The 72,089-nt window shown below is 33.3% G+C and overlaps 3 protein-coding genes across 3 annotated transcripts in view; 1 reads left to right on the top strand and 2 right to left on the bottom strand.

The window, feature by feature from the left end:
* The first annotated feature begins 25,136 nt into the window (after positions 1 to 25,136).
* LOC115887698 lies at positions 25,137 to 45,000 on the top strand. Its single transcript, XM_030907168.1, has 9 exons — positions 25,137 to 25,327; positions 25,384 to 25,437; positions 31,347 to 31,484; positions 31,541 to 31,756; positions 35,392 to 36,247; positions 36,306 to 36,454; positions 36,923 to 37,095; positions 38,962 to 39,173; positions 44,647 to 45,000. Exons 1-9 carry the CDS (start codon positions 25,276 to 25,278, stop codon positions 44,966 to 44,968), a joined length of 2,172 nt encoding a protein of 723 aa, XP_030763028.1. The 5' UTR covers positions 25,137 to 25,275; the 3' UTR covers positions 44,969 to 45,000.
* Positions 25,461 to 26,889, bottom strand: LOC115887699 (alpha-1,3/1,6-mannosyltransferase ALG2-like). Its single transcript, XM_030907169.1, has 2 exons — positions 26,626 to 26,889; positions 25,461 to 26,567 (listed from the first exon to the last, which is right to left on the bottom strand). The coding sequence occupies exons 1-2, from the start codon at positions 26,833 to 26,835 to the stop codon at positions 25,488 to 25,490; spliced, it is 1,290 nt and encodes a 429-aa protein (XP_030763029.1). The 5' UTR covers positions 26,836 to 26,889; the 3' UTR covers positions 25,461 to 25,487.
* A 15,451-nt stretch (positions 45,001 to 60,451) lies between the features above and the next one.
* LOC115887700 (calpain-A-like) overlaps positions 60,452 to 72,089 on the bottom strand; it is an 11,816-nt gene continuing 178 nt past the window's right edge. The window contains exons 2-9 of the mRNA XM_030907170.1: positions 71,973 to 72,089; positions 68,852 to 69,039; positions 68,513 to 68,647; positions 67,562 to 67,730; positions 64,427 to 64,596; positions 62,372 to 62,571; positions 61,168 to 61,322; positions 60,452 to 60,891 (exon numbers count right to left, since the gene is read on the bottom strand). The exon at positions 71,973 to 72,089 is cut by the window's right edge and continues 6 nt beyond it. Of these exons, the coding sequence (XP_030763030.1) occupies positions 60,721 to 60,891; positions 61,168 to 61,322; positions 62,372 to 62,571; positions 64,427 to 64,596; positions 67,562 to 67,730; positions 68,513 to 68,647; positions 68,852 to 69,039; positions 71,973 to 72,089 (1,305 nt within the window). The 3' untranslated portion in view covers positions 60,452 to 60,720. The remainder of the gene's footprint in view (positions 60,892 to 61,167; positions 61,323 to 62,371; positions 62,572 to 64,426; positions 64,597 to 67,561; positions 67,731 to 68,512; positions 68,648 to 68,851; positions 69,040 to 71,972) is intronic.

Below are 72,089 nucleotides of genomic sequence, written 5' to 3' on the forward strand. Positions count from 1 at the left end.
GTACAGGGTGTTGACAATATTTTTTATTATAGCGTGCATATATCTTTAAATATCTCAACAACCAAAGCTTGTAAACATATTTAACCTTTATAATAAATGCTTTATTTTGTGTTCAAGGAGCCAAATATGAAATAAAATACCGGGTGTTCAATAAGAAAAAATATAGCTTTGGTGTGGATCTTAGTTTTGACATACCCTGTACATCTCAAAATAATTTTAAATTATACACATTGCCTTCACACATATACCCCTAAAATATTTTGTTTCTACATCTTTCCGTTTTCGTATAATCAACAGAGGCGAATGAGGTGTGCCAACCTGTATAGAGTGTTCCATAACAAAAAGCACAACTTGGATGCGTAACTTTTTTGGGGACAACCCGTAGAACTCTATATATTTTTATAAAATACTTTCAGTTAATATACACATCATCCCAAAATTTAATTTCAATACACACCTCCGTTTTCATAGGGCAACGGCCCAGCTACGTCGAAAGACCGGTTCCCATTAGAACACCGAAGTTAAGCGACGTAAGGCGATACTAGTGGATGGACGGGTGACCGGTTCGAAACTCTGTATCGTGCTGTTGTCCAAAAAAAGGCAAAAGTGTAAAATCTATTGACACACACTGCTCATTCACGCCGGTTCGAGGCCGGATGAGAATGAGATCGGATATCTCGTGAGTAAGAGTCGACTTAGACACTTGCCAAGTCGGTAGGCCATTGACCATGATATGGCCGAGGACCGCGGTTCGGATTCCGTGTAAACAAAGTAGAAGAGACGTTAACTGAAATCTTTACTTTACTTTTACACCTCCGTTTTCCTTGGAGTCACCCTGTGAAGGCATTTGTCATCGAACAGTGGTCAATATCTAAAAATATTCAATACTGATTATAACAAAAAAAAGTCGTGATTTCTGTATAGTTACAGCGTCATTCGTCAATTTTTTCTGAGTCACCTTATTTTTCTGATGACGTCCGTTTATGCGCCATAGATGACCAACTAACGATTCCTCGAACCGATTCAAAGAGACATACACGATAATCAATTAAAAGTGTTTTGCTTTCAATTAGACGTCTAATAATGCGCATACGTAAGGTGTAATTACATTTTTTACGCTTTGATGTGTGTAAAAGGTCATAGAGTAGCGGTCATTATCGATGACTGCATGAATTCCTCGCGAGCAATGATATTTTCGTAAAATAAGTTTCGAATAACGTCACTAAATTTAGTCAGGCGATCAGTGTTTGTCTTAAAACCGAATAAAAACTTTAAAAATCCACTCAGATGCAAAAAAAACGAAACGGAAAAATTTTTGGTCTAGTTTAAAATGTTATATTTTTTTATTTTTAATCCAATTTCTTTGATTTTTTTAGCAAACTGTATATAAATATATCAACTTGAATTCATAAACTCAGTTTATTATGAACTTATGAACATAAAGTATTTAACTTATTATACAGGGTTAATCAAATGGTTGTTTTTTACGCTATTTTTTAAAACACCCTGTGCAATAATTTGTGAGCAAATTTTCTTAAAACATTATTTTTAGGTCAGAACAATGTCTCCTGAATATTTTGTTTTTTGACTCATGTCAACACATGTATTGGTTAATTTTTAAGAGCAACATGAACTTGCCACAAACATTTTGCAATTTTTTCAACTATCGTTGCTTTTTGATGTTATTCTTCATAATAACGAGGTGACTTTGGTGACTATTGCTGTGTAGGATTGAATATGGTTCTTAGTATCGAAAGTTGTGCAAAAGTCACTGATCCTGTTGAAGATGGCCGAAATTATGAATATTCGCTTGGTCCTTGAAGAAGCATGGAAAACATATCACAAAACACAATATATTTGCAGCCTTATTAACAGTATGAACTGACGCGACGTCTACAGACAGTTATAGCAGCCGGGGGAGGCAATACAAAATATATATTAGAGTATTTTTTACAAGCTTTTAATTTGTTTGTACACTTAGTTATTACAAGGTTATTACAGTTATTTTTTATTAATATCCTTAGGTCTGTTAGTGTTACTAATATTTATTGAAACCAAGCCTGTATCGTTACTTCTTAAAGTTTTTTAATTTTAATATAGAGTTCTAATCAGTGTCGACATGATATTACGACAATAGTCACCAAAGCCCCCCCCCCACCTCTTCATATTAAAAAATAAAATTATAAAAAGTAAAAGTAATAATAGTTGAAAAAATTGCAAATTGTTGGTAGCAAGTTCATTTCGCTCCAGGGTTGGCAAATATCATGATATTTATATAAATATCAAATATCGGATATATATCCGATATATATCTGATATATATCCGATATATATCAAATTTTGATATTTATTTTCTATGTAAAACTGCGTTTAGTATCAAGTAAAAAAAAATCAAGAGCTCAAGCAAATATTTTTATTTCAACTTAATTATTGTTGCTTTGGACATAATAGGAACAACATTAAAACAAAAATATATAAAAAATATACAGAAATTCTAAAAAAATAAACAGAACTTCTAAAAACTAAACAGGAATTCTAAAAAATTAACAGAAACACTAAAAAAATAATCAGGATTTCTAAGAAATAAACGGAAATTCTAAAAAATAAACGGAAATTCAAAAAAATAAACAGATATTCTAAAACTAACAACAAACAAATTTATATTTGATTTATTAATTTTATTAATGGTAAATCATCGTCAGATTCGTCAGAGTCAGAATCAATTAATACTGTTTCTGTCAAAGTTTTTGGTACATTTGAATTGTCCCAGATCCAATCAATATTATCTTTTTTGTTTTTTTTTCTTTCTGATTGTTATATTTAAATAAAAAGGTCAATTTTCCAGCTTTTTCGTTCCATGTTGACTTTTTTAACGTAGAAATTTAAGAAAAGAGTTGAGTTTTATTTTTTTATAAATATCATGATATATATCAAGGTATAAATATCATGATATATATCAATGATATATATCCGATAAAGATCATTGATATATATCATGCCAGCCCTGTTTCGCTCTTAAAAATTAGGCATGTGTTGGCATGAGTCAAAAAAGAAAATGCTCAGGAGACATGGTTCTGATCGTAAAATAATGTTCTAAGAAAAGTTACTTACGAAATTATTGCACAGGGTGTTTTAAAGTTGGGGTAAAAAACAACCTTTCAATTATCTCTCTATAATAAGCCAAATACTAAAGTTTATAAAAAACTGAGTTTATGAATTAAACTTGATAGATTTATATACAGTTTGCTAAAAAATTCATGAAAATAGGACTAAAAATTTAAAAAAAATATAATACTTGACGAAAAAAAAAATTCTGTTGCATTTTTTGCATCTGAGTGTATATTATCACAGATTAGGTATCCTATAAGTATACAGATAAAAATCTTGTCCCTAATTCGTGGTACGAAAATTGTTTTTTATGACGATGTGCAAACGAGTCAAATTTCCTGTGCGCAAAAATAAACTCGTGTAAAATAACAATAAACAGCGTAATAGAGAGATATCGCTAAACCGAATAGCGTGCATGGACGTTAATAAGGTCAGGTGTTATTTCCTTTACGTGGGGTGGTATTAACTCTCTTCATTTATAGTTATCGGCGTTATCGGATCGGAAAGAATTCCGATCGCGGCGCGTCCGCTATTTAAACTTAACATAACTTTGAATTTAAAACTTTGAAATTGTTTTGTTTACTAGGTATTTTAAAACTAAAGGGCTGCTTATTTCCAGTGCTTTATTGTTCAACGTCTGCCAATGGGTTTAGGGCAACAAGCAACAAATTTTCTTAGAAGGGCTAAATCGTCATCTGCTGTAAACCTAAGACTCTTTATAGGTTCTTTAGTAAGAGGTGGAATCCATATTTTGGGCCATATTTATATAATTAAAACTAATCCCAGCTACTTAAATATCAAATTACCTAATAAAACTAAAGCAATAATTCAAAACACTTCAAACATAACCTAAAATAAAAGATCTCGCCGGCCGGCTCCGGTTGTCAAATACCCGCACATGCCCATTTAAGCAATTTTTAAACGTTATTTAGAAATAGCGCTTGGTGTAATTGATCCGCAAATTACGTCAGGCGGTAACGTTATTAGCGGGTGTTGCGTTAAAAATTGACTCGCGCATATCGTAACCATGATAAGGTACGCGTAATTACTGGATGACGCTATTCGGTTTTCCGATATCTCTCTAATAACTGTGCCGGTCAGGCGCTGTGCACAATTTTAGAGGCCATAAGTGGGCGGGTTATGTGCGCAAACTAGTCACCTAACTAGTGCCCGATTCCGAAAATTGGAACCACGAAAAACAATAAAGGAAAAACAAAGATTATAATCTGTGATATTATTATACACTATACAGTTTTAAATATTTTTCAACCAACATCCATTTCAATTCATGTTGTGAATTTTAATTTTTCTACGATCAACAAAGAAATTAGAGATAGCTCAACTCTATTTAATCAGTTAAATACAGATTTTTTCAGACTATGCGTATAATATTTTAGAGTAATCATTCATCACTGAGAGAGTACTGTCTAGATCTCCAAATATTGTTGAGCATACCAAAAGTTATTCTGGCCTTGTTTATTCTATTTATGATACCTTGCTCTGTGCCTCCGTTGGTTGAGATTATACTTCCTAAGAAAGTAAAATTATTTACCTCCTCTATAGGTGTTGTTCCAATGATAGAGGAAGCGGCCTTGTCGGTACAAGCTCTCATTGATTTAGTTTTTTTAATATTGATCTTAAGACCTGCAATCCGAGCTTCCTTTATCAAGTCAAGTAGTTTTGCTGCCATATACGCGTGACTATGAGAAAGGAGATCTTCTAACATGCTAAAGGGAGTCCCCCGTATTCCACGATGCTTCCTGGAAATTGTTCTCTTTAGAATATTATCTAAGAAGATATTAAAAACTCTCAAACTTAAGATTTTCAATTCGAATGTCAAGTCAGTGGTGCAGAGACCTGGAAAATTACATCGCCATTAATTAACAAGCGCTATGTTTTCATAAACCGCTATCTGCGAAAAATCGTAGGAATACTACTTATTCTTCCCAAATACTATTAGAAATGAGGATTTATGGAGCTTGACCAACCAGAGGCAGGTGTATATGGAGATCAAATTTAGCAAATGGAGGTGGATTGGTCACACTTTAAGGCGAAGCAGCAACAGCATCGCTGGCAGAGCTATTGAGTGGAATCCACAAGGCAGTAGAAGAACTGGTCCTCCAAAACACACATGGCAAAGGACAATTAAAAAGGAGATCGAAGCAGTAAACCGGTCATGGCGAGATGTCAAATCAATTGCCAGCAATCGAACCCGCTAGAGAGCATTTATTGAAGCCCTATGCTCCACGTAGGAGTAAAGGACAAAATGAAAATGATTTATCACTGAAATTAGAGATCTATTAATGTCCTTCTTTCTATTGCAATTGTACTAACTTAGTTCTTTATTAGCGAAAATAAGTTATTAGAACTAAAATGACACAGACACATCTATCAGGGTCAAAGGGCAACGGCCCAGCTGCGTCGAAACACCTGTTCCCATTATGACACCGAAGTTAAGCGACGCAAGGCGATACTAGTGGATGGACCGGTGACCGGTTCAAAACTCTGTATCGTGCTGTTGTCCAAGAAAGGCAAAAGTGTAAAATCTATTGATACACACTGCTCATTCACGCCGGTTCGAGGCCGGATGAGATCGGATATCTCGTGAGTAAGAGTCGATTTAGACACTTGCCAAACCGGTAGGCCATTGACCATGATATGGCCGAGGACCGCGGTTCGGATTCCGCGTAAACAAAGTAGACCCCGTCCAGATTAGCCCTGGCAGCAAAAAGGAGACGTTAACTTCAAATCTTTACTTGACTTCTATCAGGGTCAAGGATTTTCTCGAAAACAGATTTTACACCACTTGAAGTTTTATTACTTACTTATTTAATACCCTGTATATACAATCCGTCAAAAGCGTTAGAAATGTCCCTGTAAAACCAGAAGAAACAAACGCGGGATGTGTAGGTTCGTTCGATCCACATCTTGCTTCATTACTTCCATCCGATTATACCAAAACATTATCTTAATCCCTTTCATGAGATAATATCTCTGCTCTCACAAATGCTCTTAACGCCCACGCGCTTCTACTTTATTATAATTTCGTTTAGTTCTTGTTTTTCTTCTTTGTATTGTGTCTCGATCGATTATGTACGATCCCGATTTCCTCTTCTTTCTTCTGTTATTGTTATTCTTCGAACTGAGTGAGATGAATGTTGCGACATACGATTAGTGTTAAGTTATTGTTAATGTGGGCCTTGATATTGTACTGTTGGTTTAATTGGACTAGCTAAATAATGGATGTGGGCTAAGTATTAAAGAAAACTTTATATCTAAATATGCATTAAATAGATTAACCAAACTACATTGTTTTTAGTGAAAACAGCCGGGTATTTCGACAGTGAAACCATTGGAGATGCGTGATTCAGCACTTTGGGGATGCAAATATATTAAAGATAAGCTGTCAAAATTTAAAAGAATCCTAATTTATTAAAACACTTGTTAAAAACCCCGTCTATTAAAATGTATTGTGTTTAAGTTTCCGTTACTCGTACCTTACTATATAGTAGAAATGAGCAAGAAATCGCAAATTGTGATTCACTGATTGCAACCAGTATTACTATAGCTGCAATTTGCGATTCTGCTGCGATTGTGATTTTGTAAACTAGGACCGTGATTTCTATCTGTGAGTTTGAATTTTTAGGAGTTACGATTTACACCAATATCGCTGTGCGAATTGAGGTTTATTGAAACATTTTACAGTACACTGCGATTGAATTTTTGTCTCTGATATTATTTATTTATGAAGAACGTATTATTTTTCTACAGCCACGATCATAATATACCCGGTGTTTCTCAAGAGTGGTTCACCTCTATAACTTTTTTATTTTTCCTGATAAAAAAACGAGATTTGGTATGTTAGTATATGACATAAATTAAGATTGATTGACGTATTCAATTGTTTTTAGTCATTTCCTGTTTCGCCGGAAATGACTACAACTTTTGATTTTTAAATGACACCCTCGGTATTTTTTTACTTCGATTACTATTCGGTAGAAAATGACACTCTGAATAGAAGGGCATATCATATGGCAACTTTTGATATTTTGGCTTAAATCATTTTGGCAATTTTGGCAATCTAGAATGTCATATGGAGGAAGCAGAAGAAGCCAACATCAGCGACATCGGGAACTTCGCAAAGAGCTAGAAGTGCTTTAACGCAAAGAAAGAATGAGAGGAAGGTTTGATATACAATAATACAAACCCCAGCAACATAACCTAACATAACCTAAACATTGAAAAACTAGTAAATTGTAACTAAATACTAATTGCCTAAATTTTTGGAGTCAGAAACTGCTTTGGCCACATTCGTTAGGTCATTATTGTTCACTGTTCACTTGGAGCAGTTACGGTCTTTTCCTGTCTCCTGTCATGTTTTCTGAGATATAAATAACACCTTCCTTTGCCATTTTTCGACAATGTTTCAAGATCATGTACTTTAGTGGGTCTTGATGATTCCTCAAGACTTAAGATAGAATGTTCAATAAAGTATTTCAAAGACAAAGACAAAGAAAATACATTTAAAAATAAACAAATTGTGCGTCATACCATGATGATTTTCCGATTAAATTGTTGCTCAGTCGGCGCCTTTGTAGAAACGATATTCACGATGTTTTTCACTGTGTCGTAAATATTGTTATTACTATTCATATTTGTCCGCCGGATAAGTCATACTCTGTACGTATACACAGAGAAATATAATTATTGATAGAAATCATCGATTGTAATAAACATAAAAATAGAACTTTAAATGTTGTAAAAAACATAAAAATAGAACTTTGAAAAAAATGTTTCAATAAAAACTGTCCCCTAGCATCTAGGCACCCTATCTCGATTAATTTTGATTTAAGCAAAAAAAGTATATTGTCGATTGTAATAAACATAAAAATAGAACTTTAAATGTTGTAAAAAACATAAAAATAGAACTTTGAAAAAAATGTTTCAATAAAAACTGTCCCCTGGCATCTAGGCACCCTATCTCGGTTAATTTTGATTTAAGCAAAAAAAGTATAGAGACAATTTTTATGTAAAATTGGACGCTCTACAACTTTTATTTGAAATTTTTTGTAGGCTTTACCTTTTCTTCGAAATTTATAAAAAAATATTTTATTTATTTATTTCACCCCTTTTCGGCGGGGGGGGGGGGGTTAAAAAAATCTTTCTCAATTCGTTTTTAGATCTTTCAAAGTAACTTATATCAAAAATTCAAGTTTTTACCAAAACTTCGTATTATTTGAAGGCCTATTTTCTTGGACTCACATGTTGGTAAGCACCTACTAATGCAAAATATAAATGGCAACCCTCATATGTAACACTTAAAAAAAGTAGTTATATTCTTTTGATGTCATAATATTTTTATAGGTGTATACATGGATGGGCATTTATACAGCAAATTAAACATATCTGTATCTGTATAAACATAAATGCATAAATGCAGTCTACATATTAATAGCTATCTATTAGTCACTTTGGCATACTCTGTTATTATTTTGTCTCTCGTACTGCTAATTTTAATCTCCAGACTCATGCTGTTTTATTGCTCTTATTGTAACAGTTTCTTCGAACACGTTTTTTAACAATGCAAAAACACTAATAGTTATTTATTACGGCGTTAAACAATATATTATTTACTTGTGTTTAGCACATGTCATAATTCTCCACGGGGTATATATGTTTTTTTTTTGTTAAAGTACTGTCCAAGATTAAATAGCATTATTTATGTTTTTTGAAGTGAAGCTTCTTTACGCGCGATGGGAGTAAAATTTGAAGGCCGTGACATACGAAATGCGTCATGAAAAGTGGTAACGATCGGAGGTTAAGACGAAGCGTCGTAACTAGGGCCCTATATGAGCTAGGGGACTGAAACTCGGAATGTCGATGGCCATATCATGAAAAAATGGTATCATTTTTTTTTCATATACTTTGGATCTTTTGTAACAGGGGGAAATTTGGAGGGTCGGTTTGACGAAGAAAAGTCAATAATTGATGTTCCTCGTGTATTTCTCTTTCGTGTAACTCTTGCCTATGATGGCAAGAAAATTATACAAATGATTTGCTGAGTAACAAGTTAAATATATGGATAGATCTTACCTAGCACCAAGTAAATTTACACAAAATTTAATAAATAAATAAATGTATATGAAATTTTAAACCACAGGCTGTCGTCGCCGTTATTCGCAAAAGTTAATATTAAATACATAAATAAATTTACTTAAATCGTAGAGATTTTTTATCCGCATACCATATTTATTTATTAAAAGAGGTAACGGCGACATCTACAAGACAGGTTGAATGCATTGAATGTTGATAAGGTTTACTACATTTACACTAAAATATTCCCATGTAGTTCAGCAATTTAACAGCAAATAATCAATAACATAATATATTTTGTTTCAACTTCCGTTTTACCTTCTATTTTCATTTTTTCTCCACTTTTTTTTGGTCTATTTTCCAAGCAGGAAGCAACTGAAAGCGGAACTGAAGAATCTGGAAGACTCCATCCGTAACCTGGAATGGATGTCCTCCAACGGTCCAAGATACTCGAAAAAGTTCCCCAGAAAAATCAAAAGTTTTCCTTGAACAAACTTGAACAATATTCGGATTGTACGGGGTTTCTAACAGGACACTTTCTCCTCAACGAACACCTCAGTAGGCTAAAGTTGAGAAACAACGGCGAATGGAGATTCTGTGGAGAAAATGGGGAAACACCAGAACACCTTATCATTGAGTGCGCCGAGACGACGTTCGTGCTACACTGATAAAAAAGATAGATTTGAACTAAAGTCGTCATCGTTCTTGAAAAAAAAATTTAGTGGCAAGAGAATTTATTTTAGCGTAATAGAAAATATTTTGTCTGAAGAAAAACTCTTTTAACTCAAGAAAACTGGTTTTCTTGAAAAATTCGAAAATTTCTCTTGAATCTATTTTCATTCAACCAAGTGCAAGTTACTTTGTTTTAAGATAATAACAAAAATACGCTAGGAAGTACTTCATTCAAGAGATATAGCCATTTTTCCAATAGCTAAATACTCTTTTGATGAAAAATAATAATGACAAAGACGATGACGAAGGACGGTATATACAATCAGTTTGCAGTCCGATCAGTCGTACGTCGCATTTCATAGGTCGCACATCATAGTACGCACGGGTTTTGTTGCTTGGAATTTTTCACTTGGAATTTTGCATAAATTGCTTTTTAAACGCACATCGTATAACAAATTAGTGATCATTATTAACATGCATTTGTCATTTTTTATGGACAAATTTTAGGATATATGGATTCTTTAAAGGAATTTCTGAAAAAATGGAAATTAGAGCATTTATTTGCTATATTTGAAGGTAAGAGACATTTACCTAATGCTCCTGTTTAGATAATGCATGCATGACTATAGATAGGATAAGAATATAGGTATATCGATTTTTTTATGCAAATAATTACAAAAATTTTAAAATTTCAAGTCGTATTAAAAAATTCAAAATGTGACCAAAGCTTATAATTTTAATAATTTATTTGCTTTACTTTGATTAATTGTGATGTAACATTTTTTGTAATTTGTAGAGTGATGAACCACCCCAAAAAATACCAAGGATGAAGAAGCAGAATTAACTACTATCGAGGAAAATAATATCACTTTACTTACTACAGACCAGGAAAACCTAAATTTATCAGAAAATAATATACCTCGTAATATGCCTGTATATGATGTATAGACTTCTCTTAGATCAAAATAAATTTTAGTTGAGTCTAAAAAGTGTCTCTTTAATCAAGAAATGTCCCTTTTCAATCAAGAATTTTTGCATGAATCAAAGACACTATTGTTCTTGTAGCAAGAACTTCTTTGCATATTCATTTTGGGTCAAGAGTGAAATACTTTGGACAGATAGATTCTTCTATTCTCTAAAGTAATTTTTTAAAGCTTATGAAAAGATAGTTAATGCTTTGGATAAAGAAACGTCGTTCTTAGCCCTATTGAAAAGCGCCAATCTTTTGGGTCAAAGTCATATTCATTTCGAGTGAGAGATCCTTTTTTTCAGTGTATGAACTTTGGTACGGCTGATGTCGAGGATGGAGAGCTGGCCTCTGTGGAGCTGTCTCAGATACGGGTTTTTGTTAAAGTCCTGAGACTGTATGAGTTATGACTCGTTATAACTCAAGAAAGGCGAACATACAATAGATCTGTAAGGTCGCGGTGATTAACTCCTCTCCTAAACATTTTACATTCTACATTCACCTTCCATAGGGAAAAGAAATAGACAAAATATCAAGATACAACTTTTAATTGGCATTGGCCGTTTGCCTATACAATTTTGCAATCAAAAGCAAAAAAGTTAGTGGCGCATATATTTTTCTTTTTTTTTTCGAAAAATATTCCAGTGATGGAATGGCGTCCATGTACGTCCCTGATGGTGAATATGTATAGACACTTTTTTGGCATTAAAATATATCTCAATAATAGTAACTTTTACCCTCAACATTTCAATCTCCCCACGAGAGATGGTACATGTTTCACACACTCCTTAGAATATCCATACTTTTTTGAAGAAATGAAGGCGCGACAAAAATATAGAGGCATTATTTTTAAAAGATAGGGATATTTTGACGTTTGTAAAAAAGTTTTTTTTTTATAGTTATACGATTTCTATAGTATCTAGTAGTATTTTCGCGCAATAATTTTTAAAAATATCATTAATAAACATACAATAGTGATACGATTGTTTCTTTTCGCCACAGGGTATCCAATTATCAATTAAATATTCTAATATTTATTTATCTTCATTTCCAGTCGTTTTAAAATGAATGGTACTGCTGTTCTCATCACCGGTACCCGGTACCACACGACAGTAACCTCAATAGCAACGACAAACGAATACGTAGTAAAACACACACACACAAATCAATGGTTTTAATGAATGAGACGCGCCGAGTACCGATTGGATGACAATCGGTAGCCAATGGTAGGCGTGTGGCTCTCTGAGAGGAACGGTTGCTAGGATACCAGTTGATTTGTACATACATACATACAGTGACAGGAACGTGCGATTTCGACCATTGTGCGAGACGTTATGTGCGACAGACCGTGGAAAATCAAAGTCAGTAGAGGCGACTTTCTTCAGAATTTTTTTTGCTGCAAAACATATACACTGATTTTAAAAATATTTCACTGACAAATAGCCTTTAACTAGTTAATAATTCATTACACAGTATAGCAAGCAAATTTTCATTTTTCTGTTTAATGAATTTAATAGGTATACAGAATAAAATAAGTAGGTAATATTTTTTAGCCATCGTCAGTGAGTTAAGAAGCTCTTAACTCACGCAGTTTGAGTGAGTTAAGAGCTTCTTAACTCACGCATTTTCACTACCGCTCTCCTTGTTTAGATGAATACCAAAAAAAAAATATTTTGTAAAACATTTATTTATTTTGCACTAAATTGGAAAAATATGTTATGAGTACCTTTTCATTTTCATATATAGTTGTGTACTTTTTTTTCGATGCACCATTTTTCATACTTAGAGTATGTATATTCATACTTCTGTTTCGATTTTGCTGGAAGAAATCCAGAAATGGCTCTGAATGCCTCTTCTTCAATGTCAGAGGGAATACTTTCCGAATCGTTTTCCGAATCGAACCAAACCAAAAACCAAACTAGTGACATCAATATTATTTACTGTCATATTGACATTGCCATGCATGGTGTTATTTGAACAAAGGTATTAAGGTAATTGATTTTCAGAATAGGTATACAGTTAAGTACAATAATTTTTAAAATTCATTGTGTGTTTTTATAGTTAGACGTAGAAAAAATATTGTACAATACACGTGAGTTAACTCCATTAAGATACTTGTGTGGTTGCACAACTCGTGCTACGCACTCGTTGTGCAACTTTTCACACGCATATCTTAATGATACTGTTAACTCACTTGTATCGTATAAATATCCTATTAACTAACATTTAACCCGAGACACCATGTTTTTCAGGTTTATCTAAGCAGCTACAACGCCATTATGATAAAGATAGGTCTTTTTCTACATTTTCTTTTTTTGTTTGTATTTTCATCTATAACATTTTTAAAGTTATACCACTTTTTCCAATAGTCATCTTGTCCGAGAGTCTGCTTGACTATCGCATATATCATAGCAGCCTTAAGAGCGATCAACTCAGTAACCATCAATTCGAAGTTGGTCAAAGAATTCTTAGAGAAGCTGCTGAACAAATTAGGCAAAGAAAATAAAGTTGTCCTACTCTGGGTGCCAACCCATCAAGGGATAGAAGGTAATGAAAAAGCAAACGATCTAGCTACACTCCACTAACTGGACCAGAACAGTTCTGCTAGGTGAAAACCAACTTGAAGCAGAACTTAGTAACCTAGAATGGTATATCCAACAATCTAAGATATACTCGAAGAAATTTCTTAGAACCAACGTCCGAGAAACTCAAGGATTTTCCTTGATTTAAGTAAGAACAATCTTCGGATTGTCAAGGGGTTTTTAACAGGACACTGTCTCCTCAATGAACACGTCAATAGATTGAAGCTAAGGAACAACGGCGAATGTAGATTCCGTGGAGAAAATGTTGAACACCTCATCTCTGAGTGCACCGAGACGACAACCATTCGTGCCATAAACTTTGGTACAATTATTGATATTGGAGATCGAGAACTCATCTCTGTAAAACAGACGTAGATAGCTTTAGCACATGACTCACTAAACTTATAAGTCTACTGTCTGGGCATTTTTTCGTATTTTTTTTTTGGGGGGGGGGGAAATTATTTTTTTATAAAATGCCACTGGGTACAAACAAAAACCTTCACATTGGCTTTTTACTTATATACTTTTTTATTTAGTTTTTTACTTATACCAAAATTGTCTCAAAAATGGCTCACCCCTATAATTTTTGTATTTCCTCAGATAAAAAAAAATGAAATTTGGTTTGGTTGTATATTAGTAGGTATGTTAGTATATATAGGTATGTTAGCGATTCTGAACCGTCTTAGAACTGTGATGCGTATGCGCAGAAGGAAATATGAAGACCTTATTTCATTTGCGCATGCGCTGCAAAGTTCTAGGACGGTTCAGAATTGGTAATAACAGGAAAACGAAAAAAGCTTTTATTTGAAATTGTATCACGCGGTTCATAACAACTATTTGACTCGAAATACCAAGTGTGTAGTACCAAATTATTCGTAAAAAAATACTTTTTCCAAATATGCTAATGAGCCACCCTTATTTGATTTGAAAAAAATGAGATATGAATAAAAAACGATTTGAGTATGGCCAGGACAAGACACGAAAAATATTAAATGGTCAAATCTATTTTTAAGACTCCTTGATTAAAAATTAGTGTTTTTAACACGGCCATGGCACTCTTAATTATGAATATATGATTAACATTTAAAATACGGTTTTTTTTAAACGAAAATGTCAAAATTTGACATATGATATATCATTCTATTCAGAGTGTCTATCGAATAAAGTAAAAATATACCGAGGGTGCCATTTAAAAATCAAAAGTTGTAGTCATTTCCGGTGAAACAGTAAGTGATCAAAAACAACTGAATACGTCACTCAATCCTAATTTATGTCAGATACCAATATACCAAATCTCGTTTTTTTATCTGAAAAAAAATAAAAATGTTATAGGGGTGAGCCACTTTTGAGACGCACCCGGTCTAAACAAAATTTGCATAGCACAATTTAAAAAGCACTTAACATTTTATTTTGTAACTTATAATGATACGAACTGGGTTTAACTAACTCAAGTTAAGAAAGTTATAATTATTATCATCTAAGCGTTCATAATCTTCTATTCTCTTGCCTATTTTTTACTGTCTGATCGTAGCAGCAAAAAATCTATTTTCCCGTTAATAATTATAATTTGTCAAAATCTTTAATTCGAACGCGGTACTGAAACAACGGGACGGGATAATCACCATCGGTTATTACGGTTCCTTATGAAGCTCAGTGTTCGACTCACTCACCTTTGAACTGATTTAATTACAAAAGAAACAGTGATCGAGACGCAGAATTCCACTCAGTGGCGTACGGGCGATGCCTTAAGAGTCTTACGCTGTACTTTCGGGTCGCTCTCAGGGGTCGACTAAAGCGAGTGTGTGGGCGAAGGAAACATATATATTTCAGAAATCTGCCTAAGGCTTAGCCCCATCCCGTCGTGTCAAGCCACATCCAAAATTCCAAACACACGTGCTTCGATTAAGGCTTGATTAAGATTTGCAGAGCTTCAGCATTTGCCATAAAATAGCGAGCAATTTGACACAAAACCAAATAAATTGTATCACTGTATATCAACATATAAATTATATCGCTGTAATCACAAAACTTCAATCTATTTCCGTATTGTAATGGAATTTTAAGTTATGTCTTTATTTTCGAGAAAATTTAGTCCAAATATAAGGAATATTTTGTTGATGTTTGACCATCAAAACCTTAAAAATAAAGAAGTTGTTTAAAAATATGCTACAATACGGATATAGTATAATCCTTTATTTTTAATTTCCTTCTTTATGTTAAGTGGCTGAACGCTCATTTTGCTACTTTTTTGGACTAATGAAATGGACTCTTAAAAAGATCGAATTTGGTATTTTATTCTGATACTACATACTTTTTATGCCAATACAATCATAATCTGCCTTGTTTGACATCGTAAAGTCATATTCAATGACTGAAAAATACAAGAACCAATAACACCCGAGCCGAAATCGTTATCAGGTGTCACCAAACAGTGCCAAAGGGTTAATATGAAAAAAAACAAAATCTGGTCAAAAGAAACATATCCTCTCCTTACCATTTTTAAAATAAATTGAAAATAGTCGAGATATTTTACTTTGAAACTTAAAAAATGCAACATTTTGAGAGCCGCCGGCTCTTTGATGTGTAAATGTTAATATACCAGGTATTCTGCTAAAAGCGAGGGGTGAACAGCTGCAGGAGGTAGGTGTACATTCCAAAGGAAGTACGGGGGAGTTTCCCAGGAGGTATACAGGATTTCCCAGGAAGTATACAGGATTTCCCAGGATTTATGATGGAATTCCAGGAGGTATGGAGGAGATCTAGGATGAGATAGCTCAAAAAAATACGCATAAAATCACGAATATTGACCTCGTTTTGATTAAAATCACACAATAGGCTCAGTGCATAACAGATAAATTTAAATTAAACCACTTACAGCTTCATTCAGAACCTCGCAATTAGTGGAATAAATTAGTGGTTTCAATTACACTTTATACTTTTTAGTTATCCTAGCAACAGCTTGCGTTAGTCAGTTGTATCCATAGGGAAAGCCTAATATTTAGCTTATAAAACTTTTGATTTCTAACAATTTCTCTTGACGGAAGATTATGAAAGACCAAAATGACATTTCTCGCAAATTTTGAAGTATAATTAGTGGAAAAGTTAAAAGTACTTTTCCTACTAATTGAAAATCTCTATCGTCTATCATCTACCACTAATTTTGACGTTCTGAATTCTTACATTCACATTAAAGGAATAAACTTCTACGCTAATTGAAACTACTAATTTATTCCACTAATTGCGAGGTTCTGAATGAAGCTTACAAATAATTAATTATCACACAATAAAAAAAAATGTATATGTATTGCTCCACAGACAAGAAGAAATTAAAAAAAAAGATCTATAGGAAATATAAACTATTAAAAAATGCATGTTTTTACTACAAACGCGTCGTTTTCCAGTCATTATTTGATGACGTCGCGTCGGTGGGTTCTAAAATCAAAGTTCACATAGACATTCCTTTAATAATAATGACATATAACAGATGCCATTAGTATCCAGTGACGTCATAATGGTTCCCGCGCTTTTGTTTCTGTTTGAATTAGTTTGGCGAGGATTACAATATTTGGTGTATTGCTCGGTGTATTGTTTTTTTTATACAAAAACACATAAATTAAGAAGCTTATTATCTGAAAGCAAAATAACACTGATCTCTCGACTGAACTGCTACAGACTAGGACTGATTTAAAATTGGAAGATAAAATGAATTTTAAGGCAGCTCAAAAAATATGTTGAATTGAAGTCCTTGAATTATTTAATACTGTTGCTGAAGGTGCAGGAACCAAGGAATAAATAAAATAACAATAAATTTAAGAATGATGAACTTAGTTATATGTTCCTATTTGGAAGAAAATTTAAAAAAGATTTAAAAAGAAGGTTATATAATTTATGGTATTGTGTGTTTTTTTACGTATTTGGCGTAAATAGGTAATGATGAATAATAGGAAAATTGGAGAACATTTTATTTCAAGCATCGAAGTGAATGCTCATGCTCTGATTAATTTAATTATACATTTTCGAGAAAATCCAAACCTCACAGAGGATATGTTCCTTCCTTTGCTTTTTAGCAGTCAAAGCTGTGACAAAATATTCCGAGCCACAAGGTCCATGACAACAACGCAATCTACGGTAGTAAATTATAGTATTAAAGACATACTGCAACGATTGAACAGAATTAGATCGATTAATAATATTACCCATGATTTAAGAGCTATAATACGTTTCTCAAGAAAATATTTGAAAGAGTTCGTTCTAAGGGCCACAACGATAAACAAATTGAAGCGCAAAGTGCAAATAATGAGGTGAAAGATATTGAAAATGTATTTACTGATCAATACATTGAGAATATTGTGATGGAGTCTTTGTAGGAAGCACTTGCTGTAACTGAAAAGCTGGCAATGCAAGTTTTTTTCATGGAAGTCGACCACTATACCAAAAAATTCAGAAGAACAATCTGCAGTGAGTGATGAAAATGAATCTGTCATTGATGATTCGCAAATAGCCGAAGAAAGTATTTTTGAAAATCAGGAGGAAGAGATAGATGATTTAAGAATAGGAATCGACCAAACTAATGAGCAAACCAAACCAAACCAAACTCTTTTTTATCGAGTCGATTTTGGATACTTTTTTCAACTTTCTGTAAAATTTGAAACTAATTACAAAGTTCGTATGCTCAATAGTATCAGGAATTCCCAAAAAATATATATGGGATTTCCCAGGAGGTATTCTGGAATTCCCAGGAGGTATTCAGGAATTCTTTAGCTATTAGGGGGTTTAGTGTACAGAATTTGGGTCAGCTGTTTACCCCTCGGCTAAAAGTTATAATATGTGATGTTCACTTTAATAGATATATGGGTGTTTGCGCAAGATATGCTCCCAAGTAGCATTTTTAGACACAAAATCGAAACAAAATCTATGCTGAGAACCTATGCTTGTCACATTTTTGATACATATGTTTCGTAACATAAATCGCTTTTTGTTTCGAAACATTTTATCAAAATATGGTTTCGCTACATAAGCTATAACAATAAAGATCTTGGTGTCACAAATTTTTCGAAACATTTATCAAACATATGTGGCTTACATTTACAGATTTGGTACCCGTTTTGTGCCTGAAAAGTTTCCATAATTTATTTGATATTCTGTGAAATGTGAGAACATAACCTTACTTTATTGTTTGGATTTTGTTCTACAGTTTTTGCATTTAAGCATTTTTCAAGCTTTAATAGTACTATAATTACAAAAGCAGAAGGAAGGGCATATGGTGAGTACAAATACAAATATTTTTCTTATGCGATTTTATAATTATTTATTATATACGCATTACAGGGATGATTTGTTTTAGGAATAAATGTAATAACAGCCAGGGCCGGCGGAAGGGCCGGGCGACCCGGGCAACCGCCCAGGGCGCTGAATGTGAGGGGCGCCACGCCAGCAACTAAAATATTTAAAAAAAATTGTTCGTGGTATTTTACTTATAACTGAAAAGCTATCAACTTTTTGTAAATAACCCTTTCTATAATTCTTGTTTTTATAAGTTTTCTCTAAACCAACTGTTTTGGGTCAAGAGCTAGCAAAATTGACAGTTTTAGACTGCTTGTTGCTTAAAATTGCACTTTGTCTACTACCCCAACCCTTTATTTGTTAATGGCTGATCTGCCTTAAAATTATATGAGACAAATATTCATTCGCAAGAAGCTAAATAGGATCCCGATATGCTAATTATCAAAAAAAGCTTGTAAGTTTGCCTCATTAATTTATTAATAGTAGTGGGAAAAATATCAATCTTTTGGTGATTTTGATTGTTCTGGATTGAATATGTAGTAATAAATGGTAAATGGTAGCAAAATCGTAGAAATTTTGGTTGATCCTTATTTTGAAGTCGACAAAACTATCTGATCATACATATACTGATTCTGCACGAAATAATTGATTGTGAAAAAGAAAAGAAATTTTTCTTAAATTCTTATAGAAAAATAATGCCAATTACTTGCAACTAGTATTGCAACTAGTACTTGCAAATAGTAATGTTTTCAAAGATCACTTATAATTATCATTTATATACCGGGTGCGTCTCAAAACTGGCTCACTCCTATTTTTTCAGATGAAAAAACGAGATTTGGTATGTTAGTATACGACATAAATTAGGATTAATTAACGTATTCAATTGTTTTTGATCATTTCCTCTTTCACCGGAAATTAATAAAACTTTTAATTTTTAAATGTCAACCTCAGTATATTTCTACTTGTTCGCCACATGTTCCATTTGAAAAAATTGGCATATGATTAAAAATACGATTTGGGCATCTTTTAACCGGCCTGGACAAGACACGAAAATCATTAGACGATCAAACCTATTTTTCCAAGGCTCCTTGTTTAAAAATTAGTGTTTTTAACACAGCCATGGCACTCTAGATTGAAATTTAAAATACGAATTTTTCAGCAAAAATGTCAAAAGTTGACACATTCTACTCAGAGTGTCATTTGTCATTCTACTCAGAGTGTCATTTTCTATCGAATAAACCAGAAATATACCGACAATGCCATTTAAAAATCAATAGTTTTGCGTTGAAACAGGAAGTGACCAAAGACAATTAAATACATAAATCAATCCTAATTTATGTCATATACTAACATACCAAATTCCGTTTTTTTATCTAAAAAAATAAAATTTTCAAGATGCACCCGGTATAGAAAAAACAACCGTGGACTAAGATTGAACGAGAAGACTTTTGAAGTACCTTTAAGTGAAATTTTGTTGTTAAAGTAGCATAAATATGCTTAATTGTTATGGGAGCATGTTAACTATTGGGGGCGAGGGGCGCCAGGTAAGGTATTTGCCCGGTCTCAATATTTCCTTTCCGCCGACCCTGATAACAGCCACTACCCATACCCAACAGGAGTAAGTGGCATTAAAAATATGAAAGTACATTATTAAATTAAACGGCGAATTTGCTTTTGCCATACATTTTTTGTGCGAGAAAACCTAAAAACCAAGATTTTAAGACAAAAAAATTATGACGGAGGTCTACATTATTGATGGTTGTTTTCGTTTTGAAATCCACACCTAGACATATACTATTTTAGTTTGGTATTTTGTTTCTTCGCATTTAAAAAAAGTGGCTACTGAAAACGGGAACATCTTGGACACAAATTGCAAAAAATGTTTCGAAACATTTCCGCATCGAAACATGCGGAATCATCGAGTGCCACCACATTGGAAACACATGTAATACGTAAGCCATATAAAATATATAGGTTTCGAAATTGTTTCCTATTTGTGGCATACCGATTCCATTTTGTATCAAGAAACAGACACAATTATTGGAAACATTACCTAAAATGTGTCCAAAAATGCTACTTGGACTGGATAAGACACTGTTAAGACTAAGCACTATCAAAATATTTTTACGTTATAACTGTTGAAGAACACGATTGAGAAAATATTTGGCGAAAAAATCTGCTATACTTGTTCATTATTTAAAGTTTTATTATTTAAGTTTACTAAACTGTAAAAAAGGTATTTAAAATAGAAGACTACTTTACTGTTTTACAGTAAAGTAGTCTTCTACAAAAAGACTTAGTTTACTGTTTTTTTCTTGGTTTAAGTTAACTACTGCTCTCCGCCACTGGTTTCTGCTAGTGTTAGATCCCGGCATAATCATAGAGAAAACAAGAAAATTTTTCTGGTCCCGTTGCCGCGATTTTGCAAAAATTGCATCGTGATTTTGCTCGTATGAGGAATTGTAATTGACGGTCTGCGTAGCCTTTTAAGGTATCATTTACGCTGGAAATCAGTTAGATTTTCAATTAAAAACCGGCGAGATTACGTCTAGATTCATTGTTTTATGTTGCGGCCAAAGCGTCCACATTTACAGTTCAAAATATGTTGTTTGAAAAAAAAATTAAAGAAAGTCCTGCATTACTTACTACAGTACATCTGCTGGATCTGTATCTATGAAAGGAATGCGGACAAAAAACATTTAAATAAACAGCAATATATTTTATACGTCGACTTGACGAGTACGTCACCGCAAATCGCTCCGCCCACTCATTTTATTGGCCACTTGCAAATTTATCGAATTTTTATTGATGGGACGCGTCGTCTAATTTTTTACGAAAAACATCGAGAGAATATCGTTTCCCCTCTCACGGATACCCCGTAGCTACAGAACGGACAGACGTACAGTAACATCTACATTCCTTTTATTTGATTGAATTAAAGCTATTAGTTCTTTTATTATGATTTCTACATTGTTAAAGTAAGTTTCCTGTGTCCCATGAATGCTGGAAAATCGTTAATTTGCAGAAACCACTCTTTTTAAGATAGTCTAGACGTTTCAGCAATATGAAATTCCCATTAAAACTAAAAAATTTCGGTCTTCCATTGTCTTTATTTATTTTGCTTACACAACGTTTCGGTCAGAAGTATCAATGACCGTTATCAAGTGTACACTAAACTAAATCCTAAAACTACTGAACTTATATACTAGAGCCGAGAATTCACCCGTGAATTAGTTGGATGCAGTTAAGCATAGGGTTCTCCACTAAGTATACCTGCATTGCATTGGAGCGTTTTATGAGCGGTTACAATATTGTTGAAATTTCCATACTTGGCTTGTTAAGGATTTTATTATTGTTAGAAATGAATACGGCCTCTTTAAATTTGCGCTTTTTCCAATGGGGTTCTTTGTGGACAAACCGAACTTGCTTGGACCACACATGATCTGCAATGCCCGACTTCATTGTTTCACCTCTTTGCGTATGTTTTTAATATTCATCAAGTCGTACATGTAGAGGACGTTTTGTCTCTCCAATATACTCACCGCACTCGCAAGGTAAAGTACGTCTGCTGGATCTGTGTCTATGAAAGGAATGCGGACAAAAAACATTTAAATAAACAGCAATATATTTTATACGTCGACTTGACGAGTACGTCACCGCAAATCGCTCCGCCCACTCATTTTATTGGCTACTTGCAAATTTGTCGAATTTTTATTGATGGGACGCTTCGTCTATTTTTTTACGAAAATCATCGAGAGAAAATCGTTTACCCTCTCACGGATACCCCTTAGCTACAGAACGGACAGACGTACTGTACATGGTAGATGCACTCTTTTTCTTGGTTTAATGATTCCGGTTTTGTTTTTGTTAGGATACTTCTTAGAGTAGTTCCAGACTTAAAAACAGTTTTAATTTTATACTGCTTAGCTATTCGCCTAATCTTCACCGATATCCTTTTCACATATCGAATCGTCAGGAGCGAGAGCATCCTCTTCAGACTGACCCATCAATGAGCCAAACTTGCAATTGGATATAACATTGTCTAGGGATTTTGCAGAGTAACCATTCTGAAGCAAATCGGTTTAATATTACTTAGTTCAGAATTCAGAGATACTTGGTCACTGCATATAGTGATTGCTCTATGACATAATGTTTTAGCTATACTTCTTTTGGTTGCTTCAGAATAGTTCGACTGAGAATTTAAATATTGTCCAATATATCCAGTGGGATAAAAATTAGACTTAAAAATAGTCATTTCACTTCAGGGCAAATCGTTAAAAATATGATGCGGTGACTGTTTAATGAAAATCGTTTCTGCTTTGACTGGAAGGAAAATAGAAATACAACAACATCAGAGTTATGAAAAACCGATATTTATAAGTAAATTTTACCACCCTGTACTCGAAAGTTAAGATGTTTAGAACATGCATTGATATGGAGTTTTTTTCTTAGAATAGGTGCAAGAATCACCCTCTTAAACATTACCATGTCATTAAGAAACACCCTGTATTTTGTAGTGTCTTCATTACATGTATTCTGCATCCGGTTTGCGTTTTACAGGGTGTTTCAAAAAACATGTGCCATCTCTCGTGGAGAGATTCCTCACGTAAAAATAAGATTTATTTTTCATATCAACATAGGTCTGATTCTGCTTTGTTTCCTAGCTACAGGGTGTTAAAGTCTTAATATTTTTTCGATTTATTATAATTTTCTTCCAAGTACTTTTAGCGTTTCAAATGATTTTGAAGGTAAAAGTTAGTATAAATGCGACATATTTTAAGGCTAAAAAAGTGTCGCCATATTCACCAGGGACGTGCATATGGGTTATCACTGGAATGTTTTTTCAAAAAAAGCATGCACGCCACTGATTTTTTTTCTTTTGTTAGCGAAGTACTGTTAGCAATTTAATGCCGATTAAAAGTTGTCTCTTGATATTTTGTCGATTTCGGCCTCCTTGATGTGATAAACGCAATTTTTTAATTTGCCTTGATCCAAGTCTAATAGCAACCTTTAAAAAAAATTAGTATCATCCCTGATATCATTAACTTGCGAGAGTTTTAAATGAGTACTCTTTGATTCTTCATCAAAAAATATGAAAAAAAGTTCTTATAAACATGAGTATGGAAATGCATAATTTTAGAGTTACAGGATGTTAAAACTTTTTAAAATTAGGTATTTTGTAATTATCATTGGCGTAACTACAGGGGTGCCCGGCGGTGCCGAGCCCCCCCACCCTGGTACTGCTAGGCACCCTCCAGAGAATCCTGAATTATGACTTTTGGCTATGTATTAATTTTATTTGCTTGTGATGCAATAAAAATGACGTTTTCTAGTTTTGTTTACATAGTTAATATTATTTTGTTGTGTTCAAAAAAATGTGTTAATTTTTATTTTTTTTTAGAAAATTTGTAGGTATTTAAGTAATCTAGGGAACACGGTTTGATAACCAAATCTATGAAATTTATTGATAGAGGAATTCATGTAAACTTTTTATAAAAAAATGTGTTTTTAAAAGTTACTTTTCATTTAAAAAACAAAGCCCTAGGCCCCCCCCTGGACTCAACCCCAAGCCGCCCCAAGGCCCACCCCAATATAAATTGCTAGTGACGCTAATGGTAATTATCTTAAATACCATAACTTTTTTATTTGAAATTGCTGTAGGTTGGACTAATAGTAATAATAACTAATAGTAATAATATTTAATAATAAATTAGGTAAAATATATAATTTATTAATTTCATTTTTATTTTAATTTTATTAATTGTGATTAATAAAATTGCGTTTATCTATCTATCTATTAATAAAATTGCGTTTATCTCTATCTATATTAAAGCAGGCCGAATTCGACAAAATATCAAAAGATCACTTTTAATTGGCATTAAACGGCCTACTCAATTTTGATATCAAAAGAAAAAAGTCAGTGGCACACATGTTTTTTTTGAAAAATATTCCAGTTATAACACATATGCACGTTCCTGATGACTTTATCGACACTTTGTTAGCATTAAAATATGTAGCACTTATAGTAACTTTTACCCTCAAAATTTCATTCGACTAAAAGTACTTGGAAGAAAATTATAATAAATCGAAAAATTTTTAAGACTTTAACACCCTGTAGCTCCGAAACAAAGCAGAATCGGACCTATATTGATATGAAAAATAAGTCTTATTTTTACGTGAGATGGCACATCTTTTCTGAAATACCCATGGCGGGTAATTATTTTTATTAACGTTTTTATTACAATTATGATATGATTTGATAAATAATTTAGAAATATGTCTGATTTTTTTTATTTCTCGTTATATACCCAGGTTTTTTTCAATAAAAAAAAACAATTTCAATGAAGCTCTTTTAAAAGGTCCCTATTCACCCTTTTAATTGCGTCTTTGGAAAAGTCTAGGTGCGTTTGTTATCCTGGTCCTGTCAAAAATTCGCTGACATTTCAGCACGACTTGTCAAAAGAATGCCTCTACGCGACTAATTTTTTATCGTTAATAATTTCGCGTTCAATGAAGAGTTTTGTTCCATTTTTTGTTTGTTGTAATCGTGCTTTGTAACTTTTCAACATTATGAGCGATGAAATTTTCACCAGGGGCTATCGAGAACTACAAAATGCCAACGGTAAGTGTTGCTATTTTTCATATCTCCCCTGTGACAGATGGTTTTTTTACATTTAGATGGTGACGATGATCTTATGGCTGCCGAAAATCCCAACGATATAAGGCTACAAGGTAAATAAAACATTATATACCACAACATTTTTATTTATTTATAAAAAACTTTACGTCTTTTTGTTAAACTCTTGCACAATATCTGTCGAGCTTTTCACCGATAACGTACGTAGTCGTTCACAAAAACTATTAAAAGAATAATTCTTCTGGAACGTATCTCGAGCAATCTCACCCATAAAAGTCTGCAAGTGTGAGCTTTGCATTAACTTTCTTAACACCTGAGCCAAAGTATTCGGATCTCCTTCAGTTAAAATACCAGTTATTCTGTTTTGAAGCAACTTCGAAGCTATACTTTTATTCACAGCCACGGTAGGCTTTCCCAAACTCATCGCCTTCAAGATAAAGTCCGCGTACACGTCTGATTTTGACGGATGAATCATCACGGCCGATTCCATGATGAGTGTTTTCTCGTGTACGACAGGTAGTTGCTTTAGGATGGTGACCTGTGATGCGCACATACGTTCTTTGGTCATGGATACCAGCTGGTTATAGTACAGTTTTTCGTCTAAGGTCTTACAATTTCCTGCAATGACTAGCTGGAACCTTCTAGTCATATCTCTGTCATCGATCAGCTGTAAAAGTAACTCAAACGCGTCCAAAGCCAATTTGAAATTAGTAGAACGCCTAAATTTCCCGACAGTTAGGAAAATGGTAGTGTTATCAAGAAGGTCTGGAATGATTCTTTGAATCTTTATGGCTGGCTCTTTCCACAAACCTATATCAATCGAAGGGTACAGCACTATGGGGTCTTGGTTCAGTGCTGGAAACGATTGCTTAAATATCTCAGCAAATCCATCTGTTTCGACTAGAATTATATCAGCCAACTTAATCCATTTTGCTTCAAATAACGTGGGAAAGTACTTGGTGTGTTCGCATAATTCTGGATTTTCTCTTATCGACTCCATTAACTGGACATAGAAGAGTTTGTAGTGGCTAAAGAAATGAAGCAAGAACAAAGCTACGAGGTTGATATCCAGAAGGATTAAGGACGGTTTAACTTTAGGTGGGTTAAAAACTATCCTAAAAGCCATCCATGCTGATTTTAAGATCGACATGAATCCTCGAAACAAACCCAGAAAGCTTCTTGGTATCCACCATGCGGAATATTTAACATCGACTTTATTTGAATACTAAAAAAAATAATGTTTTAAACTAATAATTCGTGTATTACATCGAGCTTTGACTTACTTCCAGGTCTTCTATTGACTCTCCTTTGTTATATTGAGTGGTGAACATGGTGACTTTGTATCCTAGACGGTGGTAAGCTAAGGCTAAGTTCAAAATGTACCGATCGCTTTTTCGTTTGGCCAGTTTCTCGTGCAGAATGAGCACGTGGTCTCGGTGGTGTGGAGTGGGCCTGCGCTGCAGCTCCACCATATCAGGCGAAGGCGCGTCCATATTTTGTTACGGGAATATTTATATTGAGACGTCAGATGTCATCTTTGACGTAGAAACGTAACATTTATTCTTGGTCGATGCTAATGGACAGGTTTAAGGTAGATCTGGGCTTACCTGTTGGATTTAGTAAAGGTGTTTAAATTGTTATTAGATATACGTATAGAATAAAAAATAATAATAATTTTACCACATGTAGTCAATTATTTAGTGATTTTTGGAGAATCTTCTTTTAATTGCTGTCATACATTTCGTTGTTGTTATTTTTTCTTCGTTGTTTCTCTGTACTTAGGTTTGGGCGTCTTTATACAGCGTTCGGCAATAGTGCGTCAGGCATCTGTAGATCCTAGAATAAAAAACTTGGGAATTTTGTTTAAGTGTAAACCTATAGTGTGTACTAGGATGTATTTCAGCAAAATATTTTAACTTTTATAGAGCGGCTCAAAAAAGTGTGAATGGATCGAGATGATTTTTTTTTAATGTATCACTTTGTATATTATTGCATTTTGGCTTCCTTTCAGTTCACTTTACATAACGGATTATGTAAAGGTATATAATAATAATAAAGGTATATAATAATATGTGTCGATAGTTTCAGAGATATTAATAAATAACCAAAAAATTTAAGTAACCTTAAGTATTAATTTTTGCGACGTGATTGACAATATAAAAAGTCATTTTAACGCGTTAGCATTAAAGTACTAAAATAGTTGTTATTTTTTGTACAAGACGATAAAAGGGTTTATTATACGAAAAATTAATATTTTTTAATAGACGATAACATTTTATCTTCGACCGAAAAGATTAATTCACAAGCGTGAAATCGCGAGTGAATTAATTTCGGGAGACGATAATGCAATTTTATCGTCGTGTATAAAACAATATTTTTTTCCATAGCGAGTTACGTTTTAAAAAATATTCAGAAATTATTATTTCAAGGAATTTATTACGGGTAGAAAAAATATTGTGCTGGGCTGGCATTGGTTTCTATGTAATTTGACAAATAAATAAAGCTGTCTCCTTAGTTGTCAGTTTTGGGTCAATATTTTTTAAGTCTCTTTCGTGTCGATTGCTGATTGAATTGGAGCCAGAAATGGCCCACAACAAAATAAGTAACTTACCAACAGATATTCAGGCTGAGGCCACAAACGCCATATCCAAATTACTTCCATTTAAATCCCGAATAACTTATGAAAAGGAATACAAAAATTTTCAAAAATGGAAGCAATTAAAAAACGTGCGAGAAGAAATAAAGTTTTTAACCTATTCTCGCTGTTAAACTATCATTTAATCTACCCTTGCGGTTAAAGTACTATTTTATCTACTATTTTTGATAGATATAAGGCAATTTTAACAGTTGCTATGAAATATATATCATTAAACTGACATAAAGTGTCAAACTTAACGAGCGTAACCATAGTTTCTCGATATGTGTAAGTACCGTATGATCGAAAAAAAACGGCGTCCAGTTGGCTGGGAAATGAACATCAATGACATTTCCCATATAAAATGACAGCGATCTTCATTCCATAGCCATCGCTGACGCCGTTTTTTCTCGATCATACGGTATAATTACATACAAGTGCATACAAGGTATGACTTTTAAATCTTTTTATATTATTTGGAAAATTTGAAATTGTTTAAAAATTATTTGTGGCGTTAAAAAAAATAGCACGTTCTATTCGGAGTAAAAATAACTTTTTGTGCCTCGGCTGTATGTCGCTGAAATGTACAATCTCGCCACAAAAAGTGTAATTTTTATTCCTACTAAAACAATATATAGTAAACGCCACGAATGTTTGGGAGTGATTCATCGCTTGATGAAGTTAGAATCGACACGCGCGCTATAATTTTTACATTAAAAACGTAAATGTTTACCGCAGACGTAGGTTTTTAAAGGCCCGGTCTAATCATCTGCCTGCGCTCCTCCTACTTATTCTAAAATGTTAGCGTGATTGACAAAGACGATACTATATAGCGTTTCTTTGATTGATTCGTTTTGGTGTGTCAGTCCATTGGTGTGCTTACAGTGCGACCAATGGGGCATTCCAATTTATATTTATAACTAAATATATGTTTTTACAAGACTTTTGACAAGACTTTGACAGTTTGCTGGAATGCTCCATATTATTGATTATCAACAGATTATATATTGATTATTATCTGACTTGAAACACCACGGCACTGGAATTAAGTTTTTTATGACCTTGAACAGATTAGTTCACATGGTAGCGACCGATGAATTACTCCCAAACTCGTGGCGTTTACTATACTATTTTTAGCCTATCTTAAAAAAAATATTAAAAATATAAGAACTGTCCTGAAATCAAAACTATATACTAGATATTATTTACTTTAGATGGTCTGTACTTACTTTGCTATAAATATGTAATCTTAAATCATACTGGGTGTTCAAAATTCTAGGCCAAACTTTCTAAAATATAAAATAATTTTTCTTCGTTTTTTTAAATGGTTAATAATAAGTGGTTCTGTCTTGCCCTTAACCCCCTTAGTAGCATGCTTAACAGTAGCCCACACGGATACAAAATAAGTCCTAACACCACAATCACGCACAGAGGCGCAACTAGGGGGGGGCCAGGGGGGGCTTAGCCTCCCAGATTTCCAGTGCGTGTCGTATGAAATTGGTTTTAACCCCACATCAATATTAGCTTACAGTGACCTAAGCCCCCCCAAAAGACTTGAGCCCCCCTAAAAGTATATGTCTAGTTGCGCCCCTGATCACGCACCTTTTCTATATGGACGACCTTAAATTATATGCTAGGGATCCCGACCAACTTGGCAGCCAATTAGAAACAGTAGCAGCTTTTAGTGCGGCAGTCCATATGGAACTGGGAATTGACAAATATGCGACGATACATATAACCAAAGGTAAAGTCCAGGATCCGGAAAGTATAACATTGATGGATGGAACATCAATAGATGGAATAGGTATCGAACAAGAAGACAAGTATCTGGGAATTGAACAAGCATTTAACATCAAAGAAACATGAAACAGAGAACGGGTTAAAGAAGAATTTTTCCGCAGGTTAAATGTTGTACAGAGAACCTGTCTGAAAGCAAAAAATTGTTTCGATGCAATCAATACCTGGGCAGCACCTGCACTCACGTTTACATTTGGTATTCTGCCGTGGTCTACCACTGAGCTACAACATCTGGATCAAAAAGTCAGAACACCACTCACTAAATACAGGATGCACCATCCAAAGTCTGCCTTGGAAAGGTTATACTTACCAAGAAGCGATGGAGGAAGATCTCTTATAAATCTTGAACTTGCACACCTGCAGCAGAAAGAAAGCCTCATCAAATATTTTCATGCGAAACGCTCTACTACCATACAAGCCATCATCAAAGCAGACAAAAATCTGAGTGCACTAAATCTAGCGCAACAACTAGTAGAAACATACAGAGCAAGGAGACAACAACTAAAATCAGATTGGGCGCAAAAAGCACTCCATGGGAGGTTCGCTGCCAGTATTAAAGAGCAGGATGTATGCAAGACCATGTCAGTCACCTACCTGAAGCACGGATACCTCTTCCCAGAAACAGAAGGAGCATTGGCGGCGATACAAGACCAAGTAGTACCTACAAGAACATATAGAAAATACATACTAAAAGAAGACGTACCGTCAACAACAGTCGGTGAGGTTGCCCTGCTCAAGAAAGTATACAGCATATCATATCAGGCTGCACATCACTAGCATCAACCACATACCTTAGCAGACACGATAACATGGAGAAAACTTTACATCAAGCACTATGTCTTATACACAAACTGCTACAAACCTACACACCGGACTACAAATACACACCTTTGACAATACTACAAAATACCAGCTACAAAATTTTATGGAACATGGATATCATTGCTGATAAGCCAGTGCATCATAATCGCCCAGACATGGTTTTCCAAGACATAGCAGCGAAAAATGTCACAATAATAGACTTTGCAGTTCCATTAGACTCCAATATGACACGGATGTATGACGAAAAAATATCTAAATACCAGGAACTGGCAACTGAAATCAAAAAGCTATGGAATCTAGCTAAAGTTGAAATTGTACCAATTATTATATCAGCTAACGGACTAGTACATAGAAATATGCAAAGCCACCTAAAAAATCTACAAATCCCGACCAGCACAATTTTGGCGATGCAAAGGGCTGTGGTACTCGGCACAACATCTCTAGTACGAAAGGTTGAAAACCTGTGATGACAAAAAAAAAGTAATGAATTTTTATTATTAAATAAAATATACATCCTGTATATTATTTTTTCAATCGATGGAGAATTAAAAAATGAATATTTTTTGTATTTAAAGTATTTCAAAATTTTTAACGGTTTTGCTGATATTCGCGGTTTTATATATCATATGGCATTTTCCACAGTAAATTTTTATCAAAGCCACCCAATGATTTTCTCTCGTATTTTTACCGGACTTTATTTTCTTTGCCTAATTTGTTCATGATTTCTACTAAGTGTTTGTATACTTTCAGACATCGAACAGCAACTGGAGATGGCCGAGTCTCGATGTAACACCTTAAAAGACCAGCTGGATTATATGAAACAAATGTACGGCGGCAACAAAAGTTCCAACAAATCCAGAAAAATATCTAACGTAGCCAATCTCTCCAGTAATAATTAAATATTCCGTTTTACTTTGTTTTAATCAAACATTTGAACGTTACAGATCATTCTTCGACTAGTAACGAAGAAACAACTAGACCTATTTCCGTGAAAAAATCAGGTCCAAGTCGTCAGAAGTCCAACGCCATCGAAACCGACAATTCTGGGGCTGCGGTGAGGACCATCAACAACATCCTGAACGGTATTACGAATTCGGTGAACAGATTGTCTGAAATTCACTCTCAGATCACTACTCCTCGAGCCAAGAGCGCTACTAGTGGTAATGAATGTAACTTTAATTGTTTATATCGTATGATCGGAGAAAAAAGGCGTCAATGACGGCTGGCGAATAACAATCGATGATAATTTTGGCGAGGTCGAGCCCTAGATGTCATTTAGCTTGCCCGTACACTTCATTATTGTTTAATGGTGCTTACTGCATACATACATACATACATACAGCCGTTACTCGCTGACGAGTATTCGACACACATAAAGAAGATGGTCACGCAAGGCGTTTTCTTTCACGAGCCTGTGACTGAAACGCCTGATACGTGATGTTATCTGCCTACCGCACTCCGGACATTCAAAAATCTCATTGCTTTGTTGCCTCTTTACTTTTTGGTTGCCGCTGTTAACTGAGTTTACAACTCTTCTCCATTGAGTTCTATTGTGAGCTGCTTTTTCCCACTCATTCTGCATGTTAATTCCCTTTAAGTTTTCGTGGAAAATGTCCTTGTACTTTTTCAGTTGTCCACCCGGCCTCCTCTTACCGTCTACAAGCTCACCGTAAAGCAGAGATTTTGGTATGCGGGTTTCTTGCATTCTGCATACGTGACCAGCCCATCTTAAGCGGGATTTTGTGACCATAACTTCAATACTCTCGCAGTTAGCTTTTTCAAGGACCGTTTGAGACATAGTGGAACCACCGGACTCTTTAGAGTTGTCTAAGGTATCTCTGTTGCAACTTGTTTAATGCGTTCATATGTCGGCGGTACGGCACCCAGGTTTCGCTCCCATATAACATGGTGGGGATTATAATTGCTCGGTACACTGCAAGTTTTGTTTTTGTACTCAAGTCATGATTGTAGAAAACCCTGTCTTTTAATTTCCAGAATGCTCTTGAGGCGCTACTAATCCTGTGCTGAATTTCAGAGTCAATATTGGCCTTTTCCGAAATCAAACTGCCAAGGTAATTGAATTCCGCCACATATTCCAATAGTTCTTCTCCGATTTTTATAGCATTGTTGTGATCTTCCGGGGGAGTGCACATGATTTTAGTTTTGTCGATGTTTAGCTTACTGCATTAGCGTAACTAGCAGTTCATCCTGGAGAGGGGAGGCTAGGGTTGAAACCAGGGGGGGCCTAGGGATATTGTTCTTTAAAAAAATGAAGATGAATATCATTAAAAATAAATACATTTTTTGAATTAAACGTTTACATGAATTTCTCTATCAATAAATTTGATAGACTTGGTTATTAACCCATGTTCTTGTGGATTACTTAAATAGCTACAAATTTAAAAAAATAAAAACTCACATTTTTTGAACAGAGCAAAATCTTCTTCTTCGGGTTCCATCTCCTAATGGAGGTTGGAAATCATCATGGCAATTCTAACCTTGTTAACGGTTGCTCTGAATAACTGGTTTGAAGTCATTCCAAACCATTCTCTAAATTCTTGAGCCATGATGTTCTTCTTCTTCCTTGGCTCCTTCTGCCCTTTATCTTTCCTTCTATTATGTTCTGCAGCAGGGCATATTTAGGTCCTCTCATTATGTGTCCAAAGTACTCAAGTTTTCTCTTTTTAAGGGTGTTAATCACCTCTTCGTCCTTCTGAATTCTGCGTCGCAGTTCTACATTTGTAACCTTGTCAGTCCATGCAATCCTCAGCATACGCCGGTAACACCGTCTCTCGAATGCCTCAAGCTTCTCCATTTCGGTCTTTTTAAGTGTCCAAGCCTCTGAACCATAGAGTAGAGTTGCAAATATGTAACCCCTTAGCATTCTTAATCTAAGCTTTAAGTTGATGTCTCCACTGCAGAGACATTTTTTGAGTTTTACAAAGGCTGCTCTGGCTATTTCTATTCGAGCTTTTATTTCTGCTGATTGATCCAAGTTTTCGGTCAAAATAATATTAACTAAACAAAAATGGAAAAAGTCATTTTTATTACATCACAAGCAAATAAAAATTAATGTTTAGTCAAGTCATCGTTCAGTCAAAATTCAAGATTTCTCCCGGGGGTGGGGTGCCCAGCTAGCAGTACCTGGAGGGGCCCGGTACCCCTGTAGTTACGTCAACGGCTTAATGCCAGTTGGCCTTAAGAAGGTTGTAATTTATTTTTATATTGAGTAAACATTTTTAAATGGTGTAGTTTAAAATTCGAGAAAAAAATATTTTTTTGGAAATGTGTTTGTGTGTCTCGAAATGTTTTAATTTATTTTAGTCTTTCTATAATTATTAGTATAGAAAATCTAGGAACTAGTGGGGTTGCAGTCGGAAGTGTTTGTATATTGGTTGTATATTAGTATAAATAGTATTAATTTTTGACAAGTTTTGACAAGTTATGTCAATTTTTAGTAAATAACGTCTAGAGATTGGTCTCGCCAAAATTATTATCGATTGGCATTTCCCAGCCATCTTTGACACCTTTTTCATACGGTATATTTCTAATGGACTTTTCGAATATTATTTTCCTCATCTCTGAGACTTATCAGATTAAATTGAAACTTTACCCACTTATCAAAGACATTATTTGATAATAAATACAATAATTTCGTAAGCTTTCAATAAGTGTATATGTCAGGGTATCCCATTTTTGTGTGTTTTGCAAAGTTTCTCCTTTATGAGTAGAGATACAACGACGCAGTGTTCACACTACTGTGCTACTTTTATGAAACTAAAGATAGCCTTTTTAATCCTTGAAATACAGGGCGAATTTTAAAATGTTGTATTTTTCGACCCTCTTTGTATCTTGGTTGGCTTATAATTTATTCTAATAAGACTCTATTCTAAAAGTTCATAATAAGGTAAATAAAATAAAAAATAATATACAGGGTATTCCATTAAAAAAACATAAGTTTTCACCTTTTCGATAAGTTATAAGACAACCGAGATAGGAAGAGGGTCGAAGAATGCAATATTTTCAATTTTGCCCTGTATTTCATAAACTACGAGGTCTAGGACAAATCTGTGTATAGCATCTTTAGTTTCATAAACAGTAGCACATTAGTGCAGAAACCGTATCTTGATATCACTACTCATACACCTGTAAAACACACAAAATTGGGAAACCCTGTACAGGGTGGCTCGAATTCGACGCTCATCACTGGGATTTCGGAAACCGTAAGAGATACAGGATCGGTTAAATGGAGGCAAAGTTGCGCAATTTGACGCTCAATAAAATGCCGTATTGCATTTTGAAAAATTCCGAATACTTCCGAATATATTCGAAAAAAAAACGGAATTTTCAATTTTGTTTTCTATTGTTTCCTGGCTTTATTTGTTAAGATAACTTAAAATAAAAAACACATTTTTATGACCATTTTTTCTGCTTTATAATTCTGTGTGATTAAATATTGACTCTGACGTTTCGGCTTCTGGCGGCCATCATCGACTTTTTTTTTAAATACGGACCTGATTTTTTTTCAATTTAATTAAATTCTTTTATCACTCTTAAAACAATATATGACTATACTTTGATATTTGCCGACGTTTCGCACAGAAAATTCTATCATCAGAATATTTTATGCAAAAAAAAAATAAAAAATAAAAATGCAATACGGCATTTTATTGAGCATCAAACTGCGCAACTTTGCCTCCATTTAACCGATCTTGTATCTTTTACGGTTTCCGAAATCCCAATGATGAGCGTTGAATTCGAGCCACCCTGTACACGTAGATACTTCCCATTTTAGATTACCAGAAAGATATATCTGCAAAAGACTCAGGCACAGGAGACGGACATAACGTAATCATCCCCGAACTGAAACTAAGCCGAACGTCTATAGAACCGATATCCAGAGGCGTCAAAAGGAAATCGAACAAGAGCAGAACCTCGTCCCAAATCACCTTCAAAAGAACCTCGAAAATCGAGAAGAAACCTCGAACGAATATCTCGAGAAGCTCCGGCGTTCTCGAAAAGAAGTCCTCCACCATAGTTAAAAACAAGTACTTTAGTAAAATCGTGCAGAAAAGCAATAAACTAGTTGAAATTTATCATAACACCGCTATAAAACTAACCGATTCGGACGACAGTAATATGAAGAAATCCAGACAGATTGAAGAAAAAAGTCAGAGAGGGAGTTGTGAGGTTCCTCCGTTGAATATCGAAGACCCTGAGATGAAAACGTTTAAAAATACTGTATCGGAGCAAAGAAGTCTGGCTAAAACTTATTCAGGTTACCGTCAAAACGGCTTGACCGGATATCCTAACAATGAACTTTATTACGATGTGTCCCAAGCACCCAGGACTCTGAGTTGTTGCTACAGCAAGAACTACGAACTGCCTACGGTGGCTTCCAGAATGAAACAGGTGGCTAAAAGATACTTGGGAACGTTGAATATCAAAACTATTCCGTTTTGTGCTGCCATTTCCACCACGCAAAGTCACAATATCGGCATAAATATTCAGCAAGTGATGAATATCATCAAGAACAGGCAGCCCATTAATGGGATTTCGCCAACGTTGGCGCATAATATTGGTTTAGCAGCTGAAAAGATGAACTGTAAACCGTTTTCGGTGTTGGTTTCGACGATAAATTCCAGGATTTCGTAAGTGGGGTGATGATTTGGGTTTGAGGAGGAATAAAGTGGGTTTATTTTTTGATAGGCAAGCCCCTTCGAGATGTCCGTTATCGAAAACGTACTTGAATTTCCAGCAGTTGCAGGAACAGGCGCGTAATATACCGAACGAGGTGATAGAGGAAGCTGACGAGGATATTGTTGAGACTCCTGAAGCTAAGGTTGTAACAATAACAGGTATTTTATTTACTCCTACTGTTACTTTTTTTATGAATATTAATGCTGAATACCCCACCGCTGCCACCAGATGCATTTAAAGCACACACATAATCCCACACTACAGTTTATATCAAATAAACTTTAAATCACGTGATTAAGCTTGACCGGCACAGCGTTGCTCATTTTTATATATTTTTTTTTTAATCGAAGTATTTTATAAAACAAAAATAAATTAACTATAAATATATAAACAGTTATTATTTACATCAACAAAACTCACCTCCTTAAGAGAACTTAAGGGACATAAAAGGCCACTACTACCGCTTTCCCGTTCGAAGTATTCTAGAAAAGTTCCGATGAGTTTTTTACGGCTATTAAGCTTGTACGTTTCGCACTAAAAGAGGTGGTTATTCTTGATTTGATATCATAAGATTTTTTAATTAAAGAATACTATTTTGTTTTACTTGCAAACACTATTTTCGCCAGGACCTTCGGGAGATATGGAGGTGAAAACCAAAAACATCCCTGTATGGAAAATGGAAAGAAACGACAATGGAGAACAGTGCACGTGCGTACCAACCAGCAATATAACTTTCCAACAAGTGGCATCGAGGTATCAGAGAAATATGAGACCATCCTCTGATAACCCTCACTCACAGGTAATATAAATTTTATAATATACAGGGTGCTACAACTTCGATATTACGGTACGAGCATTGGTATCTCGGTAACCGTAATAAATACAAACATGGTTAAATTGGGGTAAAGTTGCTCGTTGGGATGTTCACCAAGATGCCATCAAAAAAGTTTTTCAAGATTTGCTTTTCAAACTTTCATGATTTGCGGGGGCATTACTTGGCGTCATTTTTAATAGTGAAATCAAAATTTTGAACATGTACTATAAAGAGTACAAAATACATTCGGAGGTTTACGAAAAAGATATGTTCAAAGAGCTATAAATAAAATTGAACAAATAATAAATTCCTGCAATATAGGGAGGGTGGTAACACTTTCGAACATGTAGAGCATTAGAAACTAGTTTATAGAAGTTGATTTATTTATAATAACTACGATTAATATTATGCATATTGTTACAATAATATTATTATATATACAATAATTAATTCACAATAAAAAAAGTTACAAATAATATCTTTAAATTGCTGACCTGGATTCTTGGATATTATTTATTTGAATCTTTCAATTAGCATGATTTTCCTTATTCAATGTTAATTAGCGCTGATGAATTCTCTTGCGATGAATAATATACGCAGATTAAATTATTTAAAAAATCCGGGTTGGACTTGAAATTATTTTAAATAATAATTAAATAGTTTTGTTGTTGTTAAGGTACCCAAAGCAAAAAAAGGATAAAGTGTGGCATATCATTGTACTCAGGAGACGGAGTACTCTCAAAACCTCAAATAAAAAATGCAGGTCCCTATTTAAAAAAATTAAGTTGACATCTGTATCTCACAAATTATATCAACTAATTTAAATCTAAAAATATCTTCAGATAGCCCTAATAAAGTGGCTATGAGAATGTGCAATTAGTTTTTTGATTTTCTAACAAGTAACAGGAAAAAATAAAATTGATTTTCAAAAAAAATTTTTTATTTCAAAAAACTCAGCAATTCTTGAAATTTAAAAAAAAATCTGATGGCATCTTGGGCTGTATTCCGTTGCAAAACCAGGCGAACCAGACCGGTAAACAACGGTAAAGAGCGGTTCCTGAAAAACATCGGTTTGATACGGAACGGTTTGGTAAAATACTGGAAACGTCAAATGTTGAAGTTTTCTAAATTTCAATACCTCTATTATAAAATTTATCTTTTATGCATTTTTAATGTAGGTACCTATTCTTTGTTTTTACGTTTGCTTCTTCTTTTCAATAGAGTTTAATACCGAAAAGTACTTTATTAATAAACTGTTAAACTCGTTAGACAGCTCAAGTGAAGATTTGCATTTCCAATATTAAAACAGATCATTAATAAATAAACAAATCTAATCAATATTTATATTTTTGTAGCTTAAAAACATTCACGATTACTTGTTGTCTTGTTTTTCATGTTTTCTTTAAATGTTCCTAACTATAAGAAACAATGGCTGCATGATAGGTTTAAATGGCCCTAAAAAGTAATTCTATTTAGTTAATGAAATTTATTTACCTTTATTGCCTACATCCATTGCTTTTGGATGTAAATACAAAATATTATTACAAATTTTAGAAATTAAATGTGAATTTCACTCGAACTTCCAATATTTCCTTGATTTCTGTCACATAAATGACATTGATTGACAAAGAAAACCAGAAAAACCAGCCTTGTCGCGCTGGTTAGTTTGGTTCTGGTTTGGTCATAGTTTGGCGACAGTTATAACCGAATTTTTCAGGAACCGTGTTCCGCAATAAGAATATTTTCAGGAAACCGATAAAAACGGAACATAAAACCATAACCAAGGTAAGCAACGGAATACACCTTTGGTGGACCATAACCCTGTATAAATAAAATAAATCTCCACCGCAGGTTATAAGTACTCAGCCAAAACCCAAGGTAAAACTGTACAAGTCGGCGAGGAACAGAGTGACGAACAGAGCCTCTAGCATGCACTCGGATGTTCAGTGTCAAGGCGTTCACAACAGCACCGAGACAGAGAACGAGACGCAACTCCAAGGAAAAGAGAGAAATTTAAAAGAAGTACTGACCAATCTTCATCACGATTTTGAGTGTTTAAATACGTAAGTTTCAAAATTGTAACTTTCAGGTACCTTGTGAGTGCGGTGAGTTGTTTATTGGAAAGACAAAACGTCCCCTAAATGTACTACCGTTTATTGAAAGAATTGGGAAGATACACAACCTAATGGGTGAATTCGTGACAAGGCTGATTTGATTTCCCCTTACGTCTCAAGTGCTGTACGGTGGAGACACCAATCGTTCTGCGGCCAACGCTTAAAACACTTATTTTCTCTAATTCGGCCAGCGAAGGCATATTGAAGACGGTGTGGATCTGAAAGCGACAGTGTTTCCATATTAAAATGTGTAGTATCTGTAATACGTTTGACGAAAATATCTTTGAATGAAAAATCCGCGTTTATGTATTGAAAATTTATTCGTGTTAAACATAGAAAAAACAACAAAAATAAAAATACTTTTATAGGTACTGAATATATCGGATGATTGAAAAAAGGCGTTTAGGAAACGTCTTCGAAATGACGATTATTGACATTTACCATAATATTTTACATATGAAATAACAGCGATCTTCATTTCCAAGCCAACTCTGACGACGTTCTTTGTTTAATCATATAATATTATATTAAATTGTTTAATGATAGAAAATCCGTATTATTAACGTACTGTACCCAAAATCCGTAAACCTATGGATTAATCCGTAGTTCTGGCAACACTGTCTCCGGCAACCACTCACTCTGTCGACTGAAAGCAGTACTACGATACAGTATTCTTTATCCGCTGCGCGGTAAACGACTATCACTTAGATTTTTGACCGAGATCTACCGCACGCTACACAACCAACTATTTTTCAGTCTTTTTCGATAAATCACAATAGTTTCACTGTTAATTTAAGTTCTGCTACAAAATTTCCTTCTAGGTTTACTACCTTTAAGCAACTATCAGAAGTAGAATAAATAATAAGTAACATAAAATAAGCTTAAGTAAAGACTGACAAATCCACAACATTTCAAATTAAATTCATATGCATAGATAAAAGAAAATAATCTACTTTTAAGTTAGATATGAAACTTAATAGTAAAATTTTGGGTCAAAGCGCCCCTCCGTGTTTTTAGTACAGACTAAGTTTAACCTTCGTTTAACCCAGCACCTTCGCCTTTTCTGCTGTAAACGTTTTTTTTTATGTTTATATTTGAATTCGAAGGATTTATTTTTAAAGTTATACTGATATATTAGTATATCAGAGTAACTTTAATAAAACATAAGAATATATATATATATATTTTACAGTTTATTTTTTTATTTATTTTATAGTGTTTCATGTAAATGATCGTAAGTCGACTGGCTGTCTAATGAATAGACCTAGATTTATAGATTTTAAAGCCAACGAAAAAAAATCAAACAACGAATACATACCATATATTTTTCTTTTATCTAAGATACATACCATATCGTCTTTTGGAAACATGTGCATTTTTGCAGTTTAGTTAGTTTCTTTGCAAGATGTAACACAACAAGAAAACACCATTTTTCGAGTTAATAAATAATAAAACTATTTCTGACTATGATATTTAAAATTTAGATAGATAGAAAATTAAAAAACAAACCAGTATTTACAGACGCAGGCCCAAATTCAATAAAAATCAAAATTTTTCTCTGCGAAAATCAGGCTTTTTTCATTGAAATGGTATTTTTTGATTTATCAGCAATCATTGTCCAGTTGACAATATACAGGGTGTTTTCGAATTAGTCTAAAAATATTGTGGTGTGATTCCTCATGTGTTCTTAAAACAATTTTTATATAACCATTAGGTCTAAAGTAGTTCCTTTCTGATCTACAGGGTGTTAAAAATTAAAAAAAAAATGATTTTTTTGCTTAACATAAATGGTACACCACTGCTTTTTTAAAGAAAATATATTTTTTTCTTGACTGGCCATCCTTTTTCAACAAAATTGATCTTTTGAGTTTTTCTTGTTCATCAAACGGTTGTCGAGAAAAAAAAATAATTATTATTTTTCAGTCTTTTTCGATAAATGACAATAGTTTCACTGTTAATTTAAATTCTGCTACAAAATTTCCTTCTAGGTTTACTACCTTTAAACAACTATCAGAAGTAGAATAAATAATAAGTAACATAAAATAAGCTTAAGTAAAGACTGACAAATCCACAACATTTCAAATTAAATTCATATGCATAGATAAAAGAAAATAATCTACTATTAAGTTAGATATGAAACTTAATATATATAATATATATATATATAAATATATATCCGCGTTTATATATACAGACTAAGTTTAACCTTCGTTTAACCCAGCACCTATCGCCTTTTCTGCTGTAAATATTTTTTTTATGTTTATATTTATATATATTCGATATATATATATTTTTAAAGTTACACTGATATATTAGTATATCATAGTAACTTTAATAAAATATATATAGAATATATATATATATATATATATATATATATATATTTTACAGTTTATTTTTTTATTTATTTTACAGTGTTTCATGTAAATGATCGTAAGTCGACTGGCTGTCTAATGAATAGACCGAGATTTATAGATTTTAAAGCCAACGAAAAAAAATCAAACAACGAATACATACCATATATTTTTCTTTTATCTAAGATACATACCCTATCGTCTTTTGGAAACATGTGCATTTTTGCAGTTTAGTTAGTTTCTTTGCAAGATGTAACACAACAAGAAAACACCATTTTTCGAGTTAATAAATAATAAAACTATTTCTGACTATGATATTTAAAATTTAGATAGATAGAAAATTAAAAAACAAACCAGTATTTACAGACGCAGGCCCAAATTCAATAAAAATCAAAATTTTTCCTGCGAAAATCAGGCTTTTTTCATTTAAATGGTATTTTTTGATTTATCAGCAATCATTGTCCAGTTGACAATATACAGGGTGTTTTCGAATTAGTCTAAAAATATTGTGGTGTGATTCCTCATGTGTTCTTAAAACAATTTTTATATAACCATTAGGTCTAAAGTAGTTCCTTTCTGATCTACAGGGTGTTAAAAATTTAAAAAAAAATGATTTTTTTGCTTAACATAAATGGTACACCACTGCTTTTTTAAAGAAAATATATTTTTTTCTTGACTGGCCATCCTTTTTCAACAAAATTGATCTTTTGAGTTTTTCTTGTTCATCAAACGGTTGTCGAGAAAAAAAAATATAATTATTAAGCCCGCCTTAATCCGTTTTCTAACGATTTTTTATTTTTTAGATTAATTAGGAATGTCCCTGTATATGCATATCACAGGCAACCAAATAAACCTTTGAATAAGAAGACTAAGGAAGGAGCATAATGCTATCCATGTATTCATGCATGGTGGGCGGAAAAAGCACTCTAGGGTGGGGATCCTTGACAGTTCTGTTTGACGATTTTGACACATTTGAATTTGATTTGAAATTTTGTGGATTTGTCAGTCTTTACGGAGCTCATTTTATGTTATTTATTATTTATTCTACTACTGATAGTTGTATAAAGGTAGTAAATCTAGATGGAAATTGTGGCAGAACTTAAATTAACAGTGACACTATCGCGATTTATCGAAAAAGACTTTAAAATAGTTGGTTGTGTAGCGTGCGGTAGATCTCGGCAAAAATTGAGTGAAATAATGGAACAACTTTTCGCTAGTAAGTGAATATATAATATACATACGTGTAGTAAACCGATCATTTATGAAATTCACTTAGATTAACTAAATTATATCTTTTTCTTGCATTTTAGCTTTTATTTATTACTTGTCAAAGATTAGATGTCAAAGAATTTAGATACGTTAATTTGACTTACCTGCTTCAGTAGCGTATCGGATGTTTGTGTTAATAAATACTTATTATAACTTATCTATTTTTATTAGAATTATATATTTTTATAACAATTGTAATAACTACCAACATTTATTCACAACGTAAAATAAAACAACAAATTATTGAGTCTACCCCACGTCTACCCTACATCATAGTTTTACATTTTTTAAATAAAATTAGAACGACACTGATAAACCGGAATTTAAGTCGGCCATATTTGAGACCCATCGCGGTGTACCTAAGATTTTTGATATGCTCCTTCCTTAGTCTTCTTATTCAAAGAAATAAACTAGTAACCTCTAAAAATTATTTTCCTACCAGTAGCGACATACCGTGTTTTTAGTATGTACTAAATTATTTTATCAAAATTTCACCATATAAGTTTCCAGGCAATGTTCAAATGTGTCAAATGAATCGTCAAACAGAACTGTCAAGGAGCCCTTTGTCCGTCTACCGTGCATGAATGCGAGTCCGACTCTTATAGTTGTCCGTTTTTTTTCAGATATCAAAACTATTTATAATAAAAATATTTTTTCTACGAACGTCAAAAAATGACAATGCTTATTTCGCACACTGCATGTAAATAATATGGGATTTTGGAATTTTGATTTTTGGAAAATGAAGAACTAAATCATAACTAATTATTTACTTCGAAATATTCAAGAATAAAAAAATAACAAATATCAAACTTAACACTAATGCATATTCTAGTTATTATGTATAACATTAACACTACCTACTAGTACGACTAGTAATACATGAACCAATATTTAATTCCAAACCAGATAGTTCTGATTTTGCTTGAGATATGGGGGTTTTGAGACCTGAGACACTATCCAATTTTGATGTAGAGGTACTTGATCCCGGTATTTGACACTTTAAAATTTTAGTTGATATTTGAATTTTATTTTTGATAGTATCCTCGACGTATCCCTCGGCCACTGTCGAAGATACATCCTCCGTGGCGCTTCAAACTAAATATATCACCCCCTACATTAGCAAGGAGTGTGGCTGAAGTTTTTCCGAAACAATGCCCAGTGTAGGCCTCACAATCTGGCAGCTTCAAGTGTTTTTCTATCATGCTAGGCATCTTACCAATAGAATTTATGCCGACCACTTGGTTAACACATCTTTTATTTTGATATTTTAAAAACAATCTGCCACTGGTAGCATTTCTTGGACGAAGAGCTGCATATTTTCAGTAAATCTCAATATAAAATTCAAATTTGACACTGTAAAGTATCGGTCTATGTTTGTTTTAGTATCGGGTACTTTAACAATCAAAATTGAATCTTTATCTTCTATGTTATCGACCGTCATTTTAGTAAGTTCCTCACGGCGGCGCGGCGGCGCCAAGCACCAGAAATACCAAGTATTAGAACGACCTAAAAGGAAATCGATGATAATGTTCAGTTATAAAAAAACATACATTCCAAGCTAACGCTTTTTTTTCGAAGCAATAATATAATAATAATAATTTTTAGGGATATCCCAATTTTAATATTTGCAGAAGAAATGTTGTTTGCAACTAGTGCGCGAACTACTTTGGTGATCTCGACTAATTTTTCAACCAAAAACCAAAAATTCAAGTATCGATCACCAAAGTTGCCCTTTGCGCACTAGATACAAAAAGAACTATTTTATGAGTGAAATAAACTCTTTCTTTAATTTTTTGCAGACGGTACGACGAATTGTGCGCCAAAACCACCACGGAAAACAACGAAGAAACCATGAAGGAACTGGAACGACTCGAGACCGAACTGACGAAGAAAGAAGAGGAAATCACCATGGTGATGACGTTGTATAAGGAGGTGATGGCGCTGAAGCAACAGGTGAAACAGCTGAAGGAGAAGAGGAGTCAGGCGAGCATCACCACGAAGGAGACCAAGACGAAATTCAAGGAGTACAACAATCCGGAGGCGGCGTTCCATTTGACCAAACTCTTAAAACAAATCCAGCATTATCAGATGAGGTACAAATCAAATTTGGGTGCAGATTAAATAGTATTTAAAATTACACAATGGTGTTTTTTTTACTTTATGTTTTTGATTTTTTTAAGTACATGATTTTCTGCAAAAAAGATTTTTTTAAAATCGCAGAATATATGACGGAGCAAAAAATGTTTTTTGGTATGCCATGTTTTGTTCTGATTATACTCTTCTTTACCGATGCATGGGTTGAAATTATCGCTAAGGGTCTGTCCAGTGAGGTAGGTTTCCTGTGGACTGGTGCCAAAACCTTTGTTTTTTGATACTCTTATATCGTAGATCATTGATTTCGTATAAGAAATTAGAGGTGGGCAAAGATTGAACGAGTCGTTCATTTGAACGAGCATTAAAAATGAATCGTGAGATTCGATTCGTTGCTTGCAATCCGGTTCGTTCAATTGAATCATGGCCAGCACGGATCCATAAGATTTGAATGGTGAGCCGTAAAAAAGAATTGTGAGAATTGAATCGGATGACAATGCGATCGTTCGTTTCTACGGTGCGGCGCACAGTGGATCGAGGTATAGCGATATAGCGGTCATAAATGGAAAAAAATACTTTAATAAGTAATTTGTAGCCCAGCTGCTTTATTTATGGCGAAAAGAAAAATATCAATAGATTTTTCTATAATTTTAATTGAATTTTAGCAAAACGCCGGTCTAATTATGACTGCAAAAATTATTTTTTTGTAAAGTGTGTCACTTAATAATATCGGTAAAGGTACACACCTGTAGATTTACCGTTATCGCTTAGTAATGATTTCTGGTGAATTCCAAAAAATGTTTTTCTTACATTAACAGCCCCACGCCCCACGGTGGAAAGACCCAATATAAAATGTTGGACATTGACTTAAAAATAAAATTTTAAATTAAATAATTTTGGTAAAAGATTTGAATTACTTAAAGTCCAGACCGTTATATTTTATCCAACTCAAAAAAATAGTTTTAATTATATGTCTGTTTGAAAAGTTTCAAATGAAGATATTACACTGGTATTCATTTCTTGTGAAACAACCTAGTTTTATAAAAACTGGCAAAGACATTAATAATTTTTTTTAACCATACATATTAGTGCAAACGATTGTTTTCACTTTAAAATAAAAGATATATATAGTCACAAAAGTTTGGGAGAACAATTGTATATAAGAGACACATAAACATTTTTTTGCTGCTAAATACTATATTTAGTAGCAAAAAAATGTGTATGTAGAAAAATAAAAAAATGGCCAAAGTTGGCCAAGACTTTATATATATCACAAGGTAGATTAAGCCTTTCTAATAACGAAACTAATTTAACATCTTGCCCCAGCTTGCCCCCCTCTAAAAATTTCCATTTAATATATTACTAATACATGCTATACTAAAATCAAAAACCTTTTCAATTCCAATAAATTAATTTAAAATTTTTAGAGTCAAATTATCTTTATTTTTTTATAAATTTATTAATATTTAATTATTAATTGGATAAATACAAAATGACGCTAAAATCAAAAACAGATACAGGGTGCTACAAATATATGGAAAACTTATAAACTATTGGAAAAAGAAAGAGGGTTAAAGTGCAGTGTTGAGGTTTTGTTTGTAATAAAAATATTCTAGTGCGTTGATTTACTGTTATATTCTTTGCTTATAATAAAGTTATTGTACAGGGTATCCCACTAAGAATAGCTCTCGGCTATATCTCGGAAAGTATTAGCCGTGAGGCTTGCGGAAAAAATATTCATAACTAAAGAGACCATGAGAAAATGCTGGAAATTATTTTCAAATTTGTAGAATGGCCGCTAGAGGGCGCAACTGCTATAAAAAATAAGAAAATGGAGTTTTTACACAACTTTGCCTAGATAAGGGGTACTATAAATAATAGCTTCATAATCTTCAGTAAATTCTGAATATTTTTTGTTAGAACCATTTTCCCCTATCTGCCAAAATAAAGTGGTGGGGAAAGGTTAGATCTGTTTTTATTTAAATATTAATAATTCCGGACTGGATGGACGGAATCCAACTAACTGGAGCTCGTTTAAAATACCGTTTCTTACTCTATATTATACCATATAAACAATAACTGTAAGCTTTTGAACGTAGATGCTAGGGGGCGCTGTCTTACAAATTAACAAACATTGTGCGTTTTTTCAAAAAAAAATGCGATGGTATATGTCATTTTAGCTGATAATAAAGAGTAATGAAAGCTTAAAAAGTCAGTGAAAACCGCATCTTGATATCTTCTTTCAAATCGAAGATATTAGCAAAGTTATATTAAATAGGAAAATATATGTAAGCCCTTAATTACCATATTTTTATAACACGGTATCAGTAGTTTTAGATTTCAGTGGTAAAATCTAAAGCTATTTCTTTTTAAAAGGATCAAAACTAAAACATTCCACGACAGTTTGGCAAAGTTTATAAGCATTTAAAAATTGTAAGATTTTTCCAAAACATACTATATTTTTAGGTCACCCTGTAGATGGTTTGTAATGAGCCAACTACTTTCTTTCATTAAAATTTAAAATTGTTCTGTTTATACATTATTACGATATATAAAAAACATATTCCCAACCAACTCAGTAATATGTTCTATAAAAGGAGTTCTTTGGCTTCATCATCCAGCTCTAAACATTCACTTTTCTTCCACATATGCCGAAATGCAGTCAAATAAGGGTCAGAGGATATGAGGAGACAATTAAAAACATCTTCATTTGTGGCATACCGTGAACATTTTCGACTATTGTCTTTTCTGAAAAAACGTAACTTAAAATTGTGTTGCGGTCTATTGAGAAACACGGACTGCTTCAAATAAATATATCGCATGAATAGGCAGAATTAGGCAGACCATTTTTTGTTTATAAACAAATACATTCCTTAAACATTATTATTTGCGATAAGAGGAAACGTCGATAAGCGTCGATAGTATTTTTTTGGTATTTTGAAAACTATAAAAATATGGATAAAAACGACGTTTAAAAAAACATGAAAAATTAATACATAATAATAATTTCAGAACTTTCTTAGTAATAGTCCAAAAGTAGAGAAAACGTTTTCTTTAAAATATAAAATATAATAATCATCTCGGGTTTTTTAAAGCCTCCAGGAATATTTAGATTCTTATTTGCTATCACTAAGCGAAAAAGACAATTAAATGTGATGGGTTTAAGAGAAAAAAAAACATGGTTACAAATTTTATTCAAAAATTTTGTTGTTTTTTTTTAAACCAATGCTACTACTATTCAAACCAAACCAAACCAAACCAAACCAAATCACTTATGGCCGCTCTTTAACATATGCAAGGGCAACCGTGCGGCGCCGGCGCGGCGGTAATATAAGCATAGATGCAGGCACCAACATTTAGACTTGAACAAAAGCCCTAAACAAACATCATGGGCGTAAAATGCAAACGATAAGAAAGTTATTTATAAGAAAAAAACTTATTTATACTGTGCTTAGTGCGGGAGTATTTGTAAAACGGGCCACACTATACGATTTATCGTAGTACGGGTTGTACAACACAAATTTGATTCGACCGTTTGAATGAAAGATCGGATGCACTATTGTCCACAAACTTTATCTACTAGTTCTCTAGTCTGTCGTAAAATAAATCGTTTCCCAGTTGATTTTGACTTGTCGCCATGGCTTTGTGTTTGTCAAAAAGGACAATAGCAATTCTACAGATGCTCTTTCAAACTATATTAGGGTTTTCTATACCCATCTAGCTCAGATTTTGAATAAAGAGAAATTTTTCCAATGTGGCCATGGCAAGTTTCTAGTGACAGCTAGTAAGTTTCTATGCTATTTTTAAAATTGAAATTAGTTTATGGACTTTATTTAAATTTGTACCAGTTTAGTTTTATTTAATTTACCTATAACAGTTTGGTGAATAATTAACATATTATATTTAATAACATATTTATTAAATATGTATTTATTATTCTATCACGAAAAACGAAGAACTAGTTCTGTGATTTATTTGTTTTGTTTGTTATCTATACGATTACTTGTAGATATATGGATTTTCTATAAAAGAGCCAATTGCAGCAAGTTCATTTTATTCCCTTCCAAAGACAGGTTTCTGCCTAATAGGTTTTTTATAAACCACACTACCAGCTCTGCGAAATAGGGCAAATAGTTTTCCAGAGAAACGCTTATCAGGAAGATTCCTATTTGGATGTCTTTCAGCATAAGCCCTTGAGGCCAAAAAGCAATTTTCCTCACAAAATAAAATCACTAGTAACATATCCATTCGTTCCGCTAGCAGATACTGCTTTATTTTTCTTGATAAAATAATGAGAGCTAGAGCTTAATGAGCTAGATAGGTATAAGAAACCCTAATATAGTTTGAAAGAGCATTTGAATCTGATTCGATTTATTTAAAAAAATACAGGGTATTGCATTTGAAATAACGAAGTTTTTATATAAAATAAATCCTTAAAATAGATCAGCAATTTTTTGTACCCCTGTATAAATTTAAGGAAGCGAAGCTTTTTCAGTAAAGTTTATTTCCCCATATTTAGAATTAGCACAAGAATTAATTTGAAAAGTAATGTACGGGGTGTTAATAACCTATTCTATTGTAGCATGCATATTTAAATGTCTTTAAATATCTCAAAAACCAAAGATTTTAAACATATTTAACCCTTATAATATATGCCTTTTTTGGGCCCAAGAATCCAAAAATGAAATAAAATACCGAGTGTTTCATAAGAAAAAAATATAACTTTGGTATGGATCTTGTCAGTGTTCTGAAACACCCTGTATATTTCAAAATAATTTTAAATTGTGCACATTGCCTCCCCACATATACCCATAAAATATTTTGTTTCTACGTCTTTCCGTTAACGTATAATCAACCGAGGCGAATGAGGTGCGCCATGCACCCTGTATTTATTATAGAATTTTTTATATCAAGCTAATTCATCTATTCAGTATAGTTTATTTGGAAAATAGGTTGTTAGTAAACTGCTAATTTCATCAGACACTTCAAGTGTTTTTCCTCTGACACGTTGTGAACACGAATAATATTAAATGAAGTGACATACAAACCGGAAAATCAAATCTTTTTCCATTGGTCAGTTTGTTGACAATAATGAAGAAGGAAAATTAAGAACGAGCCCTAATAACTAAATATTCGGACAAACAAAAATTTATTGAAAACCTTAATTTACACAAACGGAATTATTAAATTTAAGAACTATATTAACAATATATCAAAATCTGTCATTTATAAGGACTATTTATATAGTTTGGTTTCTAAAAACATTAAAATAAATTGTGGACGGATAAATAAATAAAAAAATTACACAATATCACGACAACTAAATGTTCGGACACTTAAGAAATTACTATTTTAATTTGGCATTACATTCATTCCATTTATCTAGTTACCGTGTGTCAAAAAAGACATTTACTTAATCATAAGTTATTAGTTACTGACAATCGTGTTAGAAACCGTCTTACAGGAAATACTGGCAAATTTAAACAAAAATGGCCAGAGGAAGTGCGAAAAATGTAAAAATTCGTGGATTGATAATAAAAAAATATTGCCAGGAAAAAAAATACGTGAAATTACCGGTGAATTAGATTTGGCTAAGTCGACGGTTGGGGACACACTTAAGCACTATCGTGAGAGTGGAAGTATCCAGTTTAAAGGCGGGTAGACCGAGAATTGTATCTGATAGGGATTGCTAGTAAAAATTTGCAACCTGCAAAGTGTTACGACGACCCTAACACTTTAAAAGCCGTCACAGCACAGTGAAATGCGGAGACAGAAAAGACTTTATCGAGGGAATGCTGTAGAAAGTGGATACACAAATCTGGACTTAGTTTTCATAAAGTTGTTGTGCACATTGCCTCCCCACATATACCCATAAAATATTTTGTTTCTACGTCTTTCCGTTAACGTATAATCAACCGAGGCGAATGAGGTGCGCCATGCACCCTGTATTTATTATAGAATTTTTTATATCAAGCTAATTCATCTATTCAGTATAGTTTATTTGGAAAATAGGTTGTTAGTAAGCTGCTAAATTCATCAGACACTTCAAGTGTTTTTCCTCTGACACGTTGTGAACACGAATAATATTAAATGAAGTGACATACAAACCGGAAAATCAAATCTTTTTCCATTGGTCAGTTTGTTGACAATAATGAAGAAGGAAAATTAAGCACGAGCCCTAATAACTAAATATTCGGACAAACAAAAATTTATTGAAAACGTTAATTTACACAAACGGAATTATTAAATTTAAGAACTATATTAACAATATATCAAAATCTGTCATTTGTAAGGACTATTTATATAGTTTGGTTTCTATAAACATTAAAATAAATTGTGGACGGATAAATAAATAAAAAAATTACACAATATCACGACAACTAAATGTTCGGACACTTAAGAAATTACTATTTTAATTTGGCATTACATTCATTCCATTTATCTAGTTAGCGTCTGTCAAAAAAGGCATTTACTTAATCATAAGTTATTAGTTACTGACATAGATAAAAGACTTATAATATTAAATAGATAGGCAACTTATAATACATTTCATTTTTATTATACAAGGGGGGTAGTCGGAGGAAGAAATACTAAGTGATGAGAGGGGTGCGGGGAAGAAGGGTTGTTTTAATTAATTTAAAATAAATTTAGACATACATGTAAGAACACTTTGTGTGCTTTTAATTAGGTCAAACATGTTATAAACGATAAATCAACTTAATTAAAAGGATACAAAGTGTTCTTGTATGTCGGATATTAATTAAAAAAATATTAAAAGACGTAAGAGTATATATTAAGTTGTTACAGTTATAATTTAATCTTTGGCGGTTTCCAGCAAATAGCAGGCAGTTTTGCATAATTTTCCTCCCTTTGAAGTGAATTGGAAACGGCTATATAATTTTGGTGTAGGCAAGATACCAGTTTGTTTCCGTTTGAGACCTGAAATAATTAAAACAAATTAAATTAGATTTAATCATCTGCTGATCATGCTAATATAACGCAACGCGCGTCCTTAATTCCTTACATGCACCGTAAAAAATAAATAACTGCTCAGCAAGCAGCATTTATTAGCAGTGCTAATTTAAAAGATCTATAACTGTAAGTAGATATATTTAATTTACTTACCATTGTATCCTTCGGAAACCCGGTGTACAACAATTAAACTCCATGATAAAAAATAACTAAGAGTCTATACAAAACACATATTGTCCTACCATTTTTAAAAAAACGTTGTCTAAAACAGAATACTGCCAAAAAATCTGAAGGAATTTAATTTTACAATAATTCGACAAGTCAAAACGAAATCAAACTGTAAAATCACAACAAAAGCGTCTCTGACTGTCTCGTGTCAGTTAAAAAACAAATTTTATTATTGTCAGATTTTGACATTTGTATTGTTGATTGACAGTTTTAATATTTTGCGCCTCTGCATCTTGGAGGAAAAACTATTTTTAATGAACTGTCATTTCCATTTAAGTTTCCCAGCCATGGTTACTGACATTTCTTGTTAGAAACCGTTTTACAAGAAATACTGGTAAATTTAAACAAAAATGGCCAGAGGAAGTGCGACAATTGTAAAGATTCGTGGATTGATAATAAAAAAATATTGCCAGGAAAAAAAAATACGTGAAATTGCCGGTGAATTAGATTTGGCTAAGTCGACGGTTGGGGACACACTTAAGCACTATCGTGAGAGTGGAAGTATCCAGTTTAAAGGCAAAAGTTCGGGTAGACCGAGAATTGTATCTGATAGGGATTGCTAGTAAAAATTTGCAACCTGCAAAGTGTTACGACGACCCTAACACTTTAAAAGCCGTCACAGCACAGTGAAATGCGGAGACAGAAAAGACTTTATCGAGGGAATGCTGTAGAAAGTGGATACACAAATCTGGACTTAGTTTTCATAAAGTTGTTTCAATTTTTTTGCGAAATTTATGATTTTTTATTATTAATAATATTTTAGGCAAAAGAAAAACATCTGCTAACAGAGAAATGGAAAATAAATCGGCTGAATTGGGCCAAATCTAAGATACCTTGGACTATTGAAGACTGGTCCAAAGTCATATTTAGTGACGAGTCGAAGTTTGATGTATGCGTGGGAGACTTTCGGAAACGTGTTATCAGAACTAAAAATGAAGCATTTCATAAGGATTGTCTCAAAAGGACAGTAAAATTTCCTAAAGGCATTATGGTTTGGGGATGTATGTCCGCAATGAGTTTAGGAAGATATACGGTGGTAGAAGGAACAATTAATGCGGCAAATATCAACAAATTTTGCCAAAAGCCTTGTGCCAAGCGTGAGGGACCTTTACCCGGACCGGAACTTTATATTCCAACAGTACGGTGCTGCAGGCCATACAGCTAAAACTACCAAAAAATGGTTTGGGGACAATAACACCAAGGTCCTCTCATGGCCTTCGAACAGCTCAGACCTCGATATCATCGAGACATTATTGCATAAAATGAAGCAAAAATTGTGTGATGATCCCCAAAGAACCGTTGCCGATTTGAATTAAATTAAATGAATTATGGTAAAATTTTGATCCTGACATGTCAGTCCTTAATAAAAACAATGCCAGATAGGATTGCAACTGTTGTAAAAGCGCATGACGATGTAACGTCATATTAAAATAGCAATTTTTTAAAGTGTCCGAACATTTAGTTGTCAAGATGTTGTGCAATGTTTTTGTTTTTTTATTCGCCCACATTTGATTTTAAAGTTTATAGAAACTGAACTGTTTAAATACATATTAAAAATTATTTTAATATATTCTTAATGCAGCATATTTAATTAATTAGTTTGTGTAAATTAAACTTTTCAATAAATTTTTGTTTGTCCGAATATTTAGTTGTTAGGGCTCGTATATTCTAAGAATATTTGACTCCATAACTTTTTGTACGATACTGCTAAAAAAACAACCCCTATATTTTCACAGGCTAACTCGTGATACCGTTTAACCCCACGTGTCAGACTTCGAGGCGACATTCTCACCTTTTACACCACACGCCAGGACTATCCGACCCTCGTTTATCCATCCCTTGTACAAAAAGGGGGCAAACCATGAAGAGGGTGAATAAGAGCTAAGGACGGTGGGGGGGAGGTATAGTCGCGTGCTGAACCGACGGCGAGCATCAATCTACATTAAGACTAAAAGGTTTATTAATGAATTGGACAAACGCAAAAAGGAAAAGGAAAATAATGGGGGTGGGGGTGGAGAAGACGAGTCAACGTGGAGGGTAGTGTTTTTTCACCCCGTCGTCTGTGAGAAAGGTAAACTGAATTTAATTTGGTGGCAACAGACGATGAGTTGACAGATATGTTTTAGTTCCCTTACGTTTTAAGCGTCCCCTAAATAATTTATAATTGAATGATTATACTTTTATTTACACCCACGTAGGTAGGTATGTAATGTTGACATTACTGACTTTTTAAAATTCGAAAAGAGTGCCACATTATCTACCTTTACTTCCCTTTTTTCATTTCTCTCTCTATGTCTATTTCATTTCTCTTGAATCTGCCCTTTGTGGAGTTTCTTTAAGCGGTGAGGTACCGATGTTAAATAGTCTTGATTATCGTCACTTTTTCACAGCCCCGGACCTACAATTTTTTTGAACCGGGCATGAAACTTATACAGTATTTCCCTCCAGATTTGTCTTTACAAGAGGAAAAACTTTTTCATTATTAACATTTTGAGAAAAATGCATTCTTCATAAAAAAAATTTGCTTGTTCTACTGTTCTGGTTAATACTGTTTATACTTTTTCAAATTTGTTTTATTATGGTTGGATTTTTTCTAGTCCAAATTCACAAAACGTTTCTATAGTAATATAATTTCGATTTTATTTTTTGATGGATGGTTATTATTAATTCTGATTAAAGTCATATTTTTTGTTATTAAGTATCACCAGGTATCACATTTTCTCGTAAATATTATCACCTGTTCCGTAGCAATCAACTCTTTAGCATTGAACTTAATAATTTTTGTGCTTCTTTAAAACAGCAAAAATTGACATTACCTAATTAAAATATATTCGATCAATGACAACCTATCAAAAAATGAAAACGAAATTAAATTACCATAAAAACGCGTTTTGATTTTTAAGGCATAGGAAAAAATTCAACCATATTTTCATGTTTTTTTTTATTTTCTCTAAAACGGTATGAAAATTTGAATGAGTATGAACGTGATTAATAATTTTATATACTTATAATAGCTCTAAAAGACTAAAAGGCTCATGGGTTGATTGGTTTTCTTTCTCCATTTGTTTCTGTCTTTCGCCTTTATTCTCTATCCCTCCACTCTTATCCTTTTCAAGTCGTCTGTATATCCTGTTCAACATTCTTTTTCCATCTGGTTCTCGGTCTACCCCTCCTTCTTTTTCCACCTATTCCACGTTTCATTATCATATTAGGAACTCTTTCTTCAGCCATTCTTTCAATGTGTCCCAGCCATCTCAGTCTTTGTACTCTTGCTACTCCCGTTATACTCGGTGCCCGATATAGTTGTTTTAAGTCTTCATTTGTTTATTCTGGACTATATATGTTGTCTATCTTCTTTCCTCCAAAAATCTTCCTCAGTACTTTTCTTTTCCAAATCTCTACGCCATTTTTTTCGATCGTATGGTATAAGTAAAATATTTAAAGGAAAAAATTCCCGTTAATGCATCTATACCTAGTAAATATAATAACTGAATATTACTGTTTATATCTATTATTCTCAGCAAAATGTTCTGTTTTAATGATGGGAAATTGATTCGAAGTGAAATTATTCGAGAGAGCCGGTGATCGCGCTGGGTGACGTAACGTCACGTTGTGTCACTTAAATGTCAACGAAACCCGACGATTAGATGCCGAAATGCCGGGCCGGGATAATTGGCGAGTGCGTCGTCGCCTACAGCTCAAATAACAGTAATCAAATCGGTTTGCTATCGACGCGATTGCCCAAGCCGGCCCTGTAATTTCGGTCCGCCGTTTGGTGACAATGGAAGTGATGCTGGCGATACACGGGCATTATATTTGCTAAATACGTCTCTGGTATGTTATTTGTCGAACTGTAAAAAAGGAATAATCACTTTTTGTGAATTACGTATGATTTGACTACAGTATGTCACGGATTGTCTTTACAACAGTTTTTTATTATTGACATTATAAAAAAATGCATTCGTCATAACTTAACTTCTTCAAACTAATCCACTATCTCCTGTACTGTTAAGTGTAGTATTAGAAAAAGTTATAAAATATGCGGGACTCAACTGAGAGGGCCTTCTGTATACAAAAACACACCATTGAATGGTCATTACTACCGCTGTCCCGTTCAAAATATTCTAATAAAGTAGGGATGACTTTTTTACGGCTATTAAACTATCTTGTACACTTCGCACTAAAAGAGGTTCTAAAATGAATAATGTTCGACTGCAAGGTCTGCTAGTAAAAATGTTTAAGCTTAAAGTATCACAACACAATAATTTATTTAGGCCAAAAACACGTATAACAAAACTAAAGTGTCAGAACGAATGATAATGTCAGGAAATAAATAAATAAATGTGGCAACTTGACATTTTTCACAGCAGAGCTACCATCTGAATCCCCAGCGGGAAATTTAAATTCCAGTTAGTCAGCCCGGCGCCGAATATGTTCATGGTTGGCAACAATGAATATAAAAATTGCGCTCTCGATTAAGTAACTAAAAATTGGTATCAAATATAGATTTAGTGTGTCCCCCTTTCTTGAGTTACAACTCATCATAGGTACAGTTTTAGTAGTGATGGTTGATCCCAATTTTTTTCCGGATCAGTTAACTATTATTCTTCATTTTTGATTTCATTTTGATACCGTACGCTGATACGCTGCCAAACGAGATCGCCGCAAAAAAAAATCAACTGAGATTGTTGCCATTTCTCCAAACAGTGCCGTAACACATTTTTCTTAACTTAGCTGCTTGATGAACATATAATCACACAGAAAAATAATTATCATATTCAATAAGAAAACGCTAAAAAGGTGGAGTGGACTATTCATTAATCTATGAAACGTAACTCCTGGCTCTTTCTTATCGTTGCGGATTTTACATTTGAAAGCTGAACAAATCACCATTGTAATACACAGTTCACTACACACAACAAACTATTAAAAATTGCTAAAATTGTCGCTTGTGACGCATCCGTTGTTTCCACAAAAATGGCGTCTAACAACACAAATTCTGCTCCAACCCGTATATGGGCGTTACGTATCCTTGTATTCTGTAGTCATTGATGTATATACAGGGTGAGTCTTAGATAACCCATATAACACACAATATCTGCAAGATATTCATAGAATGTCGGAATGTCCCGTTATAAGATCATCTTATACATCTATAGGATAGCCTCCAGACATCCTGAAATCCTGTAGATGTCTCAGAATAGAATATACTATGGATATCTCTGTCGTATATCTAATGTACATCCAGCTGAGATATCCAAACATGCTCTTGATAATAAAATATCTTAACAATATCGTCTAGATATTTACGAAAAATAAATAATGTACTACTTTTTATATTACATAAAATGCAATAAACCATACAGATAGATATAATATTACGTCAAGGCAACAAAATATCCTGTTGGTATCTTCTGGATAGTCTGGATATTTATGAGCTTGGCCACTCCCAGTAATACATCAGAGAATTTAAAACGCCCGCGCAAAAAATTTTCCACAATCCATCTCAACAGTTGTTTGTTTTTGCATCGTGTATTATTCAGTTCTTTGATTTAGTGAAATTCGAGGCGAATTCGGTCGTTTGTCGATATTGGATGGGCTTAAAAATGACTCAAACTAACAAAACTGGTTGAGTTTGACTTAGTTTTTTCTTATACTCATAGTTCTAGCCTTGTTCTAGCAGAAATTCTATCCTAACCTCAACTAATGTCGAAAAACGACGAACGACTCAGGGTCTCATAATGAAAAATTTGTGACAAAATTATAGGTAAAAATCTGTTGAAAAGCGCTTGTTCTTAATCCCTAAACCCATTTTCGTGTTTGATCTATTCAAACAGAAATCCTATTTTTGTTTTTAAATTTTGAGTTTCTGGAATGTGTGGTGTTAGAAATTATACCTGTATCCTGTGTGCTAACTTTGATGAAAACCGTTGCTGCTAGACATAAACTGCTAGACTCCATAAAGGGTAGTAGAATCTGGTATAATACCATACGATCGAAAAAAACGGCGTCAGAGGTGGCTTGGAAATGAAGATTGCTGTTATTTTGTATGTAAAATTATATGGGGAATGTCATCGATCGTAATTTTCAAGCCAATTGAACGCCGTTTTTTTTCGATGGTACAGTATAAATTGAAAGCTCTTAACTCATACAAATAAACTTCTAAATTTTGACGCAAAATTTATTGAGATAATATGTAGGTATATTTTAGAGCTGTTAACAAAAATATCCAATGAATAACGTCAAAATGTGGTTAAATAAAACTAAATCGCGAACGTTTTTACTATAAACTAAGGATGAAGTAAGTATTGTCAAATAACAGTCCTCATATAATGTCCTAAAAATATTCTATAATGCTCCCAACATCATCCTTGTATTATTCTAGAAATATCCCAAATAATCGTAAAAGGCTTGCCTAGGGATGTCTTGAAGATGACTTTTTTTGTCCCATCTGGATATCCCATAAATATCCTACTCTGGTTTTTGGATATCCCTAAGATATTTACTATATCCTTGGTGGATATCCTCAAAATATCTATAGGATTGTGTTGTGTTATATGGGAAGTACACATATTTTTAAGCCGAAATTACATTTACGAGTAAGTCGTATACGAGTAAGCAAATCGTATACGATTTCGCATATGTAAATAGGAACTCGTAGATCGTATACGTGTTTGTTTCAAAGTTGAGTGAGATCCGATTTCATTACGAGTACCGGTTTTGTTTATTGACAAAAAGGCGGCAAGTAAGTTATCGCCGGAGGATATTGATGGATTTATAGATCTTTACCACAATATAAAGTGTTTATGGGATGTAAGAAGTAAAGAATATAGAGATCTTAATGCAAGCAATAAAGCATATTCTAGCGGATGTTTTAGCTCAGTTAATAACTCGCTTAATAATTTTTCTGCAATTCCCAAAACACTTCTTGATTGTAAAGAGGCTTTAACCCACACTCGCCTTTTTTTTTCTAACAATCTGTTGACATTCTATTCTTTTTTTCATTATTAACATTAGAATTCCGGCTATAGCAGCACGCTTTCTTTTACTAGGCGCCATATTTACACACTTTAAGCATACGATTCTAAATTTAAATGTAAATAAAACTACGGTTTACACGTAAATGTAATTTGGGCTTTAGGGGTGTATTTCGACCCCAAGAACAAAAGAAAAAAATTATGTTTTTATTGAGATTTACCAGCCCTATGAAATTATGTGCATTTATTAAGCTGTATGATACTATTTTTATGTATTATTAGCAACATTACTGCATTCTACAGAGATATACTAAAAAATACTATCTAATTAGAAAAATTCCCAAGACCGACATCTTTACGAGGATGAATCACTATATTCCGGCTGAGCTAGTATACCTACAAGAAAAAAAAGTCGCTGTTTTGTAAAAGAAACCATAATGCTCGCGACATATGTAGACGTGATGTAATTTCAGTATCATTTCTGAATATTAAGAAGAAATTGTGTGACTCACCTAAATTCCGTAGGTCGGAAATTTTGCTGCCGAAGAAGTCGACTTTACAGTTGAGGGTTGGAACCTTTGGTGTTACACAGCAAAATAAAAACACTAAATCACCACAATACACGTGACGTGATGGGACCATTTAGCAAATATTTAGATTAAAAAAATTATTGCAACAAAAATAGATATAAAAACGTTTTTTTTTTGGTCCATGTTAGAAAAATCTAAATAAAAAAAACTGCGATAATTAAAAAAGAAAATTCCTTATAAATATGTAACGTAATTTTCAAAATAGAGTCCAGGATAAATATCAAACAATACTTTCAAATAGTTATAATACAGGGTGGTCCGAACTGTATTCCGGAAACTTCGACATCATATTCTGCAGATAAAAATAAGTAAAAAAGTTTCAAGATCTAATTTCTCATGTCAAAAAACTTCCAGACATCAATTTTCGTCCAAATATTGACGTTCATAAGTTATTTGGAAACAATCGAAATAAAAATGAAACTTCTACACCCTGTATCTCCAAAACTAAGCATTTTAGGACAGATTTATACGCACTTTTTTACTTATTTTTATCTGCAGGATGTGCTGCCGAAGTTTCCGGAATACAGTTCACACCACCCTGTATATCGTTTTCTAATAAACATCCTATGTTTATACCCAGAAATTAAAATTTAGGGTTTGTGGCTCCACCTTACGACTATACCACTAAGATAAGAAAGGAATCTATACATTTACGTTACGTTAGTTATCATACTAATGTATGGAGGGCGCCATTTACAACCATTTAAATCCTCTTCATAAGAATTCAAAAATATTAAACAACATAATATAAGGAAGTATTATTATTGTATTACAAAATTTATATATAGGGACAAATAATTATTACAGCTAATACACAAGCTGTCCAAAATACAAGGGACAAATAATTATTACAGCTAATACACAAGCTGTCCAAAATACAAGGTGGTCTAAGTTTAATGGGTACAAAATAAAATAATTATATGGTAAAAATCAAATAAAACGATTAATGATGACAAAAACAGAAAAAATAAATAATGAATAAAATGATACAATGTCAAGATAGAGATAATAATTATTATTCAATATGGTGGGGATTTTCTGTAAATATATGTAGTAAATATTCTTCTTTAGCATCTCCTTGAATTGTGGGTAAAATTTCGTACTTTCCAGGGTACAATTCGTGCCTTTGGACGGTTTCTCTCGTGTTGATTATTGGATCAGTTCCTAACACTTCCTTGTTAGCCAACTGCAACAAATAAACACATGAGAATCAACAACGTAAAAAGATTGTGTGTGCACTATGTGCGCATATTTGAAATGAAATTTCTTACTAACAGAGGTATTAAATAGTTTGAAATGTTGAAAAAGTAATCATCAAAAATAATCAGTTTTCTAATTTCCAAAAATAATTTATAATAATTAATTGAGTTTTATTCAGAAAAACAGTTAAATCTAAAACTCCATTGTAAAGAATATTGATAGTCTATAAAATAATGGTAACAGCAAAGTAAAATGAACTTACGTCTTTAATAATACAAGTGATAAAGCTGTCAAAGCTAAGTCTATCTGTGCTATTGGTTTTCTGCATTAGGGCTACTACGAGGGTACATTTTTTGTCTTCTTTGCCATCGACATCTGCTAGAGTCACAACATGACTCTTTTTGTCCTTAAAAGAACCTATAAACGAAAATAATTGAATTATTTGGGATATAGAGGGTGGTCCGAACCGTATTCCGAAAACTTCGGCAACATATTCTGCAGATAAAAATAAGTAAAAAAAGTTCGTATAAAGGTATGTATTAAAATGCTTAGTTTTGGAGAAACAGGGTGTAGAAATTTCATTTTAATTTCGATTTTTTCCAAATAATTTTTGAAATAATGTCAATATTTGGATGAAAATTGGCGTCTGGGAGTTTTTTGACATGAGAAATTTGGATTTTGGTTTTAATATGACTTCTATTTGTAGGGAGCGCCACCTACATGCGTTTTAACTGCGTTTTGACTGAAATGGTAAATTTGGGAACTTTTTATTTTTTTAAATTAATCATAAAATTTTCTTAAAAAAAATTATGATAAAACAGTTTTTGTTGAACCTTTGGGACAAAAACATTTCAAATTTATGATTCCAGTCTAATAACTATTATTTAGTCAACATGTTTAATTCTTGTCAATCATGACAGCTATTGACAATAATTTAGATTCCAAATATCCCGAGAACCATTACTCGTAGCGATTTTTTCCAAGAGACCTTTTTTACGTAAAAAACGTCGTGAATGTATATTTTTTACACAGTAATTTTATACAGGTACGGACGAAAAGTTATTGCTCTTCAAACCAGTTAAAAATATGTAGGTGGCGCCCTCTACAAGTAGGAGTCATATTGACATCAAAATCAAATTTCTCATGTTAAAAAAACTCCCAGACGCTAATTTTCATCCAAATATTGACGTTGCTTCAGAAATTATTTAGAAAAAATCGAAATATAAATGAAACTTCTACACCCTGTATCTCCGAAACTAAGCATTTTAGGACATACATTTATACGAACTTTTTTACTTATTTTTATTGGCGGAAGTTTCCGGAATACAGTTCGGACCACTCTGTATAAAATGTACCACTGGATTGTAGAAAAATTGCAAATTAAATTAAATACGATTAATTTAAAAATAAGTCGCATAATGAGTTTTTGCGCATATTCATATACCCTGTATATTTATTTGTCTTACCATGTATTGTTGTTATCACCCAGTTTCTCTTATCGCCATCTTGAAACAACGACAAAGAATCCAACGTCAAGTGACATATGTCAGCGGTGCTGAAATTCCTTTGAAAATCTTCGTAGCAGATCCAAAATTCACCGTCATTATCAAAAACCAGACCTAGCTCTTGACGTTCCTCTTTTGGTATTGACGTCCATTCTTTAGAACTAAAAGTTACAGATAAAAATTTAAACAAATAGATATGACACATTATAGTGTGTATAACGAGAGAATAGAGAATGACAACTACATTAGTGGCTGTAGTTGTTGACTGTCATTTTAATTGAAATGTAAATTGTATTTTCTGTAATTTTTATACGTATCTCGTAATAATCCTATTGTTCTATAATAATCTCTATGAACTAAGAAATTTAAACATAACCATAAACTTTTTAACACATAAGCCATAACTTAAGACCAACTTTAGATATTGAAACTTTATTTTTATTTTGAAAATCGGATCTTTTACAATATGTTTAAATAAGAAAAATTCGATAAGGTTGTTTTTTTCCATTTTCCAAAAATTTTAAACAACCCATCCATTTACTTTTAGTGCATAGAAATTTTCAGCAAGCGTGTAACTTTTTTATTTATAAAGATTTTCACATAGTGTCTGCATTGTACTCTTCTTACATACGGAAATTTCGACCCAATATTAACCTTTGTCAGCCCTTAGTATAAACGCTCAACCTGTAGATATTAGTTTAGTTTAATCATCTGCTGATGATGCTAACATCTCCGGCATCAGCTGTACCAAAGTTTATGGCACGAACAGCTGTCGTCTCGGCGTACTCAGTGATGAGGTGTTCTGTTGTTTCCTCATTTTCCCCATAAAATCTGCATTCGCCCTTGTTTCTGAGCTTCAATCTACTGAGGTGTTCGTTGAGGAGACAGTGTCCTGTTAGAAACCCCATGACAATCCAAAGATTGTTCTTACTTAAATCCATCTTTAATTTTTCTCGGTCGTAAGTTCTGCGAAATTATTTCGGACATTTTAAACCGTTTGGGGATTCCCATTCCAGGTTGTTTTTTTAAGTTGGTTTCCACTTGGAAAGCAAAACAGTTCCAGTCCAGTTAGTGGAGTGTTCGCTCCTTTACTAGCTAGATCGTTTGATTTTTCATTGCCTTCTATCCCTTAGTGAGATGCAAGACCTTGTTGACCTTGGTGGGGAAGCTCCTGGTCAGGTGCTGGGGGGAATCCCCCCTAGCACTTGGCTTGGTCTAAAAAGCATCTCACTCATCGTCTTGTCTCTGACTGTAGTGTCGTGGCCAGGGAATTGCACCAAGACATATAACGATACCGGGCGGGGCTACGGACAGCCTCAACCTTGGGGCACCGGGGGGCACCCCATTGTATTTTACCCCTTACTTCTACATGCGGGGCTCTGTAGAAGTGGACCGACTGTCCCTAGCGACTCATAGGAATACTATGAGATCTGGTAATAATAGTAATAAAAACATCACCGGTGAAGCTGTGGAGAAACCCCCTAGCGACACTGGGAACAGTAACAATGAAAGTTCGAAGGGGCCAAACCCCAAGGGAACTACAGGAGAGGTGGCTGACATTTGCGTGAGACTATCCTCCGCAAGTGGCATACAAGCTACCACCTCCTCCAAGGGTCGGGAGCCTACCTCCTACCTCTTATCCCAACAGACGACACAAGCTAACGTTTCGTCTACCCGGCCTGGGTCGTAGCTCCTCGACTGTGAGGGACACTGGTCTCCGTAGGAAGTCCTGGGACTGTATGATGAATTATAACTCAAGAAAGGGGGACACAATAGATCTCTAAGGTCGTAGAGATTAACCCCCCTTCCACTTATTCTAAATTCTATTTTAATCCCTTAGTGAGCGGGCACCCAGAGTAGAAGGACTTTATTTTATTTGCCTAATTTGTTCAGCTTCGATACTTCTGAACAAGGATGATTACACTTGATAATTTCACTCTGAGTGATTCGTTTTAGATGTACGTCAATATACCAGTTAAGTCAAATAATTTTAAGTTAATGATTTTAGTTTCTTACCCATCACTCCATGCACCCTTCCATTCGATTTCATTCGACCATGGATTCTTTACACGTATCAGTTTAGCCCTTTCAGGAAGGCTGGAATGTTCCACATAGTGAACTTTGGTAATGCTGTAAGCGTGACCCTTAACCAAACCCATTCTTGTTATAGCTTCACGACCATCACCCTGTTCAATAAGAAAAATTGAATTCTTTAAAAAGACCATCTTGTATATTTCTCCGTAATTTTTTAACATTGCATAAAGTTTTTCCTCTTCAAAAATATTTTTTCTATTTACTAACAAAGATAAGATCATGAATCACAAAAATATGATTTTAATTTCTTAATGTTGTGCGAGTACTTAAAATATCAGTACTTTGAGTTTACCGCCTGTATCTTTTTTTAATAATATATTCCTAAAATATGTGTCACAACTTAACTTAAACAAGTTGATACCATTAAAAATCAAAGCATTTTAAAAGATAAATTGATATGTATTGTGATAGCATTAAAAATCAATCGAGTTTACAAGATAAGAGTTTGTTTATGTTGTATATCTATTATATATATCTATAAATAATTACTAATACGCTTCCTGGTAATTTATTCTTGTCAATAAGAAACTTGTAAAAAAATAAAACTTATTTATTTTTCCCTTCCACATAATATATTTTCAAAAACACTACGAGTACATGTTTGGCATTACTGTAACATTTTTAGACGAAAATCTAGACTGCCTACTAAGACTTCTAGCATTATTGTCACCTGAATAAGCCGTAGTACAGCGAAATATGTAAAGCTTCATTCAGAACCTCGCAATTAGTCGAATAAATTAGTGGTTTAAATTAGCGTAGAAGCTTGTTCCTTTAAAGTTCCTTCAATGCAATCGTTCAAGAACTGCAAAGCTTGTTCCTTCAATGCAATCGTTCAGAACGTCAAAATTAGTGGTAGACATTTTCCATTAGTAGAAAAGTTATCAAACTTTTGACTTTTCCTCTAATCATACTTCAAAATTTCGGAGGGATGTCATTTTGGCATTTGCTTATCATCCGTCAAAAGAAAATGAGGTTAGAAACCAAAAGGTTATTGTTTTATAAGCTAAATATTAGACTTTCTCTATGGATACAACTGATTACTGCAAGTTGTTGCTAGAATATTCTATTAATTTTAACTGTATTTTTTAGACATTGTGAATGATATTAGTGTTGCACAAGAGTCTTGAAAAAGTCTTGCAAGACCAAGACTCTTGCAAGAAATTCAAGACAAGACTTTCAAAATTTCTTGTCTTGAATTTGAAGACCAGACAAGGCTTTAATATGCAAGAAATTTCAAGAGTCTTGCAAGATTTCTTGAAAGTTAGTAATGATACATTTTTTTAAGTGATAATTAGGTCTTTGCGCAAGTTATACCGGGTTTATACTACATTTACATAGTCGTAATCACAATCATAGTCATAATCATAAAAGTTAAACTATCCACTTCTTATAAACCTGTTGACATCTACCATGAACTTAGCCGTTAATTATGTTACCTAACTTCCCTGATATAAAAATTATGATTATGAAAATGCTCTATAAACGCACATTAAAATTGCGATGTGATTATGACGACGATTAAGACTGTGATTATGATTACGACTTATGGAAATTTTGTATAAACCCAGCATTAATATTGACCAGTGTTAATTTTTTTTTCTATAGCCAGTGTTTCGAGTTGTTTTGGTTTCACTGTCGACACTTATATTATTTATACTGCTCATATTTCATATTAACTTTTTTTGGTAATGAATAATACTTAAATAACTTAAAGCGACCCATACATTATCAAACAAGTTGCGCAACAAAGCGATGCGCAACGTTCCGTTACACAAATGCATCCATGCACTTAGTAAAATTTTGATCAAACTTTTTATTAAAAGTTGTGCATTGTGTAAGAAACAATCATGTCCTCAATTGCCATTGCGTCAATTATTATCGTATATACCCAAGATGCTGTCAATAATACCAAAAAACGAAAAAGAAAACAAAGAATTTGGATGAAAGAACTAAAATGTTGCACAACGAAGCACAACACACATACACTACCTACACAACGCGCTGCGCAAACGCCTGTTGCGCAAAATAATTCAAACATTCTTGAAACTTATCAAACAATTGCGCAACGCATCAACCGTTACCATACATTGGCTACTCGTTGCGCAACACGCGCCACAATTATATTTTGTATACGTCGCGCAACAATTACATTTTGTATACGACACTTTCTATGAAATAAAATATAGAAATATTATTACCTTTTTGTTAGAATGTAGAATTTTTTAATACAAGAAATTTCAAGAGTCTTGCAAGACAAGACAAGACTTTGCCATTCAAGAAATCTGCAAGACAAGACTTTGCAAATTTGACAATTTCTTGTCTTGAATTTTGAAAATTTCTTGTCTTGAATTTCAAGACAAGACAAGAAATTGATTTTCAAGACAAGAATTTTTGTCTTGTGCAACACTATATGGGATCGTAAACTAAAAAGTATAAAGTGTAAAGCTTCAATCAGAACCAGAACCTCCCATTTAGTGGAATAAATTAGTGGTTTCAATTATTACACTTTATACTTTTCAATTTACAGTCATTCACAATGTTTAAAAAACACAATTAAAATGAATAGAATATCCTAGCAACAGCTTGCGTTAGCCAGTTGTATCCATAGAAAAAGCTTATTATTTAGATAATAAAACAATCACCTTTTGATTTCTAACCACAATTTCTCTTGATCGAAGATAATCAAAACCAAAATGATATTTGTCGCAAATTTTGAAGTATAATTAATGGAAAAGTTAAAAGTTTGATAACTTTTTCTACTAATTGAAAATGTCTACTACTGATTTTGACGTTCTGAATACTTATATTGAAATTAAAAAAACAAACTTCTACGCTAATTGACACCAATAAATAATTTATTACACTAATTGCGAGGTTCTGAATGAAGCTTAATTGAAACCAGTAATTTATTCCACTAATTGCGACGTTTTGAATGCAGCTTAATATTTTTAAAAATATACAGTTAAAAGTAGAAAATAATGTCATAAAGTCTGTTTTGTAAAAGACAAGACGAGACAATATTAGCAGCAGGATTATCAAAATGATATCTATACTTACATAGATACAACTGGCTATCAAGGAACCTCTAACGTGTGCTTTGTTCATAATATCAAACAAAGAAGTTGGAGGTTTGTCCAGTTTAAACTGTTCAGCTACACCTCCAGTGAAGTCCTCCATTGCAATTCCTGGGTCCCCTCCATCTAATTTATCATATGCGCCGTATAACCTGAAGGAAAAAATAGTTATTTTTTATACAAGACGATAAAATGGTATTTTATCGTCGACCGAAAGGATTAATTCACGAGCGATGAAATCGCCAGTGAATTAATTTCGGGAGACGATAATGCAATTTTATCATCGTGTATAAAACCATAATTTATTTAATTAGCGAGTTAGGTTTTAAAAAATATTCAGAAATTATTATTTCAAGGAATTTACTACGAGTAGAAAAAATATTGTGCTGGGTTCGCGTTGGTTTCTATGTAATTTGACAAATAAATAAAGCCGTCTTTTTAGTTGTCTGTTTTGAGTCGATATTTTTTAATTCTCTTTCGTGTCGACTGCTGATTTAATTGGAGCCAGAAATGGCTCAAAACGAAATAAATAAATTACCAACAGATATTCAGGCTGTGGCGACAAACGGCATATCCAAACTACTTCCATTTAAATCCCGAATAACTTATGGAAAGGAATACAAACATTTTCAAAAATGGAAGCAATTAAAAAACGTGCGAGAAGAAATAAGTTTTTAACCTACCTCGTTGTTAACACTACCTCGTTGTTAAAGTATCATTTAATCTACCCTTGCGGTTAAAGTACTATTTTTGATAAATATAAGGCAATTTTATCAGTTGCTATGGAAAAAATAGTATTTTCTAAAAATAATGCAGCTCAAGTATTTATAAGCCATATAGAAATTGTCCTAAAGAATTTTTTTAAATTATTTTGGTTTGTTGTTACAATTTCTTTGATAATTAAGGTTCGCGATAATAAAAAGTAAAAACTTACTTTGCGTAAGCCTTTTCCAACAAGGGTATCCAAAATTCTCCTTCTTTAGTAGATCTGGCAAACTTTAATTCACCTTTTTCAACTAATAGCTGATCGTCCACTACTACCTCTACCCATTTACCATATTGCCAAAACCTAAATAACCAAAATTAGTTCAAAATGCATATACAAACGAAGATCTATTAGATATAAGGATTGTTCAAAGTACAGATACCATACGATCAAAAAAAGGCTTAAAATTCATTTTAAATCAGCCAGAAATAAAGAAATAAATTGGTCATTCAAAGGGCTTACTGTGACGTCTTTTTTTGATCATATTATATAAGTGTTAAGGCTTACCTAAAGCGAAAAATGCCAGCATAATCTGATCCATAATGCTGATCCAATGGAACAACTCGTTCGAATAATTTTGGATGCTGAGTTAGATTGGCTATAGCAGATATCATCCAACAGTCACCTAAAGCTCCTTGCTGTACGTCCAACCTCGATATTTTGTTCAAGAAAAAATGTGGATCGTCACATAGTTCCTAAAAATATACAGGGTGGGTGTCTTAAATGAAATCACTGCCAATATCATAAAATATTCAATTTGTAATACAGAGTGTCCCAATATTCCGTGGACATAGAACTACTACGTATTTTTGGAATCAAAATATGTTTATGTTTGGGTCGTACTTCAAGCATAAAAGCTCCCACCGAAAATCTAGTTACGCCACTGAATTCTACGTAAAAAACTCTATAGAACTGGTGGTCACCTTTTCGATAAGTTATAAGCTTGGTGCATTTCAGTTGATTTCAAAAAATTCCGACCGTACTCCCAAAACATACACTAGTGTTGTTTTAATATGTAAAATATGAACGTATGTGTATATTAATTTTAGTTGTATTTGTCTGATGATGTTCGTATGAGCGAAATACGTGTCACTGTTTAACATTATACAGGGTGGCGCACCTCATTCGCCTCGGTTGATTATACGAAAACGGAAAGATTTAGAAACAAAATATTTTATGGGTATATGTGGGGAGGTAATGTGCACAATTTAAAATTATTTTGAAATATACAGGGTGTTTCAGAACTAAGATTTATACCAAAGTTATATTTTCTTCTTATGGAACACCCAGTATTTTATTTCATTTTTGGATTCTTGAGCCCAAAAAGGCAGTTATTGTAAGGGTTAAATATGTTTAAAATCTTTGGTTTTTGAGATATTTAAAGATATTTAAATATGCATGCAACAATAGAATAGATTATTAACACCCTGTACATTACATTTCAGAATTAATTCTTGTGCTATGTTTAAAGGTAGAGAAATAAACTTTACTGAAAAATGGTATTGCTTCCTTAAATTTATACAGGGGTATCAAAAATTGCTGATCTATTTTAAGGATTTATTTTAGATAAAAATTTCGTTATTTCAAATACAACACCCTATATTTTTTTAAATAAACCGATGCAGATTCCAATGCTCTTTCAAACTATATTAATGTTTCCTATACCTATCTAGCTCAGATTTTGAATAAAAAGCGATTTTTAAATAAAATTGCAATCAAGGTGGCTGGTGTCGCCATGGCAATTTTCTAGTGAGAGTTAGTAACTATTTTTAAAGTCGACATTAGTTTATGAACATTATTATTTATAATTTATAACAGTTTACTTAAATTTACCTACAATAGTTTAATATAAGTAAGTATTCACTATTTTATCAAGAAAAATAAAGCAGTATCTGCTGGCGGAATGAATGGATATGTTACTAGTGATTTTATTTTGTGAGGAAAATTGCTTCTTGGCCTCAAGGGCTTATGCTCAAAGATATCCAAATAGGAGTCTTCCTGATAAACGCTCTTTTGAAAAACTATTTGCCCTATATCGCAGAGCTGGTAGTGTGGTTTATAAAAAACTTATTAGACAGAAACCTGTCATTGGAAGTGAAGAAAATGAATTTGCCGTAATTGGCTCTTTTAAAGAAAATCCATATATCTACAAGTCATTGTAAAATAAATCGAAGACTACTTCTTCGTTTTCCTTGGTAGAATAATAAATACATATTTAAAAAATATTACTTTTAAACTATTGAAGATAAATTTTAAATAAAAGTAAACTGCTATAAATTTAAATAATTTTAAATTAGGCCCATAAACTATTGTCGACTTTAAAAATAGTTACTAACTGTCACTAGAAAATTGCCATGGCGACACCAGCCACCTTGATTGCAATTTTATTTAAAAATCGTTTTTTATTGAAAATCTGAGCTAGATAGGTATAGGAAACCCTAATATAGTTTTAAAGATAATTTAAATCTGCTTCGATTTATTTAAAAAAAATACAGGGTGTTGTATTTGAAATAAGGAAGTTTTTATGTAAAATAAATCCTTAAAATAGATCAGCATTTTTTGATACCCCTATATAAATTTAAGGAAGCAATCACATTTTGCAGTAAAGTCTATTTCTCTACCTTTAAACTTAGCACAAGAATTAATTCTGAAATGTAATGCACAGGGTGTTAATAATCTATTCTATTGTAGCATGCAATATTAAATATGCAAATTTAAATATCTTTGAATATCTCAAAAACCAAAGATTTTAAACATATTTAACCCTTATAATAAACGCCTTTTTTTGGGCTCAAGAATCCAAAAATGAAATAAAATACTGGGTGTTCCATAAGAAAAAATATAACTTTGGTATAGATCTTAGTTCTGAAACACCCTGTATATTTCAAAATAATTTTAAATTGTGCACTTTGCCTCCCCACGTATACCCATAAAATATTTTGTTTCTACATCTTTCCGTTTTCGTATAATCAACCGAGGCGAATGAGGTGCGCCACCCTGTATAAACGTTGAGACCGAGATTTTGAGTATTTTTCCAACTTTTTTTTAATTTAAACCAGGTAGGTCTCTGTGAGAAGAATGGACGTCTTCTTTAAATTTTATTATAGCGGAAATAGCCCAAGTTATGTCCCCACTATCAAAACCGGTGCGTAAAACTATGCTCGCTACAGTAGCTGAACTCAGCCAAAAAGTTTTAACTTCAATAATAAATTATAATAGTTAGACATTCTGAAGATAATAAAATATTTCCTTTTTTATTTTTTTAGAATTTTCACAAATTATACTTGCCCTAACACTTTTAGAATAATTATATCAGTTTTTTTTTCGTATACTCGCTATTTAAACCCGTGTATTTGTATACAGGGATTGTTTACGATATTCTCCGATAGTGGCAGCACCGGCGGAGAATGCACCAAGCGGGGGGTCGAAAAATGCAACATTTTCAAATTCGCCCTGTATTTCAGGAACTAAAAAGAATAGGACAAATCTATGTGTAGAATCTTTAGTTTCATAAAATAAAGTAGCATCGTGATGTCAGAACCCCATAAAACAAACGAAAATGAGACACCCTGTACAATATTTCATTTTTTTAAATCACTATTTTTGTTTAAAAGCATATATTACCCACCCCTGGCCTTTTTATTTCACACTCTGGATATTTTTTAGAAAAGTTTGGGAATTTTGAATCTTGAAATAGAAATCCCGATTCCAAGCACTCTTTTTTGATTTGATCAAAATCTTGATC

Source organism: Sitophilus oryzae, unplaced genomic scaffold (genome assembly GCF_002938485.1).
Source record: "Sitophilus oryzae breed Bouriz unplaced genomic scaffold, Soryzae_2.0 scaffold_610_pilon_pilon, whole genome shotgun sequence".
Classification (NCBI taxonomy): Eukaryota; Metazoa; Arthropoda; class Insecta; order Coleoptera; family Curculionidae; genus Sitophilus; species Sitophilus oryzae.

Excerpts from the sequence above, each read along its gene's own strand:
- LOC115887699 (XM_030907169.1), bottom strand. The coding sequence starts at position 26,835 with ATGGACGCGCCTTCGCCTGATATGGTGGAGCTGCAGCGCAGGCCCACT. Across the intron at positions 26,568-26,625 it reads AGTCAATAGAAGACCTGGAA|TATTCAAATAAAGTCGATGT; the intron begins GTAAGTCAAAGC and ends TATTTTTTTTAG.
- LOC115887698 (XM_030907168.1), top strand. The coding sequence starts at position 25,276 with ATGAGCGATGAAATTTTCACCAGGGGCTATCGAGAACTACAAAATGCC. Across the intron at positions 25,328-25,383 it reads AGAACTACAAAATGCCAACG|ATGGTGACGATGATCTTATG; the intron begins GTAAGTGTTGCT and ends TTTTACATTTAG. Across the intron at positions 36,248-36,305 it reads ACGATAAATTCCAGGATTTC|GCAAGCCCCTTCGAGATGTC; the intron begins GTAAGTGGGGTG and ends ATTTTTTGATAG.